Source organism: Salvelinus alpinus, chromosome 2 (genome assembly GCF_045679555.1).
Source record: "Salvelinus alpinus chromosome 2, SLU_Salpinus.1, whole genome shotgun sequence".
Classification (NCBI taxonomy): Eukaryota; Metazoa; Chordata; class Actinopteri; order Salmoniformes; family Salmonidae; genus Salvelinus; species Salvelinus alpinus.
Window position 1 is genome coordinate 50,862,991 of NC_092087.1, and position 72,089 is coordinate 50,935,079.

The window sequence follows — 72,089 nt, forward strand, 5'->3', positions numbered from 1 at the left end:
CTCACTTGACTTTCACTTTCTGTTGTGCCTTTATAAATAGGTGCTGGTGCAATCCTTATTTCAGAACTATATCAGAATCTCAACCTCAGGAGGAACTAGTACCAACAAGGTAAGTCTATTCACATTTTTTTTATTCATTTTTTATATTATCTTTTATAAACAACTTATTCTTCTGATAGAAAAAATTGGTAGACCTGATCGATATACAGTACAATATTTGCATTGCAAAAGGAAAAATCAAATTGCTATACTGCAATGTTTATAGAAGCTGTCTATAATTTGTGCACAAAGGAAATCTGTAACCTTGTCTTCTATTGTTCCTATACAGCTTCTACATTATGGGGCAGTTTCCTGGACATATATTAAACCTATACAATAAATGTTTACTGTAACACAAATGGAATTGTAACTTGCTAAAAATGCATCCCACCTGTCTTTGCTTTCACAAACACCTGGTTTGGGGTGCATTTTTTGTTACTAAATATACTGAAACAGGTTATCAAGTAATTTCATATGCCATGGAATATGTTAGTATTGCGAACGCAATGTGTACATTTTGTGTGAAATAGCCAGTAGGGAATCCTGGATTAAGAAGCATTTTCAATGGAGATTCACTGCTGAACTTGCTTTTAGCCCCGGACCGAGCTAAATCTGTGTCTGTCAAACTGACACTAAATGTAGTGTTTTTTTGTGAAATAAATAAAGTCAAATTGCTGACTTACATCAAGTGCTTTGCATATCTTGACCAGTAGCTTCTCGATGTCTGACGCTCCCTTCTCCACCATCTCATAAGGAGAATTCTTTACCAGGCTGAACTGCCTTCTTTTCTCATTGTAGATCTGCAAAAGAAGTTTTAAAAATGTGAGTGCAGTTAAATGATAGTTCCACTTATGTTGTACATGTACTGATTGTATTACTGCATTTAACATAATTTGCAACAGTTTCCGATCCTTGAGTACGTGGACACCTACAGTGAGGGAAAAAAGTATTTGATCCCCTGCTGATTTTGTACGTTTGCCCACTGACAAAGAAATGATCAGTCTATAATTTTAATGGTAGGTTTATTTGAACAGTGAGAGACAGAATAACAACAAAAAAATCCAGAAAAACGCATGTCAAAAACGTTATAAATTGATTTGCATTTTAATGAGGGAAATAAGTATTTGACCCCCTCTCAATCAGAAAGATTTCTGGCTCCCAGGTGTCTTTCATACAGGTAACGAGCTGAGATTAGGAGCACACTCTTAAAGGGAGTGCTCCTAATCTCAGTTTCTTACCTGTATAAAAGACACCTGTCCACAGAAGCAATCAATCAATCAGATTCCAAACTCTCCACCATGGCCAAGACCAAAGAGCTCTCCAAGGATGTCAGGGACAAGATTGTAGATCTACACAAGGCTGGAATGGGCTACAAGACCATTGCCAAGCAGCTTGGTGAGAAGGTGACAACAGTTGTTGCGATTATTCGCAAATGGAAGAAACACAAAAGAACTGTCAAACTCCCTTGGCCTAGGGCTCCATGCAAGATCTCACCTCGTGGAGTTGCAATGATCATGAGAATGGTGAGGAATCAGCCCAGAACTACACAGGAGGATCTTGTCAATGATCTCAAGGCAGCTGGGACCATAGTCACCAAGAAAACAATTGGTAACACACTACGCCGTGAAGGACTGAAATCCTGCAGCGCCCGCAAGGTCCCCCTGCTCAAGAAAGCACATATACATGCCCGTCTGAAGTTTGCCAATGAACATCTGAATGATTCAGAGGACAACTGGGTGAACGTGTTGTGGTCAGATGAGACCAAAATGGAGTTCTTTGGCATCAACTCAACTTGCCTTGTTTGGAGGAGGAGGAATGCTGCCTATGACCCCAAGAAACCATCCCCACCGTCAAACATGGCGGTGGAAACATTATGCTTTGGGGGTGTTTTTCTGCTAAGGGGACAGGACAACTTCACCGCATCAAAGGGACGATGGACGGGGCCATGTACCGTCAAATCTTGGGTGAAAACCTCCTTCCCTCAGCCAGGGTATTGAAAATGGGTCGTGGATGGGTATTCCAGCATGACAATGACCCAAAACACACGGCCAAGGCAACAAAGGAGTGGCTCAAGAAAAAGCACATTAAGGTCCTGGAGTGGCCTAGCCAGTCTCCAGACCTTAATCCCATAGAAAATCTGTGGAGGGAGCTGAAGGTTCGAGTTGCCAAACGTCAGTCTCGAAACCTTAATGACTTGAAGAAGATCTGCAAAGAGGAGTGGGACAAAATCTCTCCTGAGATGTGTGCAAACCTGGTGGCCAACTACAAGAAACATCTGACCTCTGTGATTGCCAACAAGGGTTTTGCCACCAAGTACTAAGTCATGTTTTGCAGAGGGGTCAAATACTTATTTCCCTCATTAAAATGCAAATCAATTTATAAAATTTTTGACATGCGTTTTTCTGGATTTTTTTGTTGATATTCTGTCTCTCACTGTTCAAATAAACCTACCATTAAAATTACAGACTGATAATTTCTTTGTCAGTGGGCAAACGTACAAAATCAGCAGGGGATCAAATACTTTTTTCCCTCACTGTACTTGTCAAACATTTCATTCCAAATCATGGGCAATAATATGGCGTACCCATTTGCTGCTTTAACAGCCTCCATTCTTCTGGGAAGGTTTTTCACTAGATGTTGAAACATTGCTGCAGGGACTTGCTTCAATTCAGCCACAAGAGCATTAGTGAGGTTGGGCACTGATGTTGGGCGATTAGGACTGGCTTGCCGTTGGCGTTCCAATTCATCCCAAAGGTGTTCGATGGGGTTGAGGTCAGTGCTCTGTGCAGGCAAGTCAAGTTCTTATACACCAATCTCAATAACCCATTTCTGTATGGGCCTCGCTTTGTGCATGGGGGCATTGTCATGCTGAAAGAGGAAAATGCCTTCCTCAAACTGTTGCCACAAAGCTGGAAGCACAGAATCATCTAAAAGGTAATTTTATGCTGTAGCGTTAAGATTTCCCTTCACTGGAACTAAAGGGCCTAGCCCGAACCATGAAAAACAGCCCCAGACCATTATTCCTCCCTCACCAAACTTTACAGTTGGCACTATGCATTGGGGCAAGTAGCGTTCTCCTGGCATCCGCCAAACCCAGATTAGTCCGTCGGACTGCTAGATGGTGAAGGGTGATTTATCACTCCAGAGAATGTGTTTCCACTGCTCCAGCCAACGCTTGGCATTGCGCATGGTGATCTTAGGCTTGTGCGCGGCTGCTCGGCCATGGAAAACCATTTAATGAAGGTCCCGACAAACAGTTTTTGTGCTGATGTTGCTTCCAGAGGCAGTTTGGGACTCGGTAGTGAGCGTTGCAACTGAGGACAGAGAATTTTTACACGCTTCAGCACTCTTGTTCCTGTTCTGTGAGAGTGTGTGGGCTCCTAGACATTTCCACTTCCCAATAACAGCACTCGCAGTTGCCCAGGGCATCTCTACAGTGCAAAAATGTTACGAACTGACTTGTTGGAAAGGGGGAATCCTATGATGGTGCCACGTTGAAAGTCACTGATCTCTTCAGTATGGGCCATTCTACTGCCAATGTTTGTCTATGGAGATTGCATGGCTGTGTGCTCAATTTTATACACCTGTCAGCAATGGGTATGGCTGAAATAGCTGAATCCACTAATTTGAAGGGGTGTCCACATACATCTGGCCATGTAGTGTAGCTACTAGGGCCGTGACGATACCAATATCACAATATTCCTTAGTATCGTGGCAAGGAAACAAAACATGAAGTGGATTAAACTTCTTTAGGAAAACAACCCTAATGTTGGAAACAAACATCATTATGTTGCCATTCAGAGTCACATGTATTTACTTTTCAAGCTATAGCACACTATCTTACAAACAGCAGGTATTTAAAGGACCAAAGGTCTGCTTCGTATTTTCATTTTTGCCATGGAAAAAATATTGTAATACTGGTATCCACCCAGCCCTAATAGCTTCAGTGCAGACATGACATACTATTCAACCCAAATAGTATTTTTTTGTTCCAGGGTTGAGTTAAAAGGTCCAATGCAGACGGTTTTATTTCACTATCAAATAATTTTTGGCTAACAATTAAGTACCTTTCTGTGATTGTTTTCAATTAAAATGGTTAAAAACTAACACAAATAGCTTCTTAGCAGAGAGCAATTTCTCAAGCAAAAATGTTGATAGGACTGTCTGGCAGTGGTCTTAGTGGGGAGGTGAAAACTATCTGTTATTGGCAGAGAGGTTTGGAACGCTCTTTCTTATTGGTCTACTAACTAATTTACCACCTGGGGATGTCACCAGGGAGGCCAACACTCCATCCCACCAAAACAGGCTGAAGTTTCAAGCGGCCTTTTAAAACAGCTCTTACACTAAAAGGACATTATCATCAATTTCACAGTATTCCAACAATAAAGTGTGGGGAAATCACATTTTTAACTGCACTGGGCCTCTAATTCCACAAATTCAATTAGAAATAATTTAATTATATCTGTAATTTCGATTTAATTCAATTATAATTCCATGTCAGTCTTTGAATTTAGATAACTAAATTATTCTCCATTCCAATGTTAGGTAAATTCCAAGAAATCAATTCCCAAATCAATATTAGGTCACAACAATTCCACAAATTCAAATTCAATTCCCTCAGGCTTTCAGATTGATCATGTGACTGTTCAGACAGCCTAACTATACTGGAACTATAGAAATACAAATCCTGCAGTCAATGTTTGATACATTGCATTAACTGGGAAATGTAATAATACTGAATTCCAATTTAATTCAATTCCAGATTAAATGTTTTACAATTCCGATTAAATTCCAATAAAGAAAGTGCATGCAGTCTAATTCAAATTCAATAACTTGAAAGATATTTGAAATTTAATTCAATATAAATTCTCCCCTTCCATCAGTGAATTCAATAATTATATTGGAATTTCTATTGAAATTGGAATTGACCCCAACCCTGTTACATTCCCTCTCAGAAAAGCAAACATGGGCGGAACAGCATCAACACCAGCACCACCCCCCTCCCCAAAGAAGGGTAAGAGAGAGATGACATATCTGTAAAATACAGTCAACCACTGATAGTGAATATCAGGTGTGAGTGCAAATTCGGTTCAAGCACAGTGCATCGGTCCCAATTCTTTTTACTTGTTTTTACCACAGCCCCAAGGCTTTACATATATAGTACATACCCTGTATCATTGACTGTAGCCTACTCTCATTAATGATGTCATTGTACTCAATCTTCAAATTCTTTTGAAAATAAGAGATGTTGGAATGTGGAAAACAATAATGAACTAATTTAATCAAAATGTGTTCCATGTGTTCACACAGAATTTGACCAACAATGGAGGAAAACATGTTGGAGGTAAGTACTGTACTGACTGACCAATATGGAGGATGAAAGAGAAAGTAAAACAAACATTTAGGTTATAATTACAATCACTATCAAGGGTTGTGTGAATGGTGTGCTATACTAAATTGCTGATATCAGTTTTCCCACCATCTTAAATTAGTCCTGGTGTTATCTTGATACAATATCCCTGTACATAATTATAAGCAGTCTATGGCCACTGTTTCAAAATCCTAAATGTTTAGCATTTGTGGCACAAATCCATTGCAAGTTAATGGTACCGAAATTAGCATTTTCCACGCTTCATGTCAATCACCTATAAGTAACTTAATTGAGCTACACAATCAATTTGAAATACTTTAGGATGATTAGGACATGAATCATGCAAAAACAATCGGTACCATTGATTTACATTGAATCTGTGCCACAAATGCTAAAAGGTTAGCATTTGGAAACAGTGGCCAGGTAAACAAAACAAGAAGTAACAGGTACTCTTCATTGTCTCTCACAGTAAAGGAGAGAGAGACCACATGGTGGATGAACTGAGGAACTTTAAACTGAGTGATCCTGACGTGGGTCAGCTCAGATGCCTGCTATTTGGACCAGTCGGTGCAGGAAAGTCCAGCTTCATCAACTCAGTCAACAATGTCTTCCAAAATCGGATAACAAGTAGTGCCCTGGTAGCTTCTACCACTGGCACAAGCTTCACCATGACAGTAAGCTGCAGTGCCTAATACATTTAACACAGACACAATGCAGGCATGGGATATGGCTACCTAATATATCCTGGTACACTAAGACACAGTATTTCATGAGCTACAAACAGGCAGAGACTTGAAGAGGGACTTACAGGAACAAAGAGAGGTTGTCTGTGCTAATTTAACTGCAAAACGTAGTCAATTACAGGGGTGTAGGTTTGCAAAAGTAGGACCATGGAAATAATAAATATACTCAGACTGTTGGAAACTTCTAATAAAAAACAAAAATGGAGACTCAGATGCACAAATGTAATATAATTTACATATTTTTATGTGAAAAGGTGCATAAAGAAAAGGGACAAGACAAATGAAAGCACACAAATCTGTCTATAAAGAAAATATAAATGAGTTGATTACATCACATAATCAAGACTAGATAAACGCAAAGCATGTAACTACACAGTAGAATACAAAGTAGAAATGTACACAGTAGAAATGTTATATTTAAGCAATAAGGCCCGAGGAGGTGTGGTATATGACCAATATACCACGGCTAAGTGCTGTTCTTAGGCACGACGCATCACGGAGTGCCTGGACGCAGCCCTTAGCCGTGGTATATTGGCCTATTATCACAAACCCCTGAGGTGCCTTATTACTATTATAAACTGGTTACCAACATAATTAGAACAGTAAAAATAAATATTTTGTCATACCCATGGTATACGGTCTGATATACCACGGCTGTCAGCCAATCAGCATTCAGAGCTCGAACCACCCAGTTTATAATATGTATTCTACTGCTTAGTTATATACTTTGAGTTAAAAACTGAAACGTTGGTCTTGCATTTTTACTTTATGCACATTTCGGGGTATTGTGCCCTAAATCTATTTCATATAAAGGGTCTGAGTAAAGGGTCTGAACTTATAGTACCAGTCAAAAGTTTGGATACACCTACTCATTCAAGGGTTTTTCTTTATTTTTATTATTTTCTACATTTTAGAATAATGGTGAAGACATCAAAAATATGAAATAACACATGGAATCATGTAGTAACCAAAAAGTGTTCAACAAATCAAAATATATTTTATATTTGAGATTCTTCAAAGTAGTCACCCTATCTTTGATGACAGCATACTCTCAACCAGCTTCATGAGGTAGTCACCTGGAATGCATTTCAATTAACAGGTGTGCCTTGTTAAAAGTTAATGTGTAGAATTTATTTCCTTCTTAATGCGTTTGAGCTAATCAATTGGGTTGTGACAAGGTAGGGTTGATATTCAAATGATAGCCTTATTTGGTAAAAGACCAAGTTCATATTATGGCAAGAACAGCTCAAATAAGCAAACAGAAACGACAGTGCATCATTACTTTAAGACATGAAGGTCAGTCAATCCAGAACATTTCAAGAACTTTGAAAGTTTCTTCAAGTGCAGTCGCAAAAACCATCAAGTGCTATGATGAAACTGTCTCTCATGAGGACCGCCACAGAAAAGGAAGATCCAGAATTACTTCTGCTTCATTTGAGTTAACTGCACCTCAGATTGCAGCCCAAATAAATGCTTCACAAAATCCAAGTAACAGACACATCTCAACATCAACTGTTCAGAGGAGACTGCGTGAATCAGGCCTTCATGGTCGAATTGTGGCAAAGAAACCACTACTAAAGGACACCAAGAAGGGACTTGTTTGGACCAAGAAACAGGAGCAATGGACATTAGACCGGTGGAAATCTGTATTTTGGTCAATTTTAGATCTTTTGTTCCAACCGCCGTGTCTTTGTGAGACGCAGAGTAGGTGAACGGATGATTACCACATGTGTGGTTCTCACCGTGAAGCATGGAGGAGGAGGTGTGGAGGTGTGGGGGTGCTTTGCTGATTCATTTAGAATTCAAGGCACACTTAACCAGCATGGCTACCACAACATTCTGCAGCACTACGCCATCCCATCTGGTTTGCGCTTAGTGGGACTATCATTTGTTTTTCCAACAGGACAATGACCCAAAACACACCTCCAAGCTGTGTAAGGACTACTACTACACACCTCCAAGCTGTGTAAGGACCAAGGAGAGTGATTGACTGCTGAATCAGATGACCTGGCCTCCACAATCAACCAGCCTCAACCCAATTGAGATGGTTTGGAATGAGTTAGACCACAGAGTTAAGGAAAAGCTGCCAACAAGTGCTCAGCATATGTGGGAACTCCTTCAAGAGTGTTGGAAAAGCATTCCAGTTGAAGCTGGTTGAGAGAATGCCAAGCGTGTGCAAAGCTGTCATCAAGGCAAAGGGTAGCTATTTTGAAGAATCTCAAATATAAAATATTTTGATTTGTTGAACACTTTTTTTGGTTACTACATGATTCCATGTGTTATTTCATAGTTTTGATGTCTTCACTATTATTCTACAATGTAGAATAAATAAAGAAAAACCCTTGAATGAGTAGGTGTGTCCAAACTTTTGACTGGTACTGTATACACACACACACTAGGAACAGCTTTCTACTATTGAGTTGCACCCCCTTTTGCCCTCAAAACAGCCTTCATTCGTCAGGGTATTTTCAACAAGGTGTCGAAAGCGTTGCACAGGGACGCTGGCCCATGTTGACTCCAATGCTTCCCACAGATGTGTTAAGATGGCTGGATGTCCTTTGGATGATGGACCATTCTTGATACACAAGGGAAATTGTTGAGCGTGAAAAACCCAGCAGCGTTGCAGTTTTTGACACAAACCTGTGCGCCTGGTACCTACTACCAGAACCCGTTTAAAGGTACTTAAAATATTTTGTCTTGCCCATTCACCCTTTGAATGGCACACATACACAATCCATGTCTCAATTGTCTCAAGGCTTAAAAATATTCTTTAACCTGTCTCCTCCCCTTCATCTACACTGATTGAAGTGGATTTAACAAGTGACATCAACAAGGGATCATAGCTTTCACCTGGTCAGTCTGTCATGGAAAGATCAAATCACATTTTATTTGTCACATGCGCCGAATACAACAGGTGTTGTTTCACCTTACAGTGAAATGCTTACTTACAAGCCCTTAACCAACAATGCAGTTTAGAAAAAAATAAGTGTTAAGGGAAAAAATAGATAAGGAAAAAATTACAAATAAAAGTAACAAATAATTAAAGAGCAGCAGTAAGATAACAATAGCGAGGCTATTAACAGGGGGTACCAATACAGAGTCAATGTGTGGGGGCACCAGTTAGTCGAGGTATTATGTACATGTACTGTAGGTAGAGTTCAGGTGAAAGATCAGGTGTTCCTAATGTTTTGTACACTCAGTGTATATATTTGTTGATTCTGTGCCTCAGTTTGGTATGTTTCATGTGTGTGAGGGTATTTATCTTTTCCATAGAAAAAAAAGATACATGTTAATAAATAAAAAATGTATTTTCAGTATGACACACACTACATTCAAGGCCGTTCAGGAGAAAAACGTCTTCCCTTTGCATTCAATGATGTCATGGGTCTGGAAACACAAAAAAATGGGTTGCACCCTGATGACATCATCAATGCTCTGAAGGGCCATCTACCAGAGGGCTATGAGGTAATGCAAAAGTCAAACACGCACACACACACACGCACGCACACACACACACACACTAATAAATCTTATATTTTCTTGGCCAGTTCAATCCTTTCCACCCATTATCGGACCAAAAAAAGGAATTCATTCAGAATCCCAGCTTAAGTGACAAAACTCACTGCCTGGTGAGTATTGTGTCAGCGGACAAACTCTCTATCATGTCAAAGGAGGTCATAGACAAGATGAAGAACATCAGGGCAGAAGCCAGCAGACTGAGTAAGTACGCTCTTTAAACTCTGTTTCTCAATGGTAACTACAACTATGGCTGGCGATCAGTTGTCACCTTTCAGCTGCAGCTCTTGACTTTTACCTATTACATTATACAGTGTTACTTATGCTAGTCCTTCAATTCATTAAATATTCATTTCTACGGCAGAAATCCCTCAAGTTGTTGTCATGACCATGCCAGACAAGGCTTGTGAGCTGGTGAACAAGGATGTGAAGAGAATCTTCTACAGCAAGGCAATCAAAGAGAAGGTAAATCACATGACCTCAGACCTGATCAAATTTCACATTGCCTGGACAAGTGTTTTAACATGTCAGCTAACCACATAATATGATGAGGCAATCTGATGCCCAACTGCACAGTTGATGTGTCACGACTTCCGCCGGAGTCAGTCCCTCTCCTTGTCCGAGCGGCGATAGGCGGTCGACGTTACCGGCCTTCTAGCCATCACCGATCCACTTTTCATTTTCCATTTGTTTTGTCTTTGGTGTTTACACACCTGGTTTCAATTCCCCATTACATGTTTATTATTTAACCCTCTGGTTTCCCCCATGTTTGTGTGCGTGTTTGTTCTATGTTGATGGCTGTATCTGACGGCTGGTATTTTGTTGCCGGGTTTTGTATTCACGCCCGTTTATTCGTGGTAGCGGTATATTTCACGCACCGTTGTATTGTTTCTATACTGGTGTTTTTTCGTGTATTTAATACCTTGTCCACGCATCTCAACTCTCCTGCGCCTGACTCCTTTTCACCAGTTACCCAAAGCCTTGACATGATGATGTGGCACGCAACCATTGGTTGACGCAATGCAATGTCTGCGATGTAGTCAGCCATTATATCTTGGGTGTGCTGACATGATTCAATGATCATCACTCAAGAAAAATTTATCCTGCCCTTTTTGTCTCCAACGTTTTTCAGATGCAGCTCTGCAGTAATGAGCTAGGCCTTCCCATGAACTTCATCCTGCCGGTGAAGAACTACCACGAGGAGGGGATGCTGGATAATGACATGGACATCCTGATACTGAACGCCATGACTCAGATTATGAACTTCGCCAACGACTACCTCTGGAACCTCCAACAACATGCAAATCAAAAATAGAATGAGTATTAAGAGATTAGTTAGTGAGCCCTGCAGTTTAAGATTGGAATGAAGTTCCTTATTTCTATATTTTTTACATTGTGGTCGTATCATTTTACTTCCATGTAGAGGCCTAAATGGGTTATCTGCGGCTCTGGGAGAAATGTATTTTGAGTGAGTATGCATTTCGTGTGACAAGAAATACTTTAAAATAAACTGAACATTGCTGTGCATATATGCTACTTTTTAACATTAACACCCAACAGTGTACAATTGTGTTAGATAAACTAGCATCTTTCACCGAATTCTTCAGATGACTGAAACTGATCTTAAACCATACTTTGTTTTCCTGATATTGCTGTAACATTAATATGTGTTATTGTTGTATCTTTTTTTGTAGCTTTTCTGCTTAAGTTGACTTCATTTCCAGGTAAATTTTAAGTTAGCCATTATTTTTTTAATTATTTATTTATTTATGACATCGCCATCTTTCTCTCTATAACCATCCAACCATTTCATGGGGATGATTGTATAATATTATAATATATATATATAATAAAATATTGCTGTAACATTAATTTGATGCATCATTATTGTTGTATCTTTTTTGTTTTGCTTTTCCGCTTAAGTTGACTTAATTTCCAGGTAAATTTTAAGTTAAAAAATCGCCATCTTTCTCTCTATATATATAACCAGGTTTCCATCCAACTTCATGGGGATGAATTACCTGACGGATAAAAGAAACTCACGAAAGGCCTGATGGAAACGGCAAATTTGTCTAAAATTTCCCAATGTCGACAAAACAAAATAACCTCCACAAGGATGGATCATTTTTGGGGTCTGTGAAATAGATTATGCGACAATTGTAGTGGAAACGCATTTAAGCGCAAATATTGATATAATAACCATCATATCGAAGTACACTTGGAGTCACGCGATGGATGGTATGTATGTTGTACAACCACCACGACGTGGAAAAGCATGCAGAGTTTATAGGTAGATTAAATACCGTCAATTATGATGAACTTATGCTAGTTAACCTGTTGAATGTTAATGTGTAGTGGATGGCTGTATAAAACATATCTTCATGAGAGGGCCATGAACAGGGCCATGAACAGTACCTATACACTGTAATACTTTGGTATAAAACTAGTGGTCTGAAAATCGGACAATCGGTGCACTGCTCTCATTCATTGACGTCTCTATCCCACTGTGAAGAACACAAAGTGGTTTTGTATCACATCTTCAAATTGTGTTCGAGTTTAAAAAATAAAAAAAATCGATATAGAATGATGAGACTTCCTATGGCTGCAGTAGACTCTCAGCTTTGCAGCGCTATGCAGTTTGTGTGCCTGTGATGTACCGTCCACCACAAATTGACGGACAGTCCGGTCAGCGATGACCCTTTTCCTAACCTCAACCTAATTCCCCTAACCTACTATGTTAATTCTCCTAACCTGCTGTGTAAGTCGTATCTTTATCGAAATGGCGCGTTTTTAGGGAATCTCGATTCAAAAAGCCCCATCGGTGACGTCACTGGTAATTCCTTTGTCTCCGTCTTTCTGGCAAGCTTCCTGTCCCATCAGAACATGCAAGAGTATTGTGGCAAATACATATTTAAATGCAATTTAAAATAACGTTTGAATTTGATTTGACATTGCACTTTGAATTGGTCCAATATTTTTTAGAGAGAAATAGGCTGTCACCAGTAGGGTTTCCAACTTTCTCACTGCCAAATAAGGGACAAAAGGTGGCGTGCCAGTGCACGGTGTCACGGCGGTGTGGGTATGGTGTTGTGGGAATGAATACAGTGTATATTCTTATTAAATTGGAAAGGCAAAACATTTTTATATTCCAATTAGTCTATAACTTTACTAAAACTGAATCATCATGTAAACTTATGTGAATAAACCTCAAAATAAATGATCAAAGAAATCACAATTTGGACCTTTACAGCAACAACAAACAAAAAAACATTCCAAATGCAAAAGAGGAAAAGAGGGGCAAGAGACTCACCAAGTCTACTTTTTACATGGATATTTTTTGCTGCTCTTGACTATTTCAAGCAAACCTTTGTCCTTTTGCATTGCCAGAGAGAAGTCCTTACATGACAAGTCACAGTTCACAGATATTTGAAGTTCACTTTTGATCAGCTCTGTGCTGCATCCGTTTCTTGAGTCTGACCATTTAATGGTCATCAGAGAAAATCCTCTCTACAAAGGCATTGAGCCTGGCACACTGAGGACAAATGAGACAATCCTGAACATGTTGATCAAGTTGGCTTTCCCTAGGTTTTGGAAAACTGCCACCCACTTCTCACTGGTGGATTTTGTGGTATCCTGTCTGGCTTTCTGTATTTCCTCCCGGCTAGCACAAAACTCGTCATAGAGTTGGTCCATACTGACTGTCTCTGTCATTTTGAGGGCAACCACCACCTGCTCCAGGTCAGTGAAGGAGAGCTCCTCATAGAGGTCGATCGGTTTCAGTTTCAACGTTACATTTTCTGGTGAGAAATCAAACCACTTGTCAATGTATGTCATGACAATGTCATAGAACTTCAAAGTCCTGTTGTTGCTTGGACCTTTGTGCTGACAATTGTTTGTCCATCAGCTGCTTGGTCTGGTATCCAAAAAAGCTGTCCTGTTTCTGCTGAAGCATCTACATTTTGGACTTTTGGACTTCCTCGTAAACATCTGTGATGCAGAGCGTTGTTTCCTCCAGGTTTTTATGAGTTGGTCAAAACACACCCCACGTTGTGGAAAAAGCACAGAGAAATCTCAGCAGCTTCCGTTTTTTCTTCAAACTCAAAAATACTCTTCAGTGTCACAGGACAGATCTCCCCAAGGGACCTGAAGTATGAAGTAAGAGCTGGCCAGCTTTGCAGGAGACGATCGACAGCTGGATGAAGAGAGGGCCATCTACTGCAAACATGTTGCAGAATTTCACGCCACTCAATGTCAACAGAGGCAAAAAATGCACGCAGTTCCTCTCTTCGGGAAGCAGAAACTGAGAAGTGGCTGTAGATCTTTAAAACAATTGTCTCAATATCCACTGACAGCTGATCGCAGGCGTGCTTGCAGGCATTATGAACTACGTGAGCTGGGCAATTAGCTTTCAGAATGCGAATGTTGGCACTGCTCAATAACTGGTAAACGGAGTGGTGTTTTCCAAAGTTGACATTGGCATTATCTGCGGCATAGGCTGTGATGTGTCTAATATCCAGTTCACGATTTTCCAGACAGTTCTGTTATGGGTGTAAGATGGAACAGTGATGCCATCTATTGGTAAATGTTCATTACTGCAACTCATGTATTTATACCGGGGTGCTTGAGATACCCGGAAGTGTCATGATGTACAGAACAAGGCTGGTTACTCGCATGAATGTCTCTGTCTCGTCATTTAACGTTCGAACATGGTGTCAGAAGAGGGATTACTAACCATGCTTTCCGCAAATTAGAGTAACCTGTTGTGGTTTACCAAACAATTGTTTGAGTAAAATTTCGCCGGAATTGGCTTTAGCTAGAGTGAGTTTGCTAGTTAGCTTCAGTGTTGTTAGCACCGGTTAGACATGGCAGCGAACATTCCCCCTCCCGCCGTTATGAAGCTCAGCGGGGATTGGAGCACGAAATGGGATACGTTGAGAGGTGAATGGGAGGACTATGCGCTAGCAACGGGACTTCTGGAAAAGGACGAAGAGGTAGTGGCTGCCACTTTGAGGACTATAATGGGAACTGAATGCGGACACGTATACAAACACAACCTGAACAGAGGTTGATGTATGCTATTTTCAGTTTCATCAGTCTTCATAAATGTCAAGTGACTTGCACTGCACTCCATCAGACACTGAGAAATATCTCACGCACACTGGAAACACGTTTCTGTTTCCCTTGTTTGAGGCATAAAGTACAGAAAGCTTTCGTCTAGTCACCACTGACGGGCTTAACACACGTCTTATTTGCTTCCCATTGTTTGTTGTAGCTGCACTGTCTTTTCTTTTTTGCAGGTTTATCCATATTCCTTGATATGCCAAACCGACCGAACAACAACAGAAATGACCTTGCAGGAATTGGCGCGTTTATGCTATACTGTGATTGGATGAATATACGGGACAAGGGAGATCCCGTATGGGACAAACCAATTTAGCCCAATATAAGGGACATCCCGGCTAATACGGGACAGTTGGCCAAAACTCCATCCCACCAAAACAAGCCTTCTTTTCAAACAGCTCTTACACTAAAAGGGCATTATCATAATTTTCACAATTTCACAGTATTATTTCAACCTCATAGTGTGGAAATGTATAGAAAACACAGGATACCCACATTTTTGACAGCACTGGTCCTATCAATTTTTAACTAAAACGGTTAATAATAAGTCAAATGTGTACTATTTAATTGAACAAAATCCGTTTTATAAATCTCACAGTAATGTCAATTGCAGTTGGTAGAGTGTATTTTTCCATGTTCAAGATCACCAAAGCGAAATAGAATTCAAGACATGACAAGATCGTACGAATAGTATATTATTCTAATTGAGATTTGCCACTGACAGACAGAACATTTGCCACTGAGACAGGTGGGCCTACCATGCATTCATCCAGATGCAGAGTTAACACCAGGCATACACAGTTGTTCTCTTATGATGTGCTTGTTGTTCCAGCACATAAACACAGATTCTCATGTTATGTAAATTCACTCCAGAAACATTCGGCTCTAAGAGCCGGCTCTTGTAGGTGAACATTGGGAGCCGGCTCGCATATCAGAAGAGCCTAATCTATTTTTAAAAACATTACAAAATTAAGATATGAATAATCAAAAGATTTAAATTAATAGAATTAACTAATCAAAGAACGAAAAAATAAATATAATAATACAGGCCTAAATGCTCAATCGCACACACATTCGTTCTGACTGTCAGCTTAGACTAACAGCCTCACCTGTTGTTACTGTCAATCAGACACGCAGTGTCAACCAATGAAGCAAAGATGCGTGAGGGAGGGCCGAGCCAACTCATTCACAGTTACACACTTAGCAGCCGAGGAGAGAGAGGAAGGACAGCTGTGAAAACATCAGCTGGAAAATGAGTCAGAAGCACAGTTATCATTTGGATGCATTTTAGTAATGTAGACAATGTTAGAGCACAGTGTAGAATTTGCCAAAATAAAATGTCATATAAAGCCGGTTCTACGCACAACCTACACCGGCATATGCGAACTGTGGACCCAACTGTGAAGCTAGCTGTAGCGGAACGTCGAGAAACTAGTGGGCCTGCTAGTGGTAGTGGTGGAGCCAGCACCTCCTCACGTGGAGATGTATCCACTCAGTCAAGTAGGCCTACTCCGCTACCCACTGCAACACAGTCTTCTATGGACCAGTTTATGCCAAAGTCTATGTCTTTAGCAAAACAAGGCCAAATTTACATTGCATTGGCTAAAATGATTGCCACCAATTTCCAGCCATTTTCGATCGTGTAGAACAGAGGTTTTAGAAATTATAGCAATAGTCTAAATCCAATGTACACAATTCCAAGCAGAAAAACCCTTTCAAAATCACTTATTCCACAACTGTATGAGAGCACACAGGCTTCAGTGCGGGAAAGAGTCCAAAAAGCTACTGCAGTTTGCCTTACCACTGACTGCTGGACATCAAGGGTAACCACTTCTTACATGTCGGTTACATGTCCCTTCATTGAAGATTTTTCGATGTCTAGCTGTCTTTTGGACTGCTTTGAGTTCAGCGACAGACACACCTCAGAGAACTTGGCAGAGGAACTGTTGAGAGTGGCCAGAGAATGGCAAGTAGATGGAAAAATGGTCTGTTGTGTTAGCGACAATGCAGCTAACATAACCAAAGCCATGAACATTTTTAAATGGACCCATAATCCATATCTTGCCCACACAATCAACCTGATTGTAAGAGATGCTCTGAAGGTGATGAATCCCACAGTGGACAAAGTGAAAGCAGCTGTGGAATACTTCCACAGGAGCACAGTAGGTGCTAAAAAACTAAAGTCTACACAACGCCAGATGGGGATGCCTGAGCTGAGGCCTAAACAAGACTGCACTACAAGGTGGAATTCAACATTTTATATGTTTAAGCATTTTTTTGAGTCAAAGGATGCCATCATCTCTACCCTGGCCATTGTTAATGCACCTGTTGATGCTCTGACCCAAGAGGAATGGGAGGTGGTGGAGGAGGTGTGCAGAGTCCTGGAACCCTTTGAGCAGGTCACTGTGGAGATCAGTGGAGAGAGGTACAGTAAGCAGTTATTACTACATCATTATTTAATCCAGTATTATATATGTATATGAGCGGTAGATGAGAATGTGGTATCAGTAGACAAAACATGAACCAAAATTACACAAATACAAACACAATAAAACGAGCCCACAATAACGGACCGTATTACAAACAAACAATCACGGAACAGAGGGTTAAATAATGAACAAGTAATTGGGGGATTGAAACCAGGTGTGTAAGACAAGCACAAAACAAATGGTAAATGAAAAGTGGATCGGCGATGGCTAGAAGGCCAGTGATGTCGACCGCCAAACGCCGCCCGAACAAGGAGAGGGACCGACTTCAGCGGAAGTCGTGACAGCGTCTCACAAAGACACTAAAAATCCCAAATTGGACTCATCAGACCAATGGACAGATTGCCACCGGTCTAATGCCCATTGCTCGTATTTCTTGGCCCAAGCAAGTGTCCTCTTCTTATTGGTGTCCTTTAGAAGTGTTTTTTTGCTCTCTGTGGCTATGTACTGACCTAACATAATTGTTTGGTGTGCTTTCGCCGTAAATCCTTTTTGAAATCAGACATGTTGGCTGGATTCACAACAAGTGTAGCTTTAATTTGGTGTCTTTCATGTGTGATTTCATGAAAGTTAGATTTTTATAGTAATTTATTTGAATTTGTCGCTCTGCATTTTTACTGGCTTTTGGCCAAGTGGGACGTTAGCGTCCCACATATCCCAGAGAAGTTAAGAAGGAAAAAAATTCCATTAATTAACTTTTAACAAGGCACACCTGTTAATTGAAATGCATTCCAGATGACTACCTCATGAGCTGGTTGAGAGAATGCCAAGAGGGTGCAAAGCTGTCATCAAGGAGAAGTGTCACACCCTGATCTGTTTCACCTGTCTTTGTGCTTGTCTCCACCCCCCTCAAGGTGTCGCAAATCTTCCCCATTATTCCCAGTGTATTTATTTCTGTGTTGTCTGTTGCCAGTTTGTTTTGTTTCGTGAAACCTACCACCATTTTCAACTTGCTCCTGTCTGTTCTAGTTTCTGTTTTCTAGTTTTGACCATTCTGCCTACCCTGATCTTCCCTGCCGTTCTGTACCTTGCCACGCCACACTGGATTTTTGACCCCTGCCTGCTCTGACCCTGAGACTGCCTGTCGTTCTGGACCTTTTGCACCCTATCTGGATTACTGACCTCTGCCTGCCCTTGACCTGTTGTTTTGACTGCCCCTGTACTAGTAATACACTTTTGTTACTTCGACACTGTCTGCATCTGGGTCTTCCCTGAAACATGATATAGAATCTTAAATATATTTTGATTTGTTTAACACTTTTTTGGTTACTACATGATTCCATATGTGTTATTTCATTGTTTTGATGTCTTCACTATTATTCTACAACGTAGAAAATAGTAAAATAAAGAAAAACCCTTGAATGAGTAGGTGTGTCAACTTCTGACTGGTACTGTGTATATATATATATTTTATTACTGCAGCCGCCAACCACAGCAGCCTGTGGTCTGGTCTGTAGCCTACTGCCACTTTGATAATCATTAGATGGGGGGAGTAGGAGAGGAGGTAGGGTGCACATTTGGGTAACTGGGGGGACCTACCTTGGTAGGGTAATTGATTCAAGGCCAGTCCTATCCTTTTGCCCCCCACCTTGCGGGTAAAACACTTTAGTGGCCCCCCTCTTGATGTTGGGGATAAAAAGGTACATTTTAAAGTACATTTTTGCAATTCTACACACTTTGCCATGGGGCTGAGAGAAAACCCTGCAGTTTTAAAGCAAGTGTTCTGTAATTCGACACATTTTGCCAAAGGGCGGATATTTTTTTTCTCTTCAGTTTTAAAGCTAATTTTCTGCAATTCTACACATTTTGCTATGATGCCATGTTAATGATATGAGTGACTAACAAAATCAATGGGGGCCCCCTGGATATCCGAGGCTGTGGTGGAAATTCTACCTTTAATTAATAATGAGGAGAGGCAAGGTCAACAATCAATCATGGTATTACTTTTATTAATAAACTAATTGCAATAAGGGAGCTGGTCACACCACACACAAGTGAATGGAGTGAGAGCCCACGCACAAAGAGTACGGAAGCCTTACATAGTCAAGCTGTCTTATACAAGCATCAGCAAAACACGTGACCTTATGTATGTGTATGTGGGGAGAAACGCAACTGGGTTACGGGGTACAGGCTATAATGAAAAGGTTGTCTCATTCTGTCGCAACTGAGGGAGGACAATAGGTGCCAAAGTGACAGGAAGTCAGACATACTTCCTCTAACAGTAGCTCAACGGTTCCCCCAAGTTGGGCAAGCAAGCACCTTTGACTGTCGGCCCAGATGATGTATGGTCCTACCCCTACACACATACACACAAGCATGAACCTTTCGCCCAGAAACAGGCTCCACACAGAACAACAATATCCTGGTGTGCAGGATATAACACTTTGCTCTGTCTCCAGTTAAGCTAAGAGGAACTAGTTAGTTTCTATCAGCTCTTGGCTGAGCGCCCAGACATCATGGGGTCATACCACATACACACACACACACACACACACACAACAGTTAGAACAGGCCTATACTACCACACACACACTTATTTAGTTTCTTTAACAATCTTAAGCCCAATGCCTAGGCTTAAAGAAGGATATTTTAGTACACAAGCATTAGTAAGGTTTAACAGAAAATGCCCTCACAGGCCCCTGGGCACATGCCCTGCATTCCCAGTCGGTATTCAGCCATGATTACTACACGTTTAGAAAGCTGGCTAGATTAACTTTACAATCTAATTTTTTTTAGCTGACATGGCTAATTGAGTGACTGTCAGTGACTGACATAACAAGAGAAAAAACTGCTGAGGCTCAACAACATTTCTAAATTGTAGTAAATTCAGACCTTGTCTTCCCCCGACTGGGGTTGTTAATCCGGTGCTGAGTCTAGTTGTATAATTCAAGTTTTCAAGACTACCATTGTCCCTGTTCCCAAGAGCTCCAATGTAACCTGCTTTTAAATGACTCTCGTCCCATAGTACTCGCATCTGTAATCATGAAGTGCTTTTAAAGGCTGGTCATGTCACAAATCAATACTGATGGGTTCTCACTTCTAAACTTGAAAATAGGAAATATCCTTATTCATGTTACTGAGGGTGTCACGTTCCTGACCTTATTTCCTTTGTTTAGCCTTGTTTAGTTGGTCAGGACGTGAGCTGGGTGGGCATTCTATGTTATGTGTTTCTATGTTGGGTTCATTGTATTAGCCTGATATGGTTCTCAATCAGGGGCAGGTGTTTTACGTTTCCTCTGATTGAGAACCATATTAAGGTAGGCTGTTCTCACTGTTTGTTTGTGGGTGATTGTTGCTGTGTCTGTGTTTGTTCGCCACACGGTACTGTTTCGTTCGTTCGTTTGTTCCTGTTCGTGCGTTCATGTTTTATATGTTCTCAAGTTCAGGTCTGTTCACGTCGTTTATTGTTTTGTAGTTTGTTCAAGTGTTTTTTCGTCTTCGTTTAATAAACGATAGTATGTATTCAAACCACGCTGCGCTTTGGTCCGATCCTTGCTCCTCCTCAGACGAGGAGGAAGACGAACGTTACAGAGGGAGAGTGGGGAATGTAGAATGTTTACATCCTGTCAGAAAATTGTATTGTTAGATATCAGGGAGCCTATGGAAAGGAGAAGGGCCACAGTCTGGTACAAGTCAACAGGACAGTCGTGAGTTGGGGAGGAGTGAGAAATTTGGGCCGAGGTCAGGTCAGATGTAGTGAGGAAGAACAGATATCACTAAAGTTCTGTCTAGCAACAGAGGTGTATTGGCTGTTCAGACGTGTAAGGAGGAGACTCAGCATAGGAGGAAAGGTTAAATACCAGTGCTTGTGTGAACATGTCTTTGTCTGTTCAGCTGTCTGACCCTTTCGGTGAATAAACTTGTTTTGAGCTTTTCATAGTTGTCTGTCAGTTTTTACCCTGTTACTTAGAACCTAACAATACCATCATCCCAGACACCCTAGACCCACTCCAATTCACATACCACCCCAACAGATCCACAGATGACACAATCTCAATTGCACTTCACACTGCTCTCTCCCACCTGAGAGGAATAGCTATGTGAGAATGCTGTTCAATGACTACAGCTCAGCGTTGAACACCATAGTCCACTCCAAGCTCATCACCAAGTTTGGGACCCTTGGACTGAACACTTCCCTCTGCAACAGGATCCTGGACTTCCTGACGGGCCACCCCCAGGTGGTGAGAGTAGGCAACAACACCTTCCGCACGCTAACCCTCAACACAGTGGTCCCTCAGGAGTGTGTGCTTAGTCCCCTCCTGTACTCTCTGTTCACCCACGACTGCGTGGCCACGCATGACATCAACACCATCATCAAGTTTGCTGATGACAACGGTGGTAGGCCTGATCACCGACGGCTATGAGACAGCCTACAGGGAGGAGGTCAGAGACCTGGCAAGTGGTACCGGAGCATCGAGTCTCGACCCAACAGGATTCGTGACAGCATCTATCCACAAGACGGCTAAATAGTTCATCAAAACGGCTACCCAGACTATCTGCATTGACCCTATTTTTGCACTGACCCTATGCACACTCATAAGACTCCACCCACACACTCACCACACTGACACTCTCACACACACACACACATTCTTTCACACTCATCAAAAATGCTGCTACTACTCTGTTCCTTTTTTACTCTTGTTATTATCTATACCATGCCTTCACGTACATATCTACCTCATTGATCTGGTACTGGTACTCCCTGTACATAGCTTAATTGTTGTGTATTTTCATTCCTCTTTTAAATATATATTTTTTTACTCTGCATCGTTGGGATAGGGTTCCTAAGTTAACATACAGTATTACGGTAAAATCTACAGCTGTTGTATTCAGCACATTTGATTTGGAACATTTCTCTGTGACAAGCCACATTGTTTTTCTACCCCTCCCCCTTAAGCATACACCCCTCCCAGACATATGTCCATTGTAGGGTATGTGTGTGACTGTGTGTGTGTGTGTCTGTGCGTGGAGGAAAGAGGGTGTGTGAGATTAGGAAGGTGGGAGAGGAGAGGAGGCCATAAAATACGAGCCAAAAGGAAGCGAGAGAAAGGAAGTGGGAAGAGAAAGAGAAAGAGATACAAACAAGGCTGTGTGTCGATTGCGATTTTGAAAGTCGTAGCCCAAATTCTTCCGGATAACTTGACAACCTACAAAGGACTGTAAACTTGAGTGTGACTCTGTGGAAATAAGAGAAAAACAAGCAGCGGGTTTACAAGACAGACAGAAGAAGAAAAGACTCAATGCATGCGATGGAGCAGGGGAGCGTTCAAGAGCATGGAAGAAGTAGAAAACTGTCCAAGATCTGGGTGATAAATGAACATGTTCGAGTGGGACTCGCAGAAACCCTCAGCACCTATGTCATGATGGTAAGAGAAAGATAGAGAGAGAAAGAGAGAGAGAGAGAGAAAGGGTTCGAGGACACCATCAACCTCTCACTTCTTAAGGGCAAGGCCAGACTGGCCCTTAAGATTTGATCCGTATCCGTGATTTCCAATGCTTTCTCAGCGTAGATGACCGTCAACGTATTTTCACGGACAAAAAGTTCAGATGAGTTGAACTTTTGATGGGCCGACGGATACGTAACCATCCGCTTAGCCAATTAGAAAAGAGGAGGTGTTTTACGTCACACACTTCACACACGCATGGAGAAAAATGTATCCGTTCTAATTTGGTGTCCGTATCCACGCGTCAGTCTGGCCTCGCCCTTACTCCCTTGCTAATTTGCATTTTACATTTGCATGTAATATGTTTTGGTTGTTGCATATTTCCAGAAAGACAAGGATTATAAATGAATAAATAAAATGTTGTATTTAAAGATATTTAGTATTACTAGTTTATTACTACTAGTATTACTACTAGTGTGTAAATTCATTGATAGATTTCCACTCAACTGTGATTCTGCTTAGAAATATTCATACACATTGCATGATGCAATACGCTCCCCATGTAGATGCTTATCATATGGCATTGGTTGTCACTGTCATGCGCTTGACCCTGTGATAACACGGCTGGCCAGTTGGCCGCATGCACTCTCTCTCTCACACACACGCGCGCACGCACACACATAGTCCCAGACATGTGGTATTGGGTCCCAAGTGAAAGCAGTCAATAGTCTCGTAGCCGGGGTCTGCTGCCTGTTTGTCACATGCCTGACAACGAATCCTATTCTTAGAGCTTAGGACACAGACAGAAGACACACACGTGGTAGTAGTGTGATATTGTCTTTACTACTATACAGTAATTATATAAGGAGCTTTCCCTTTCCTCTGTGACTTACCTACACTAAAAAATGGGACGATGCTGTTGTTAATCTTAAGTGCTTTTACTGAATGGAATGATTGAAAATGACACTTACTGTTAAATTTGTCAGAAATCAAATAACAAATTTGACAGATCAATGTGATTTTTTAATTGATTAAAAGGTTCTAAAACGCTTTCAACACCTCATGCGCTTGCACATTGAATAGCATTGGGGGAAATGTAGCGGAAGCAGCCATTCAGAAGAGTTGGAGGCGTGGCTTATTGGGGTTGTGGCTTTCAGCTGGTTCTTTTTGCACACCCGTGAGAGTGAATGTCATTCCATGTAAATCTGGTCTTTGTAGTCGTTTTTTCACTAATAGCATCAGTAACCATACTGGCATAATTATATTTGATACAAAAGAGCCTGATATGGTTTCTATGTTACTGTACACAATGCTTGGTTATGATGTTGTGGCTACTAAATGTGGAAACATTATTTTGAACCACCTTAATATCTTGATTTACAGGGAATTATTTAATTGCTTGTAACCCAATTGTTGAAATTGTTATAGGTAATTCCAAATTAAAAAGTGAACTTGGAACAAGATGAAAAAATGTGTTGTATTTACATGAAATATTCATTTCTATTAGTTATATATTAGGTTTATGAGTGTTCAAATAAATAGTTTGCAACTTGAAATATAGGTTTGGTAATAATCAAATTAAACAGTTGACATTGAATCATATATTTGGTTTCAAAAACGAATTTACTAGTAACCAGTTAAAATATTTTTGGGGGGTTGATCCAAAAGAGTAACCTTGGGGCATACGTGTGGGTTGGAAGTAAGTCATCACCTTAGTAACCTACATAGATACAATATTCATACAATAATCACATCCCCCTAAGGCCTAAACTGATTATATTCTTATAACTAATTAGGTACATCACTCAAAATGAGTTGACAGGTTTCAAGGATAAGACGTTATAATTACCTTAAACGTCTTAAAGAGCAACTGAGGGCAATGAACAACTTCTCTAGTAGAAAATGGCCTATAGAGCAGTGCTATTATTCCGATGTTTTTTGTTCTAGTGTCAAAATTGACTACTAAGTGTAAATAGGATTATTTTGGTCATAAAGTCAGTCTCATCCAAAATGGAGATTTGTAAGATAATTAGGAGGGGAAAGTATGTCACGGAATCAAGGGTACCATAACAGTTTTCCTTGGGTTGGGTTTATTTCAATCCTGCCCACACTCCCACAGCTAATCATAAATTTGGAGCGCAGCTGCACACGACCCCATCGTAATGCCCATGGTCATTTTGGTTTGACATTCGATATCCCTATGAGGGCTAGTTAGGGACAATCAGTAAATTACACAATGTACATGGGACAGTCGTTTTAAATGTAAATAGCTCCAAATTTCAGTGACTTAAAAACCTCAAACAACTATTATTTGTAGAAATTCAGATACAAATACAGCTCAAAGATGAGCAACATTAAAATATTGTCACATTTACATTGTATAATTTTGCGTTTTTCAAACACCTGAAAAAAAGGTGTTTCCAGGAATCTACAGCCATAATCATTCTGCCTAATTCTATGTAAAAATCAAATGTATATTTTTCTCCATAGGTTATCCAAGGATACCTCTTTCCAGCAGCATAGCACCCTGCATCCCACTGCTGGCTTGTTCTGGAGCTAAGCACAGTTGGTCCTGGTCAGTCCCTGAATGGGAGACCAGATGCTGCTGGAAGTGGTGTTGAAGGGACAGTAGGAGGCACCCTTTCCTCTGCTCTAGAAATAATATCCCAATGCCCCAGAGCAGTGGTTGGGGACATTGCCCTTTGTAGGGTGCTGTTTTTTGGATGGGACATTAAACGGGTGTCCTGACTCTCTGTGGTCATTAAAGATCCCATGGCATTTATAGTAAGAGTTAACCCTGGTGTCCTGGCTAAATTCTCAATCTGGCCCTCATACGGTCACCTAATCATCCCCAGTTTACAATTGGCTCATTCACCTCCTCTCCCCTGTAAAAAATAAATGTACCTGTTCAATTGTCATTTTAATGATGGTGTCATTCTGACTGTTGTAAATCGCACATCTAAATATACTGCAATAACATGCCTAAAATGTCACATCCAAATTACAACACAGTATATGGGACCAAACCACACATCAATACAGGCACAAATCATGGCATAATAATTAACACACAGATGTCATGATAATATCATAAGGTGCCAGATTAAATTTAAACCACATATTTTTCTGCATACCTCTTGAGCTGTCTGTATCCCCCTAAAATCTGGATAAAAGGTGAAAGGAATGTGAGTCTTATTGAGTACATTAAGTAATTGTACACTTTCCTAAATTCTAGCAACTTTGCCAGCAGCCTGCCAGCTAAGATACCGTAATTAGACAAGCTACTCTAAGTTGATTGGTAGCCTGAAATGACTTAGTAGCTAGTTATGAGGTTGGGAGATTGGGAATCTATCTAGCTGGCTAACTAAAACCAACTCCATAAAATGGCTAGGTGTCTTGTATAACATAAAAATAATATTTTTTTAGTTTTATTTATTCATCAAGAAGGAATCAATAGGAATCAACATACCTCCTGTGACTCCTGCCCATCATCGGCAGCTAAAATCAAATCAAATGCTGTGTCTTTGCTCCATGGTGGCCTTGGAAGGAAACACTTACTAGGGAGAATGGGGATACTCTTTGCCTGGTCCAGTCAGTGTGCCCCTCCACAAAATACCGCTGACAGATATTTTTTATAAATAATTATGTTTAAGTTTAATAATGAATTTAACATCAGAAAAATTTAAAACTGGACAAATCTGAGGGAGAATGTGCTCTTGTGCCCCATATGAGCATGACGCCTCTGCAAGAGACTCACATCAAAGACGCATCCAAGACCCAAATCTAGTTCAGTTCACATTTCCTAATGAGGGAATTGAAACTTGTGACAAAGCTTGTTGGAAGATTTATGAAGTGACATGTTTTTACTTTAACAGTAATCCTTTGTTTAATTGAGTTAGTGAATCCAAATGCACCAGAAGGAATACGTTATGTAGACCCACAAACCAGCTTGGATGTATTCAGCTGTAATAAATGATCGTAATCAATTCTCCCACTGCCTCTCTGGATGTCTGTTTTTGACGGGTTGTGTTTATGTTGTCTTTATATTCAAGGTGTTTGGCTTGGGCTCTGTGGCACAGGTCGTGACTGGACGGGGTGTATTCGGAGAGTACCTTAGTGTCAACCTGGGTTTCGGCCTGGGCGTGGCTATGGGAGTGCATATTGGCGGGAGGGTCTCAGGTACATAACACAACACCACTCCTTTTGTCATGGGTAATGGTTTAAATTGTTTTCATGTATGGTGCCTCTTATACAGCACATTTAAGTGCAAAAGGAAAATACTTCTCTCTCTCTCTCTCTCTCTTCCTCTACCTCCTAGGGGCCCATATGAACGCAGCAGTATCATTCTCCATGTGTCTTTTTGGTCGTTTGGGTTGGAGGATGCTTCCAGTCTATATCCTCAGTCAGCTGATAGGCTCCTTCTTGGCTGCTGGGACCATATATTCCCTTTACTATGGTAAAAACATAATGACAACATTTGGGAAACTTTGGGAAATCATACAGCCAGTACAAGGAAGCGCTTGTGTGCATTAAACATCACTATAAGGGCCGGAAATGTTTGTTTCAATATTATTTTTTGAGATACATGTACATTTCCCAACCTTAACACTTGAAATCCTACAGATAGTAGTAGTGTGTTGGTTGAATATGGTTATGAGGCGCTGTGCAATGCTGTGAAACTTGCTTTGTCACTGTATTTCCAGATGCCATATACCACTACTGTGGAGGGAATCTGACTGTGTCTGGCCCTAAGGCTACAGCTGGGATCTTTGCTACCTACCCAGCAACCTACCTCTCACTTCATGCTGGATTCTTAGACCAGGTAAGCATCAAACGGGTAATTCAACCCCATTTTACTCCATAAAGACCCCTGTTGAATTGGTTTGTCAAGCCAGTTTACCCTGATCTATATTTTACTCTGGACGTTCATCTCCCACTGACGGAGGACAACTCAAGCTATCTCTGCCTTTTCTCACCAAGTGTGTGTGTGTATGTGTGTTAATTGTGTGTAGTCTAGGTATTAAGCACATAGGGGGGAATTCAGACCCGAGTTTTGTGCACGTAAATGGAACTTCAGTTCCTTTTTATGCACTTTTCTCTCAATGCGTAGTCTGACCTTGAACTTAAGCTTGGGGAAATGCATGTGCCAGCCAGCTATACGTTTGGGGTGGAGATCACAGAAATTGAGGTGTGGTAGAGGTGTATTCTGACCTTGACTTAATTCGCTCAGAATTCCACCACTTTTGCGCTTGAGGAAACCATGAATAAGGTCGAGCGAACCTGTTCGTTCCAAGTGGAAACTCATACTTAATTTTTTCCCCAGATAGAAATAACACCTTTCTTCATGCACTGTAATTTATAAATTGATAAGAGCAATTGATACGAGCTAGGTAAATGAGCCATCTGTTTGGAGAAGAGGGTTAAAAAAAAGAGAAGACCTCCTTCAGATCGCTGGAGAATGTGAAACCAGTCATAGAAGCAAACTAAAAGCATGTCAAGAATTTCTGCCCTTTTCCCACGGTGAAGTACAACATGCTGTGACCTTATGCATCATTTTAATTGTATGGCCTTTTAACTTCCAGTTATGAAACTTGGAGATGCAAGCCAAATGGGTAGGCTACTGCAGCCTGGAGCATGTGATGACGATGCACAATGACAGTCACACCAAATTTAACCTTTGGGCACTCTCGAATGTTTGAATTATATGTCTCAACTTTCTCTGGTTCCTTCTATTTCTATCATGTTCTCAAATGTCAGTAATAACCACACATATTGAACTGCCAATTTAATGTTAGTTTCCTTCATTTCATTACATCACTCAATTGAATTGCATTGTTTTGTTTGCCTTCATATGCTTCCTCTGTAAACGCTGTCACGTCCGTGTGGTTGTTGCTGAGGATCTCTAGTAATAGTTGATCATGTTTAATGTCATATTTTTTTAAACATGTAGGCTAATTAAATCCTTATGGAGTGGCAGACCAAGTCTTAATAGTTTGATCCTGACGCATGGCGCAATACTTGGTCGTGTTATCACACAGTTCTATTACAATTACGTGTTTGGTCTCTCACTTTGGGTAACGTCTCGTTAGGGGCAGAGTACAGGAAGGGGCGGAGTCTATGAAGATCCATTCACACAAGGTCTGTCATAGACTTCCTATATAAGCGGCCATATTCTGCTCCCATCTTTAATTCTTTCATCTTCCTCACGGATTCTATGAAGATCCTCTACTCTCCTCAGTAATATCCTCTACTCTCCTCGACTTGGACCTCTGCTTTCCTGCTAACCTGTCCACAGGTGGACCGTCAAAGAATCCATCGCCGAGCGTTGGACAGCAGCTTATCGTCGAGAGGATTGACCTCACAGTGAAAACTACTGTCAGTCTCTGGTTCAGCTAGCGCCACACGGCTAGCTCTACCTAAACTACCTGCTTCGCTTTGCTTATTCCTACCTAGGGGGAAAGAGAAAATATCATTTTTGATAGCTAACGAAGATCACACCTTCTCTTCAGCTAACAGCGTGCTGGCTTTGGCTAGGTTACTAACCCACGAGGTGAACTCTAGCTAGACAAAGACAGGACTACTAGCTACACAGCTACAGCGTCGACCAGCAAACACATAGCCTGGGTGTCCATACCGGAACTATGGCTAATTCTACCCCTACACAGGACGAGACCAGCAAACCCGCTGACCTACACCCATGCCAATGTGGGGCTCTCATGTGGGGCAGGGATACCCACACCCTATATTTCGACTCTCTAGGGCTGGAGCATGCCCAGACAAAGCTCGCTAACCTGAGTCCTGCGTGTATTGCAAGGAGTTGCCGAAGGCTATCCTCAAGCATCGAGTGCGACAGGCTGCCGCCCCATGCTCATCTTCCTCACAGCTTTTGGGTGAAGAGGCAACTCAACAACCCCTGCCCCGTCCTGTCTGTACCGAGGTTGACAGGGATGAGGTTATGGACAGTCTCCCCCCGGATATACGGTTTGACGACCTAGCATTAGGGGAAGATGACTTGATCATAGATGAGGATGAAGACGACATCCTTCTTCTCCTCCGTGATGGAGAAGAAGAGGGGGAGGAGGACTCCCTGGCTCCCAGACCCACACAAGGAAGAGATGTCCCCTCTCCTACCCTGCGTACGGGCTCGTGGATGTGTGGAAACGGGCTGCAGCCAAGCTCAAGATTAGGACATTGAACGTCACCACTCTACTGATGGCATATCAAGGTGAGCTATTGGAAGAGATGGGCAACCTCCTGAACAAGAACGAGCCCAACCCATTGCTCTGGGAAGAGATCTGTGTCGTCTCAGACCTCAACCTCCGTGCCTCCAGGGGTGCTATCCAAGGCTGTGGGCGTGTCATTAGCCTTGCAGTGGTGGGGGATAGAGCCCTGTGGCTGAACCTGTCCAGCCTCACGGAGAAGGAGACGGCAGACTTCCTGGATGCTCCTATTGAGCCAAAGGAACTGTTTGGCCCTAAAGACTGGAACTGTACAGAGCAGAAGGAGAAGCTTCCAACTTCAGCCTACCCCGCCAACCCGGGTCCCACCCCGGTCCAACCTCCACAGCCATGAGCCAGCGTGCCTACTCAGCAAGAAGAGGCCAGTACTCCTCCGCCAGGGGCACCAGGCCCAGCAGACTGCTAGCCCACAAGTAAGTGTTCAGACTAGAGGCAGACGAAACTGGGGGTAGACGTTCCTACGCAGCAGCCGCTTTGAGGTCACACCCCAACGATTCCCCTGAGGGGGAGACCGTCCTAGGGGTCCTTCCACAGTGGCAAAGGGGAGCAGAGCACAGCTCATATGGTGTCCGGCCCTTCACCCTCTCGGGCTAAAGACTTTTCACCCGACGCAAATTGCAAGAGGGGCATATCTATTTTGTCAGAACACTTTCCCCCCCTTGCTGCAACACATTGTTTTGTGTCTAGACACAGGGAAGATGGAGACAGCCCACTTTCCCCCCAAGTGCCCTTCATACTGTAGCTCTCCACTCGACACCCTTGTTTGATCTGTCAGAGGCCAGAAAACAAGGTTTCAGTTGCCATGAACACTGCCCCGTTCCGGGTTCATTCACTGCCTTTCAATAAAGGTACTACTGTTGCACTTAAGAGTTTCGCAAATCAAATCAAATCAAATTGTATTGGTCACATACACATGGTTAGCAGATGTTAATGCGAGTGTAGCGAAATGCTTGTGCTTCTAGTTCCGACCATGCAGTAATATCTAACAAGTAATCTAACAATTTCACAACAACTACCTTTTACACACAAGTGTAAAGGAATGAATAAGAATATGTACAATACATATAAATATATGGATGGGCGATGGCCGAACGGCATAGGCAAGATGCAGTAGATGGTACAGTATATACATATGAGATGAGTAATGTAGGGTATGTAAACATTATATAAAGTGGCATTGTTTAATGTGACTAGTGATACATTTCTTACATCCAATGTTTTATTTTTAAAGTGGCTATAGATTTGAGTCAGTATGTTGGCAGCAGCCACTCAATGTTAGTGATGGCTGTTTTACAGTCTGATGGCCTTGAGATAGAAGCTGTTTTTCAGTCTCTCGGTCCCAGCTTTGATGCACTTGTACTGACCTCGCCTTCTGGATGATAACGGGGTGAACAGGCAGTGGCTCGGGTGGATATTGTCCTTGATGATCTTTTTGGCCTTCCTGTGACATCGGGTGGTGTAGGGATCCTGGAGGGCAGGTAGTTTGCCCCTGGTGATGCGTTGTGCAGACCTCGCTACCCTCTGGAGAGCCTTACGGTTGTGGGCGGAGCAGTTGCCGTACCAGACGGTGATACAGCCCGACAGGATGTTCTCGATTGTGCATCTGTAAAAGTTTGTGAGTGTTTTTGGTGACAAGCCAAATTTCTTCAGCCTCCTGAGGTTGAAGAGGCGCTGTTGCCCCTTCTTCACCACGCTGTCTGTGTGGGTGGACCATTTCAGTTTGTCCGTGATGTGTACGCCGAGGAACTTAAAACTTTCCACCTTCTCCACTACTGTCCCGTCGATCATCTCTTTTGTTTTGTTGACGTGGAGTGTGACGTTGAGTACTGAAACATGGACGGATGATGACGCTATGCATGTAGTACTCAGTGGATTCTCCATGCAGCGGCAGGATCGTACCGCGCCTTCGGAGAAGTCGAAAGGAGGTGGAGTGTGTTTTTTCAGATATAACAACTGGTGTGCTGCTTCAAGTGTGAAGGAAATCTCGAGCTTTTGTTCACCTGATATAGAATACCTAATGGTAAGCTGCAAACCCTGTCATCTGGCAGGAGAGTTCTCATCCCTAATTATCACGGCTGTCTACATCCCGCCCTAAGCCAACACCACTCTGGCATTCAACAAACTGTATGGGGCCATAAACAAACAAGAGATCGCTTACACAGAGGCAGCGTTTCTGGTGGGGGGAGATTTTAACTGATGGAGACTTAAAACCGTCCTACCTCACTTCTGCCAACAAAACTCTAGACCACTTTTATTCTACCCACAGAAATGCATACAACGCCCTCCCTTGTACCACCTTTGGCAAATCTGACCATGACTCAATTCTCCTGCTTCCTGTTTACAAGCAAAAGCTCAAACAGGAAGTACCAGTGATGCGCTCACTACGGAAGTGGTCAGATGAAGCAGACGCGAGGTTACAAGACTGTTTTGCGAGTACAGACTGGGAAAACCATGGATTACAGGCAATATCCACACTGGGCTAAAGGCTAGATCTATCGCTTACAAGGAACAGGACACGGACATGGAAGCAATCAAGAAATCCCGCTACGAACTCCGACAAGACATCAAAAATGCAAAAGGACAATATAGGAGGAAGGTGGAAACCTATTATACCGGCGCCGTCTCTCGTCGTATGTGGCAGCGCTTGCAAACGATAACTGATTACAAAAGTAAACCCAGCCATGAGTTGTCCAGCGATACAGAACTCCCAGACGAGCTAAATGCCTTTTATGCTTGCTTCGAGGAATATAACATTGGGCTTTGATGGAAAGCTCCTGTTTTTCCAGATGGCTATGTGATCCCTCTCTCTGTGGCCGATGTGAACAAAATGTGGATTGATCGTGGCCTGTAGGAGAAAGAGGGGAGAGCACATCTACATCGACGGGGCTGTTGTGGAGCGGGTGGAGAGCTTCAAGTTCCTTGACGTCCACATTACTAAGGACCTAACATGATCCACACACCCGCAAAGTCGTGAAGAGGGCACGGCAGCGTCTCTTTCCCCTCAGGAGGCTTAAAAGATTCTACAGCTTCTACAGATTCTTTTGAATCCTCAAAAGCTTCTACAGCTGCACCATTGAGTGTATCTTGACTGGCTGCATCACCGCTTGTTATGGCAAATGCACCGCCCGTGACTACATTTACATTTACATTTAAGTCATTTAGCTGACGCTCTTATCCAGAGCGACTTACAAATTGGAAAGTTCATACATATTCATCCTGGTACCCCCAAAATGCATGTGACAAGCATTTTGATTTGATAACACAACTTCAGTAAGATAACAATAGCATACAAGGAGTGTTACTATGACTTCGGCAGTGCATGGCTGGATGAACCAAGTCCGGGAGGAACATTTTAAAGGCCTGCCTCTTTTCGAGGAAATGTTGCCGTTTGCAAGCACATTTTCTGCAATTCCACACATGTTGCCATGAGGCAGAAAGAAAACTTTGCAGTTATAAAGTTTAAATTACAATGCATTTTATGTTAAAAAAAAGTATATTATAATAATAATAATAATGTTTGGCCTATGTTTCCCAGAGTTAAGAACATAAATTGTATTTTGAATAATATTACATTGTATTGTATTACACCATCTAAACTAGTTCCACTGATCTTTGGACAAAATTAGTTTAGTAATATTCATTTGAAAGATTAAATATGTATAAAAACAGTTATCACTTTTATTTTAAGATCTGGTCACGGACCCCCTGCAGTAGCCTAACTCGTCCACGGATACCACTTTGAGAACCCCTGCATTAGGTAACCTTAAGTTCCATGGTCAGTGCGGGCAATGGGCCAGGGTATACTACTGTACACTATTCTCCCTATTATAATTATATGTTCACTATTAATCAAAACAGTTGCTTTTTTGTGTGTAAAGGCTCTCCGAATTTTTCCATGAAGTAGCCTACCTACGGTTCATGAAAACTTCCCTAAACATACTGTAAAATATCAGTGTTTTGAAAATCTAGACATGGGTTCTGAACAGAGACAAATATGCATGTTTTGATGGCTATCTTTCATTCTGAAAGCATTTTTCATAGGCTGCATTGTAATGTTGTGCCTATCAAATTCAAGTTAAAAGGTACACACTATTTAGAGGGATTGCTTAAGATGAACAGAAAAACATATTGAAGAAAAACTCTGATCAAATTGGTCGACCCAGTAGGTGTGTTTTTGTTGGATTGAATTAAATGTATTCAGTGCGTGCAAGAGAGCCACACCTGCAAACCATGTTATGCTCATGCATATGATAAGTCTGAATACCAAATACTGAGAAGTGCTTAAATCAGAATGAAAAAAGGCATACATTTCCTAAGTCTGATTTGATCCCATAGTGTCAATCATGGTTGTTTAACTCTCTCACAGACAGTAGACATATCAACCTAATGCCCGCTTTCTCGCTGTGTGTGTTCCAGGTGATCGGTACGGCCATGTTGTTGCTGTGCCTCATGGCTCTGTCTGACCAAAGGAACCAGCCTGCTCCATCGGGGGGTGAGCCCATCGCTGTGGGCCTGTTGGTACTGCTCATAGGAGTCTCTCTGGGGAGCAACAGCGGATACGCAATCAACCCTAGCCGTGACCTGGGACCTCGAATCTTCACCGCTATAGCAGGCTGGGGGCCAGAGGTGTTCCGGTAAGACTGGAGGGGAGTAAGACTTGGTGGTGGTCAATTCAGGTTTCAGTTTTGGTTCAGTTAATTAGTTAATTGATATTCAATTTGTGGATTCAAAAGTGAATTGGCCATTTTCAGAACTGAGTGGATTGAAAAGTGAATTGACCCCAACCTTGCCTGCTAGTCTTAGAAGGGCTTTTTATCTTAGTGTTTTCTGAAAGTATTCACACCTAAATAAGTTCAGGATTAAAGATGTGCTTAACAAGTCACAAACATTAATACATTGCATGGACTCACTGTGTGCAATAATAGTGTTTAACATGATTTTTGAATGACTACCTCATGTCTTTAACCCACACATACAATTATCTGTAAGGTCCCTCAGTTGAGCAGTGAATTTCAAACACATATTCAACCACAAAGACCAAGGAGGTTTTCCAATGCTTCGCAAAGGGCACCTATTGGTAGATGCGTTAAAAAAAAGGCTGTGATAAGAGAAAACTGAGGAGGAAACAACAACATTGTAGTTATACCACAATACTAACCTAATTGACAGCATGAAAAGGGAGCCTGTACAGAATAAAATATTCCAAAACTAGCATCCTGTTGCATAAAGGCACTAAAGTAATACTGCAAAAAAAAATGACAAAAAAATATAATTCTATAATAATATGAATTAATTAATTGGCAAAGCAATTCACTTTTTGGCCTGAATACAAAGTGTTATGTTTGGTACAAATCCAATACAACACATTACTTAAGTACCATAGTTTCAAGCATAGTGGTGGTTGCGTCATGTTATGGGTATGCTTGTAATCGTTAAAAACTGGGAAGTTTCTCAGGATACAAAATAAACGGAATGGAGCTACTGTAAGCACAGGCAAAATCCTAGCGGAAAACCTGGTTCAGTCTGCTTTCCACCTGACAGTAGGAGATTAATTCACATATAACCTAAAACACAAGGCCAAATCTACACTGGCGTTGCTTACCAAGAAGACAATGAATGTTCCTGAGGGGCAGAGTTACAGTTTTGACTTAAATCTACTTGAAAATCTATACCAAGACCTGAAAATGATTCTCTAGCAATGAACAACAACCAATTTGACAAAGCTTGAAGAAGTTTGAAAATAATTATAGGCAAATATTTTACAATCCAGGTGTACAAAGCTCTTAAAGACTTACCCAGAAAGACTCACAGCCAAAGATGATTGTAACATTTATATTTGATTTGATAGGTTGAATGCTATCTAATCAAGATATGTGTTTGGTTTATCATACATTTTTTTAACCAATGTTAGAAAAAAAGCAGGGGTATGAGAATACTTTCTTAAGGTACTGTATATCAACAAACTGTCAGGACTAAGATTGCCTTGGTGTTTTAGATTAGCAACATTCACACGTTTTGCCTTCAGACTCAGCCAGGTGTTGATGGCGGTGTTGGTAGAATGTTCAGTGGTTCAGGGGTCAATTACAGGGCAGTAGAGGTACTTTGGAGTGGACAGTCTGGTTTCCCATGCCAATCTGCATTATTTCCTCTGTCCGAGCCAGTCACTTCTTTTTGATGTTTCTTTGTACTGTTCTGTCCTCTTGTTCCTACCATAACAGGAAAAGAGCTGTGCCCGTTTGTTGTGGCATCTGATTTGATCTCACCCTATTATGGCATCTAATTGGATCTCACTGGCCAGTTATGTTCCAATTTTGGTAGCAACAAAAAAGAAGTCCCTCTCATGATATGGTTCAAATGATTTTGGAATTATTCGACATTGCAACTGACGTGACGCATTTTGGGTAAATTGTGACTGACTGATCTACAAATAAAAATGTGTTATTTATGGTAATTTGTACATCAGTCAGTCTACGGTCACCTTCAATGTCAGCTGAAATGTCAAACAAGCCCACTGTGATAATCAGGAAAACTTGTCAATCAGGAATTCTGATAGGCCTGTTACGGGAGCGCCTGCTTGAAATGACAAAATATTGAATTCAGATCAAGGGCTGCCAAATAATACAACATATATTTAAATAGGACAAAACTCCCCAAAGCTATTTTTGTTCGTATTTGACTGACTTTGACCACTGTAACCAATCTCCACACTGTTGTCTCTCTTTCTCTCTGTTGTGCAGGGCAGGTAACGGCTGGTGGTGGGTACCTGTACTTGCCCCCATGGTGGGAGGAGTCACAGGGGCTTCCATCTACAAGGTCTTTGTGGAACTGCACCACCCCTCTCCCTGTGAACACAGGAGGGAAATAGAGGACGAGGCAGAGGAGGAAGCTGCCCCTCTGGATATGCAGAAAACCCTCAGCCCAGAGGTGTGTGTGTGAGGCACCCCAGCTATGTGTGCGCACACTTGCTACACCCAAAGTAACTGGAGGAGGATCCAATGGAACAGAAACATTGGCGAACAATTGGGGATGTAGTTCTGAGAGGACACTGATTGGACTGGTTATTTTCTCGACGGTCCAAGTCCAAGTGACAGGCAGTCCAGAATGAATTGTGAAAGTGAAACTGTGAAAGAGCATGAATTCAGTTTGGCTTCCAGGCTAAGGATGAATGAGACCACCTCTAACAGAAGTCAAAGCTGCATATAGAAGTTGCCTGTAGGTACTAGTCTAGGATCAGCTTACTGTAGCTTACCCCTCAACCAATAGAACTATGGAGCCTTGAAACTGATGGCAAAATGCGAGAGACTATGTCAAGAATGTAATTGGCGCTCATTACTCGTATCGGTTTCAAAGCACAATGCAGGAAATCTGGACTCATTAAAATGGCCATCGACAATAACACAGGTTTAGCCGAAACGATTCTCATCTGCCTTTAATAGGAAATACATACAGCCATAGACACAAAAGGGAAATAAATAGGATCAACAGGATGGCCCAAGGCTTCACAGGGAATAGCAGCATTGCTAGAAAAAACATGTCAGGCACACACACACACACACACACTCTCAGGAGAAGAAGCATTTATAGTGGTATAATACATAGCTACCGTTTCCCTGCCATTACTTACTCGAGAAGCCAAGCGCTGTAGCCCCATTAGCTAACACATAGAACGTTAGCTTCAATATTCTGAATGGTAGCAGCCAGATATGTTGCTTCCGGGCCCTGTTCACCCCACTCAAGAGACAAATGCAGGGGAAACACTGCCATAGCCCATTGAATATGTATTTATTTTGGTGGGGGAGGGTGAAGTTTCCTTATCGCCTGCCCCCACTATGCCTCCCCGAGCTCCCTTGCCCCTTGGTAGTGCCCCCCACCCCTCCCTGGGCCGACTGTTTCTTCTTCGGGGCGGGCAGCTTTGCTTTGCCCCGGAAGGCTTTGCTGGGGTCCAACTTGTTGACAGGCGGCTCTCCGGCGAGGTCGGCCATACTGGGCTCACAGTGGAAACTCAGGGGCTGGTAGAGAGACGCCCACTGCTGTTGGGGAGAGAGATGACAAGCACAATGGGTAAAGTAACTAACCAAACAAAAACTCATGGCATTATTTCCTACTGTTAAGCTGTACTTATTTAGGTTTGCGTGCTGAGAGAAATCTCTTTCATGAGACGGACTTGTTTTAAACATATATAACAAACCTTATTGTTAAGTTGTCTAATCAAAAAGTATAGCTACACATTTCTTAGTTGCTTACTACAGTATAACTCATTTTAGGATAAACTTAAATGAGTAAAATACTAATATTTTTTTGTGAGACCTAGTCAAGGTATGTAAGGCCGACTGGGCAATGAAACAAATGCACTTAATGACCCTCCATAGGGTCAGAGCTTGGGGGTCAACGTACAACATACCTCAGTCACACTTTCGTTCTAGGCCCTGTTTTAGCTGATGTGGCCGGAAAGTGATGATACATAGCCTAACTGGGGTATGTTATGTTTGACATGACTATATATTGTACATTGAAAGAAACAATAAAATCTGTTTACCTTGTATGTAATGGATCACCTTTTTGGCTGTGCTGATTTAGTTTTTTTACTTACATACATGGTAGTAGGCCTATAATACATGTAATTGTAACACATCTACTATGATATCTACATGCAATACATAAGAACAATGGTCACTATTTTCAAGTGCTCTTAGACACCCAAAGTATTCTCTAAAATTTTGTCCCAATTCCAACAAAATCCCATAACCCCAGCCTCGCTCCTTCTAGGGCAGTCCTTCTCAAATAGTGGGGGGCTCGGAGCGATGCCAGGGCGCGTGTGACCCCGGGGAACATGCTTTTTTTTGTACCGAACAAGAGCACAGCACAGAGCAGGAGATATGAAGTGCAGATAACAAACCCTTAAGAGACACCATGGAAAAATATTTAACAGGGATGAAAAGAAAGGCGGAGAGAGACGGAGATAATGAGACAAACGTAAGTCTCCCGAAAGCTAAGACGAGGAAATATGTAGAGTATGTAGCGCTTGGCTTCACTGTGACTACGGTGGGAGACGAGGAAAGACCGGTATGTTTACTGTGTCTAAAAATGTTGGCAGCGGACAGCATGAAGCCAAATAAATTAAGGCGTCACTTAAAGACATTACACCCCAATCACGCTGATAAGCCGCTTGAGTTTTTCCAGCGAAAACGTGCCGAATATTGCCAACAATCGTCCCCCTTTGTGAATGCTACTTCAGTAAACCAGCGAGCACTGTTAGCATCATAGAAGGTGGCGTACCAAATTGCTCAGTGCAAAAAAAAAAAAACACTCCGTAGCAGAGGAGCTGATACTGCCTGCAGCATTAGACATGGTCTCTGTCATGCTGGATGACGCAAGTGCTGCAAAAACAAAAACTATCCCTCTGTCCAATGACACTGTCGCCAGACGTATAAATGACATTGCTAACGATCTTAAAGAACAGCTGGTAGATAAACTCAAAGACAAACGTTTTGCCTTACAGTTCGATGAAGCAACTGACAGCAACAAAGACTGTTTGTTTATCGCTTATGTACGTTTTGACATGACAAACTCCCTGTGTGAGGATCTACTTTTTTGTAAATATGTCAGAGACAGAGCCACAGCTGAAGAGCTATTCAAAATGCTGGACTGCTTCCTGACTGAGAATGGGCTAAAGTGGGAGAACTGCATTGGTGTTTGCAGTGATGGTGCACAGACCATGGCAGGGATGAGAAAAGGACTTTGGGCACTCATCAAGAAGGCCTCACCTAATGCTGAGTGGACACACTGTGTTATACACAGAGAAGCACTGGCATCAAGGCACCTTTCCTCTGAATTAAGTGAGGTTATGACTGACATTGTAGGTGTAGTCAATTTTATAAAGACCAGACCACTAAAAACAAGAGTCTTCTCTGCTATCTGTGAGGAGATGGGAGCTGAACATCAAGCTGTGCTGTTTCACAGTGAAGCAAGGTGGCTGTCACGAGGAAAAGTCTTGTCCCGAGTTTTTGAGCTCAGAGAGCAGATAAGAATGTTTTCGGAGCAGGAGCACAAGTATGACCTCGCAGAAACATTTAGTGATGAGAACTTCCTGGCAAAACTGGCCTACCCGAGTGACATATTTGGAAAGCTAAATGAACTAAATCTACAGCTTCAAGGGAAAGATAAACACCTCCCTCAGGTCACAGACAAGATCAGCTCTTTCACTCGAAAGCTTGCAATGTGGGGCAGGCGACTTGATGAAGGAAATACTGATTCATTCGAGAACCTGCATGAATTTGTTGACACTACTGACTATGATGCCTCCTCAGTGATTCCATATATTAAGGAGCATATTTCATCACTGATGGGATTCTTTAAAAAGTACTTCCCTGAAAACAGTTCCCAATATGACTTGGTGAGATCCTTTCAATGCACCAGCTCCAACTGGTTTCAGCTCTGCAGAGGAGGACCAGTTCATTGATAAGACGTCTGACTCCACATTGAGACTGAGGTTCACATCACAGACACTGAGTGAATTCTGGCTGAGTGTAGAGAGGCAGTATCCACTCTTAGGGCAGAGGGCCATGGGCATTCTTCTTCCTTTTGCAACATCTTATCTTTGTGAGACTGGCTTCTCTGCTGTTGCTGCACTGAAGACCAAGTACAGGTCCCAGCTAAACATTGAGCAGGAGCGGAGAGTTGCAGTATCATGCTTCAAACCCCGCATCGAAAAGCTGTGCTCTGCAAAACGTGCTCATTGTAGCCATTAATCCTGACTTCCTCATTTAGATTTTTTTTAAATCAGCACAAATTGTTTTATTCATTTTTGTTTTATAGGTTAAAGTGTTTCATATATTGTGCTCCTGAGTTAATGTTGCTGATCAATTTGAATGTATTATTATTTACTGATTATATTTTATTTATTTTTTCAGTATCAAATGGTCAAAAAATGTTTACAGTTTAAATAAGGGTTACATAAATTTCAGGCAAATTGATGCACTTTAAGTATTTTCTGTTACAGACTAAAAAACAATGTTAATTCAGTTATTCTTTGTTGTAAGTTGATCTATATTTCTTTCGTTTTTCTTTTTTTGTTTTCTTTAATGTTAATAAGGATACGATGTTATGCAGAGGTGTACTTATAACACTTTTATAGACAAATGATACTATTTACAGTCGCGGCGGAGAGTTGGGGGGGGGGGCGAAATGTTTACTTCTTCCTAGGGGGTGCGTAACAGAAAATAATTGAGAAGCACTGTTCTAGGGGGTGACGGAGTATTACCTTGGCCTGGGGACTGGGGCCGTAGGGGGTGAAGGCGTTCTGCCACTCTGGCAGGCCTAAGTTGGTGATCATCAGGCGGTAGTAGGCAGTGAAGCTGGGCGTTAGGTAGTGCCAGTACAGAGAGCGATCCAGGAACCACACCTCACACTTCTGGGCCACCACACCTGGAACCAAACAGCCATGGGACAGAGAGCAATGGGGATGAAATAATTATGGGCACATTCCCATGAATATTAACCAGTCAAAATCCATTTAGCTTTTTAACTTTCATAAAGTGTGGTGTAAAATATGGCAAATGGAAATTGTCTTCCTTTCTTTTTCTTTCATGATATTTTACACACACAGTGCATGTGGCATATCACATGGGTAAATGGGAAAGTACCTTTTGTGCAGTCTTTGTAGACCAGGCAGACTTTGCCATTCCCACTGCAGGGGTCCAGCTCAAAGATACGGCTCCTGGAATCAAAATGGGGCTCCGCCGGCCCACACTCTGACTCTGAGGGAAACAGAATGTGTGAATTGTCTGTGTGGCCTACTATGTTAACTAGATAGTCCTATCTATACATGACGTAGCAATTTATGGAACATTTGCTTCCATGCCCTGTATTCTACAATATGTCCAACATTTCGACAAGGAACCCATAGCTAGAAGTTCAGTATACAATAACATTGGAAGCTGAAACTAAAGAATCCACTAAGTAGCTGAATGAGGTGGTGTCACCTTCAACTTGTTCTTCGTCCCAGTCCAGGTCAGCCAGTGAGGGTGCGTTGGGGAGGGAGAACACTGACGATGACTGGCAAAGAGGACGCAGGTTGGCCACACCGTTGAGCACCATGCATCCTAAAGGCACAGATTCATCTGGTACAATATAGAAAAGAGTGTCACAGAGAGAAGAACAGGTAGTGTTCAGTTGTCTGTTCTTCTATGGATGTTTGGAGCTGAATGTGTCACTGTCAGGGTTACCTACTCTCGAGTTTGGCACTCCAGGTAAGGGTGAAACCATCCGTTGTGAGATAAAAGTCTCGGAGGTCCTCGGGCAGAACACAGGTATTTTTCTGTAAACCGCACAAACAATGACAACACAGAAGGGTAAATTCAATCACTTTTTCACAGCACCCCTATTGATTTGAACAAAACTTTCCATACATATTTGCCCATTGTAGAAGTGTATGTGCTCAAATTTGACCCATTTGACCCAACATCCGGGATTAGCATTTAGCCAGTATAGCATGGTGGTGGAAAATGGTGTTCCATAAGGAAAGTATGCATATTTTCCTATTATTTTCCACATTCTCACCATTACATAGAATTAAAGGGATTTTGGCAATGAGGCAATTTATTTACTTCCCCAGAGTCTAGTTTGGCAAATGCTAACTACCATTAGCCATAGACTTCCATGCATTGCGCTATCTCATTGGTATAATTCCAAAGTATCCATCTAAGGAGGAAATCAAAGCCTATGCAGCCTGAATGGATAATGTTTTAGGTACATACCGGTCCACGATTGATACTAATGTTTTGCAGGCTGCATAAAATGCATTTGAATGTAAAATGACAACTCAATATCGTCATCTGCCGGGCTGGGTCCATTAAGTCACTTTCTGACCACTTCTTCCATGGGCAAATATGTATGGAAAGTTCTGTTGCTGTCAAAAAGTGATACTATCAAAAAAATGATTGAATTCAAAAGGATTTACACAGACTTCCCTCCCAAACCGGGATAAGAACCTCTCTCCCTCCTTTCCTTCACCTGTCCTACACTGACATGATGGAGAGAAGGAGCCATTTTAGTATTAAAATGCAGCCAGACTGTGTTTTTACCTGTTCCCATGACAGCAGGCATCGCTTCTCTGCAGGCTCCCTCTCTACAAAACGCACGTCCATCACCCCGGGCATACTCTCTGTGACACCAAAATATTATACAGCAGAATGACAATTAATGTTAGCCACAACTGTAATGCAATGAAGGGAAAAAAATCCTAACAGGACGTCCCAAACAGGCTTCTAGCGAGCAAGCTAGCCTAGCAGCAACAACAACAGGCTTGCTAAATCAAACGCTAGCAAGCCAGCGAAAATGAATGCTTACCAAGTACTCTGGTAATGCCGAGTGTCAGCCTTTCAGCGACCCCTTTACATGTTAAACCTTCCTTTGTCTCCTCCATTTCAATAATTATAAATCACAGCAGAGAAATATTAATATAATCCATCTAACAGTTCATTTTCTAGAGGAGTCGCAGATTATCTTCTTCTCTGAGATTTTATGGTGCACCACAACTATTGTTGTATTGCCGCCCCCAACTGGACGGGGTGAAGAAAAAAAGTACATTCATTATGGAGAAGGAAAAAACATGAATCCACACATACAGTATTACAACAACAAAAAGCATAAAAACATCTAATTCATTCCGTTATTCAAAAACTCCATAGCTCCCTACACATGCTCTTGGGCCTGCGAGGGTTGGACTGCACGAGACAGAACTTGATTGTAGCTCCCCTCAGTGATCATAGATGCGGTAAAAGAGTAAATAGAAGGCATTGACCAGATTGCCGCACATTCAACAAATCTGATCTAACAAAGTCGTCAAATCCGTCATGATTTATGTATTGTAACAGGCCCACAACGTGGTTACTTACGCCAGATATGGATCTATTTGGCTGTTTTCGCTACATAACATGTAGAAGTTGTCCTTTTTAAGGTTTTGAAGAAGGGACTGCTAAATGCTAACTCCCATTCGTAAACTGGTTAGCATAGCTAGCATACAGAAATCGGTGGTGGTAGTCAAAGTAGTTTTTAACTGTAATGCAGTTGATTGGTAATGATGACATGAACATGTGTTGGGGTTGACTTCCATACAAGCATTATACTAACATTTTTACCTCAACATTGTGTGAAATGCATATAAAATAGCCAAAATAAATGTAGGGATATTTTTCTGGGGGGCAATGAGGATACTCGCATCTTTCCCCCACACGTTTCCATGGCAATTCCATTCCAGTTTGATTGACCTCTTTACCACAAATTTGAAATGTAATGTAGTTTTAAAAGCATGAACTAATCTTAAAATTGGCATAGATGGGTAAAGAGGTCAATGGAACTTGACCCCAAAAATGAAAATGCCAAGGAAATGTGTGGGGGAAAGATCCCAAATCTCCTCATTGCACCCTAGCAAAATTTTTCCTACATTTAGGCTAATATTTCTATGTGTATTTCACACTATGTTGAGGTAACAAATTCTGAGTATAATGCTTGTATGGATGTCAATCCCAATACATGTTCACACTGTGGGCCTGTTACAACACATCAATCATGACGGATTTGACAAATATCCACCATTTTTTAGATCAGATTTGTTCAGTGTGTGCCAATCTGGCTTCCTTCTTCAGTCCCCCACTAGTTGATGGGTCGTTCTCGAACAATCTTGGTTCACTCCAGACCTGACTGCCCTTGACCAGCACCAAAACATCCTGTGGCGTACTGCATTAGCATCGAATAGCCCCCGCGATATGCAACTTATCAGGGAAGTTACGAACCAATATACACAGGCAGTTAGGAAAGCAGAAGCTAGCTTTTTAAAACAGAAATTTGCATCCTGTAGCACAAACTCCCAAAAGTTCTGGGATACTGTAAAGTCCATGGAGAATAAGACCACCTCCTCCCTGCTGCCCACTGCACTGAGGCTAGGAAACACTGTCACCACCGATAAATCTACGATAATTGAGAATTCAATAAACACTTTTCTACAGCTGGCGATGCTTTCCCCCAGGCTACCCCTACCCCGGTCAACAGCTCTGCATCCCCCACAGCAACTTTCCCAAGCCTCCCCCATTTCTCCTTCACCCAAATCCAAATAGCTGATGTTCTGAAAGAGCTGCAAAATCTGGACCCCTACAAATCAGCTGGGCTAGACAATCTGGACCCTCTCTTTCAAAAATTATCCGCCGCAATTGTTGCAACCCCTATTACTAGCCTGTTCAACCTCTCTTTCATATCGTCTGAGATCCCCAAAGATTGGAAAGCTGCAGCGGGCATCCCCCTCTTCAAAGGGGGAGACACTCTAGACCCAAACTGTTACAGACCTATATCTATTCTACCCTGCCTTTCTAAGGTCTTCGAAAGCCAAGTTAACAAACAGATCACCAACCATTTCAAATCCCACCGTACCTTCTCCACTATGCAATCTGGTTTCCGAGCTGGTCATGGGTGCACCTCAGCCACGCTCAAGGTCCTAAACAATATCATAACCGCCATCGATAAAAGACAATACTGTGCAGCCGTATTCATCGACCTGGCCAAAGCTTTCGACTCTGTCAATCACCTCATTCTTATCGGCAGACTCAACAGGCTTGGTTTCTCAAATGACTGCCTCGCCTGGTTCACCAACTACTTCTCAGACAGAGTTCAGGGTGTCAAATCGGAGGGCCTCTTGTCCGGACCCCTGGCAGTCTCTATGGGGGTGCCACAGGGTTCAATTCTCGGGCCGACTCTTTTCTCTGTATACATCAAGGATGTCGTTCTTACTGCTGGTGATTCTCTGATCCACCTCTACGCAGACGACACCATTCTATATACTTCTGGCCCTTCTTTGGATACTCTGTTAACTAACCTCCAGACAAGCTTCAATGCCATATAACTATCCTTCTGTGACCTCCAACTGCTCTTAAATGCAAGTAAAACTAAATGCATGCTCTTCAACCAATCGCTGCCCGCACCTGCCCGCCCGTCTAGCATCACTACTCTGGACGGTTCTGACTTAGAATATGTGGACAACTACCTAGGTGTCTGGTTAGACTGTAAACTCTCATTTCAGACTCACATTAAGCATCTCCAATCCAAATTAAATCTAGAATCAGCTTCCTATTTCGCAACAAAGCATCCTACACTCTTCCTGTTAAGGCAATGGCTGATTTCAAGGTTTTACTGTTAACCTATAAAGCGTTACATGGGCTTGCTCCTACCTATCTTTCCGAGTTGGTCCTGCCGTACATACCTACACGTACGCTACGGTCACAAGACGCAGGCCTCCTAATTATCCCTCGAATTTCTAAGCAAACACCTGGAGGCAGGGCTTTCTCCTATAGATCTCCATTTTTATGGAATGGTCTGCCTACCCATGTGAGAGACGCAGACTCGGTCTCAACCTTTAAGTCTTTACTGAAGACTTATCTCTTCAGTAGGTCATATGATTGAGTGTAGTCTGGCCCAGGAGTGTGAAGGTGAACGGAAAGGCTCTGGAGCAACGAACCGCCCTTGCTGTCTCTGCCTGGCCGGTTCCCCTCTCTCCACTGGGATTCTCTGCCTCTAACCCTATCACAGGGGCTGAGTCACTGGCTTACTGGTGCTCTTTCATGCCATCCCTAGGAGGGGTGCATCACTTGAGTGGGTTGAGTTACTGACGTGATCTTCTTGTCTGGGTTGGCGCCCCCCCTTGGTTTGTGCTGTGGTGGAGATCTTTGTGGGCTATACTCGGCCTTGTCTCAGGATTGTAAGTTGGTGGTTGAAGATATCCCTCTAGTGGTGCGGGGGCTGTGCTTTGGCAAAGTGGGTGGGGTTATATCCTTCCTGTTTGGCCCTGTCCGGGGGTATCATCGGATGGGGCCACAGTGTCTCCTGACCCCTCCTGTCTCAGCCTCCAGTATTTATGCTGCAGTAGTTTATGTGTCGGGGGGCTAGGGTCAGTTGGTTATATCTGGAGTACTTCTCCTGTCTTATCCGGTGTCCTGTGTGAATTTAAGTATGCTCTCTCTAATTCTCTCCTTCTCTCTTTCATTCTCTCTCTCGGAGGACCTGAGCCCTAGGACCATGCGTCAGGTCTACCGGGCATGATGACTCCTTGCTGTCCCCAGTCCACCTGGCCTTGCTGCTGTTCCAGTTTCAACTGTTCTGCATGCGGCTATGGAACCCTGACCTGTCCACCGGACATGCTACCTGTCCCAGACCTGCTGTTTTCAACTCTCTAGAGACCGCAGCAGCGGTAGAGATACTCTTAATGATCGGCTATGAAAAGCCAACTGACATTTACTCCTGATTATTATTTGACCATGCTGGTCATTTATGAACATTTGAACATCTTGGCCATGTTCTGTTATAATCTCCACCCGGCACAGCCAGAAGAGGACTGGCCACCCCTCATAGCCTGGTTCCTCTCTAGGTTTCTTCCTAGGTTTTGGCCTTTCTAGGGAGTTTTTCCTAGCCACTGTGCTTCTACACCTGCATTGCTTGCTGTTTGGGGTTTTAGGCTGGGTTTCTGTACAGCACTTCGAGATATTAGCTGATGTACGAAGGGCTATATAAAATAAACTTGATTTGATTTGAGCTCTCTGTGTACATCCAAAGGCCAGCCGTGCTGCCCTGTTCTGAGCCAATTGCAATTTTCCTAAGTCCATTTTTGTGGCACCTGACCACACGACTGAACAGTAGTCAAGCTGCGACAAAACTAGGGCCTATAGGGCCTGCCTTGTTGATAGTGTTGTTAAGAAGGCAGAGCATCGCTTTATTATAGACAGACTTCTCCCCATCTTAGCTACCACTGCATCAATATGTTTTGACCATGACAGTTTACAATCTAGGGTTACTCCAAGCAGTTTAGTCACCTCAACTTGCTCATTTTCCACATGATTTATTTAAAAAATTTCGTTGAGGTTTAGGGTTTAATGAGTGTTTTGTTCCAAATATAATGCTTTAAGTTTTAGAAATATTTAGGGCTTATTCCTTGCCACCCACTCTGAAACTAACTGCAGCTCTTTGTTGAGTTATTGACTAGACTGGTGGGGGTTGGGCGTGCAGGCGGCTCTGGCTGGCTGGTCAGTCTGGCTGAAATTTGATATAGAGGATGTGTTAATAAAGACAATCAAAAGTCTTCCTAATTTTTTAAGGGTTGTTCATTTGTTAGGCTATTGTTTATGTTCATTATTGAATTACCTTTGATCTAGTTCAGTCTTATAAATCACTTAAACATATTTAGTAATGATCTCTTACCTAGAATGACGGCTGTGAGCATTTCTGCTTAATTTATATTCTAAATAGAGACGGCATATCGGATTGTGTAAAAATGCACGAAATGTGCTTTAGATGCCAGGTTATCTCCCGTACGGACTCGGGAGAGGCGAAGGTCGAGAGCCATGTGTCCACCGAAACACGACGCCGCCAAGCCGCACTAATTATTGACACACTGTTCACTTCAGCCAGAAGCCAGCCGCACCAATGTGTCGGAGGAAACACCGTACAGCTGGCAACCGAAGTGAGCATGCATGCGCCCGGCCCGCCACAAGGAGTCGCTAGAGCGCGATGGGACAAGGACATCCCAGCCGGCCAAACCCTCCCCTAACCCAGACGACGCTGAGACAATTGTGTGCCACCTGCACGCCCAACCCCCGCCAGTCTATTTCATTTAAATGACTTGGAAACAACGTTTATTCAACCAGTTTATGCCCAGTGGGATCTTGCAAATTGTCTTATACTTCCCTATAATATTTGCCGATCTTACTGCAGAGTTACAGGGCCAAACCTCAGAGGAATGTCTTGACAGTACAGCAGGCCCAATCTGGAGAGATTTGTGTTGAAACAAAAACAAACAAACAACAACAGCAATACACTCCTTCAGAAATTTCAGCATTCCATATTACATTCAAACTTCACCCAATGCCTCTGGCCCTTCTAGTGAGGGTGATCCGGCCTCACCAGAATGTCAGAACAGAGGTCATTCAATAGGATTAAGTGAGTCTGTTCTTTCTGTTTTCGTTCCTTATACTTCTGACTCATTATTTAAAAACATTTCAAACATTCTCTGTACCAGGTTTACATTGTTTTTCAGTACATTTCTCATCAGGAGAACTTACATCTGTGAATCCAAAATTCGGACAATAGATACTTTAGAAAATGTTATTTGCATGTCCTTTAAGGTGCATCCTTTCTCTCCCGTGAAGATCCTGCTAAAACCAAATAAGAAGACGACACAATAAAACAGACACGGTATTAACAGCACTGACACATATTCATAAGTATAGACGGGTGGGTTGTGTGTGTAAGTAGAGTTGTAGTCGGAAGTTTACATACACCTTAGCAAAATACATTCAAACTCAGTTTTTCACAATTCCTGACATTTAATCCTAGAAAATAATTCCCTGTCTTAGGTCAGTTAGGATCACTACTTTATTTTAAGAATGTGAAATGTCAGAATAATAATAGAGATAATTATTTATTTCAGCTTTTATTTCTTTCATCACATTCCCAGTGGGTCAGAAGTTTACATACACTCAATTGGTATTTGGTAGCATTGCCTTTAAATTGTTTAACTTGGGTCAAACGTTTTGGGTAGCCTTCCACAAGCTTCCCACAATACGTTCGGTGAATTTTGGCCCATTCCTCCTGACAGAGCTGGTGTAACTGAGTCGGGTTTGTAGGCCTCCTTGCTCGCACACGCTTTTTCAGTTCTGCCCACAAATGTTCTATAGGATTGAGGTCAGGGCTTTGTGATGGCCACTCCAATACCTTGACTTTGTTGTCCTTAAGCCATGTTGACACAACTTTGGAAGTATGCTTGGGGTCATTGTCCATTTGGAAGACCCATTTGCGACCAAGCTTTAACTTCCTGACTGGTGTCTTGAGTTGCTGCTTCAATATATCCACATAATTTTCCTCATGATGCCATCTATTTTGTGAAGTACACCAGTCCCTCCTGCAGCATAGCACCCCCACAATATGATGCTGCCACCCCCATGCTACCCTTAATGATCGGCTATGAAAAGCCAACTGACATTTACTCCTGAGGTGCTGACTTGCTGCACCCTCGACAACTACTGTGATTATTATTATTTGACCATGCTGGTCATTTATGAACATTTGAACATCTTGGCCATGTTCTGTTATAATCTCCACCCGGCACAGCCAGAAGAGGACTGGCCACCCCTCATAGCATGGATCCTCTCTAGGTTTCTTCCTAGGTTTTGGCCTTTCATGGGAGTTTTTCCTAGCCACCGTGCTTCTACACCTGCATTGCTTGCTGTTTGGGGTTTTAGGCTGGGTTTCTGTACAGCACTTTGAGATATCAGCTGATGTAAGAAGGGCTATATAAATAGATTTGATTTGATGCTTCACGGTTGGAATGGTGTTCTTCGGCTTGCAAGCCACCCCCTTTTTCCTCCAAACATAACGATGGTCATTATGGCCAAACAATTATATTTTGTTTCATCAGACCAGAGGATATTTCTCCAAAAATATACAATCCTTGTCCCCACGTGCAGTTGCAAACCGTATTCTGGCTTTTTCTATGGCGGTTTTGGAGCAGTGGCTTCTTCCTTGCTGAGCGGCCTTTCAGGTTATGTCGATATAGGACTTGTTTTACTGTGGATATAGATACTTTTGTACCTGTTTCCTCCAGCATCTTCACAAGTTCCTTTGCTGTTGTTCTGGGATTGATTTGCACTTTTCGCACTAAAGTACGTTCATCTCTGGTAGACAGAATGTGTCTCCTTCCTGAGCGGTATGATGGCTGCGTGGTCCCATGGTGTTTATACTTGCGTACTATTGTTTGTACAGATGAACGTGGTACCTTCAGGTGTTTGAACCAGACTTGTGGAGGTCTACAATTTTTTTTCTGAGGTCTTGGCTGATTTCTTTTGATTTTCCCATGATGTCAAGCAGAGGCACTGAGTTTGAAGGTAGGCCTTGAAATACATCCACCGTTACACCTCCAATTGACTCAAATTATGTCAATTAGCCTATCAGAAGCTTCTAAAGCCATGACATAATTTTCTCGAATTTTCCAAGCTGTTTAAAGGCACAGTTAACTTAGTGTATCTAAACTTCTGACCCACTGGAATTGTGATACAGTGAATTATAAGTGAAATAATCTGTCTGTAAATAATTGTTGGGAAAATTACTTGTGTCATGCACAAAGTAGATGTCCTAACCGACTTGCCAAAACCATAGTTTGTTAACAAGACATTTGTGGAGTGGTTGAAAAACAAGTTTTAATGACTCCAACCTAAGTGTATGTAAACTTCCGACTTCAACTGTAGGTGTGTGGGGGTAAAAAGTAGGGGCAGAAACAAACATGGCCAGGCCATTCTTAATTTGGGAGCTCGCTTAATGGCCAGATTCGGGTACCTTTACACGTGCAGAATTTCACTAACTGCTCTCCCAAGACAGCAGGCCTAAGGAAGCATTTCAAAGGGAGAGATATAGAATCATTGTTAAACTCATTAGAATACTTGGTAGTGGACATTCCATCAGTCCTGGAAGAGAAAATAAACATTTTGTTAGTTTTCACTATGCTACATGTTCATCAGTCCTAAAAATACAACATTCTCAATCTTAATCAGTCCTAAAAATGCAATATTCTGTACTACTAGGCCTAAGTACCTCCTTCCTTTTTTCCAATCTAGCTTACTGCATTTTTGCAATAAGCCTCGATAAAACTATGCGTACATGCAGTATAATCATACTAGAGACACATCAAGTGATACAGGGTCCCATTAACCCAGTTAGGGCTAGTATGCCAGCCTGCTAGCTAGTCAGTAGCCAGCTAGTGCAACCCAACTTTGTTCAGTTGTTGTTGAGTTTGTTATATTGGCATGCTAACTTCATAATAAATGATGCATCTTAGCTAACATGAGTATTTTTATCTTCCTGTCACACTCACACTGTCTAATTCTTCTTCATCATCATATTCTTCTTCTATGATATAATGGTGGTCCGTAAACAAACGTTAAAGGTGCATGCTGCCACCTACTATGCTGGAGTGTGTGGTCAATCACGCTTTACAACATTAGCTCCACATTTCTAAATCATCCTACCTAACTCAGTACTTCTGAGAAATAGTCTAATCCTTTCTTTGTGCTGCCAACCTAGGCTGTAAACACAGCCCCTAAGCCTCATGAATATTCTATGAGGCGGTGTGTGCTGCCGGGTATGAACAAAATTAGATTTGTTTTCCACTATGGTGCGGTCTGCACAACGCATCACTGGGGGCAAACGACCTGTCCTCCATGACACCTACAGCACCCGATGTCACAAGGCCAAAAAGATCAAGGACAACAACCACCCGAGCCACTACCTGTTCACACCGCTACCATCCAGAAGGCAAGGTCAGTACAGGTGCATCAAAGCTGGGACCGAGAGACTGAAAAACAGCTTCTATCTCAAGGCCATCACACTGCTAAACAGCAATCACTAACTCAGAGAGGCTGCTGCCTTCATTGAGACCCAATCACTGGCCACTTTAATAAATGGATCACTAGTCACTTTAAACAATGCCACTTTAATGTTTACATATCTTACATTACTCATATGTATATACTGTATTTTATACCATCTACTCCATCTTGCCTATGCCGCTCAGCCATCGCACATCCATATATTTATATGTACATATTCTCATTCACCCCTTTAGATGTGTGTGTATTAGGTAGTCGTTGGGGAATTGTTAGATTACTTGTTAGATATTGCTGCACTGTCGGAACTAGAAGCATAAGCATTCCAAAATTGGATTTACTTCCTTCAGACTGAAATACTGTCAAATCTACTGTCAGACTGATTTGTAATAGACTAATAGACCACAAATAAAACAAGTAAACATTGGCAGTTGATTAAATAACTTGACATAGTGGGGTCACAAATGTTTTTTTATATCAAAATGGGGTTACAGGACAAAAAGGTTTAGGAACCCCTGCTTTATCTTTTCCTCACTACTAGCTAACTATTGACAACAAAATGATCAGCAGCAATTAAAAATATCTAGTACAGTGCTCTCCAACCTTGTTCCTGGATAGCTACCTTTTTGCTCGAACCCAAGTTGTAACTATCTGATTCAGCTTATCAACCAGGTAATTATTAGAATCAGGTGCACTAGATTAGGGTTGGAACAAAAACCTACAGGACTGTATAGACAGCAGCACATCTTTCGCATGGCCCAGCGCTGCTCTTACTTAAACTATATGTATCATGACACAAGGCGAGACCCAGATGTAGACACAGGAGGCAGATGGTTGGAGTCTTACAATATTTATTAATCCAATAGGGTAAGGCAAGAGAATGGTCGTGGAAAGGCAAAAGGGTCAAAACCAGTTCAGAGTCCAAAAGGTACGAAGGGCAGGCAGTGTCAAGGCAGGCAGGCAGCAAAGTAGTCCAGAGTCAGGCAGCGGTCAAAACCGGGAAGACTATCAAAAAGAGAATCGCAAAAGGAGAACGGTAAAAACATGCTGGTTGACTTGACTAACATACAAGACGAACTGGCATATAGAGCCAGGAAACACAGGGATAAATACACTGGAGAAAATAAGCAACACCTGGAGGGGGTGGAGACAATCACAGGAACACGTGAAACAGATCAGGGTGTGATAATATGAGTCACATACTCACTCAATGGCTCAACATATGCCACTATCTATCACAGTAGACTGCAGCATTCAGCTATCGCAACACGCACTGTTGCCTTCACCTTAAATCATATGCACTCAGTCAATCACACATTCGATCATACATTTAATCACACATTGCCGGCACATGCATACCCATTTGAATTCTACTTATATTAGATCATCAGAACAGTGCATCATCATTATGGCGTTTCACCAAAAGGTCCTTCACTCCTGCTAAAAAGAGCCATATCTGTCATTTGGAGTTTCTTCCTGCTGAGACTTCAATTTAATCCTTCACCTCAGCCATATCTGTCAGATGAGCCTCAATTTAATCCTTCACCTCAGCCATATCTGTCAGATGGAGCCTCAATTTAATCCTTCACCTCAGCCATATCTGTCAGATGGAGCCTCAATTTAATCCTTCACCTCAGCCATATCTGTCAGATGGAGCCTCAATTTAATCCTTCACCTCAGCCATATCTGCAGATGGAGCTAAAGCTTCAATTTAATTCTGCACTCTAACTACCGTTACAGTATTGCAATACATTTGACTTATGTGGTCGATGTTTCACCCTTCATTGCCTTGTGGCAAAGCATTAAATCAAGGCTGAGACCTTGGGATTGAATAGACAATACAACTGGAACATCTTAATCGCTTAAGGACACCCATGGATGATTTTATGGCTCAAGGGCTCAGATACCAGTTACTTAGACCTGCTTTATGGTGACCTCTGGCATTAGAAAAGGTATCTCATTTGGGAATAATCATCAGAAAATATAATTCCTAAAAGTAGTTATAGGTTAATCCAAAGAAATGTAAAAGGTCTATTACATATTAGTATATTTGTTGATATGTGTTTACATTTCCTTTCTGAAATGTTCTCAATGTGACAGGTGACTACTTCATTTATTTATTTTTCAGCATCAGACTATCTGAGGAACGCTCAGGTCCGTTGTGTTATATCGAGGCGGAGTTGAATTTTTATAACTGGTTGCGAAATTTGCTAGCAAAAACACCATCAGTCGATTCTTGTAAAAATGTCAATTCTGAAAAGGCTTACCTGTACCTACAGTGCCCTCAAAAAGTATTCATACCCCTTGACTTATTCCACATTTTGTTGTGTTACAGCCTGAATTCAAAATGGATGAAATATATGTTATTTCTAACCCATCTACACACAATACCCCATAATGACAAAGTGAAAACATGTTTTTAGAAAATAATTATTAATTTAAGTTTGACTTTGAGTGCCTGGTGGTAATTTCCACGACAGATTTACCTAAAAAGATTCACTGCCAAAGATGATTCTGACATGTGTTAACTCAGGAGGTTGAATACTTATCTAATCAAGATTTAAATTAGTATTTTATTTGTATTTCTGACACATTTTTGAAAACATCTTCCACTTTCACATTACAGAGTATTTAGTGTAGATCGTTGACCAAAGAAATGACAATTAAATATATTTTAATCCCCCCCAAAAAGTCAAGTGATGTGAATACTTTCTGAAGGCACAAAACATTAGGAACACCTTCCTAATATTGAGTTGCACCCCCTTTTCCCTCATAGCAGCCTCAATTAGTCGGTGCATGGACTCTACAAGGTGTCAAAAGTATTCCACAGGGATGCTGACCAATGCTGACTCCAAAGCTTCCCACAGTTGTGTCAAATTGGCTGGATGTCCTTTGTGTTGTGGACCATTCTTGACACACACGGGAAATTGTTGAGCATGAAAAACCCAGCAGCTTTGCAGTTCAAGACACACTCAAACTGGTGCACCTGGCACCTACTACCATTCCCCGTTCAAAGACTCTTAAATCTTTTGTCTTGCCCCTTCACCCTTTGAATGGCACACATACACAATCCATGTCTCAATTGTCTCAAGGCTTAGAAATCCTTCTTTAACCTGTCTCATCCCCTTCTTCTACACTGATTAAAGGGGATTTAACAAGTGACATCAATAAGAGATCATAGCTTTCACCTGGATTTACCTGGTCAGTCTATGTATATTTGCAAGATGGGGCCGACAGAGAGGGTCGCCTCGCTTCTAGTCCTTTAGAAACTTTGCAGTATTTTGTTTTTTTATGTAATATTTCCGACATTGTTAGCCCAGAAAATCTTAAGTGTTATTACATACAGCCGGGAAGAACTATTGGTTCAGAGCAACGTCAACTTACCAGCACTACAGAGCAACGTCAGAGCAACGTCAACTTACCAGCACTACAACCAGGAATACGAATTTCCCGAAGTGGATCCTTTGTCCGAACCATCCAAGGCATTTAACTGATTCCAGAGGCTGACCCAAAACAATGTCACCGCTGAAGAGGAAGACGGAGCGGCCTTCTGGTCAGACTTCAGAGGCGCACTCACCACCCACCGCTTCCAAGTATATTACTCGCTAACGTCCAGTCTCTAGATAACAAGGCAGACGAAATTAGGGCAGGGGTTGCTTTCCAGAGAGACATCAGGGATTGTAACATACTCTGTTTCATGGAAACATGGCTCTCTCGGGATATGCTGTCAGAGTCGGTACATCCACTGGGATTCTTTGTGCGTCGTGCTGACAGAAATAAACATCTCCTCCCGGTAAGAAGGAGGGCGGGAATGTATGTTTCATGATTAACTCATGGTGTAATTGTAACAACTACAGGAACTCAAGTCCTTTTGTTCACCTGACCTTGAATTCCTCACAATCAAATGCCGACCGTATTACCTCCCAAGAGAATTCTCGTCGGTTATTGTCACAGTCGTGTATATCCCCCTACCCCCCCCATCAAGCCGATACCACGACGGCCCTCAAGGAACTTCACTGGACTCTATGCAAACTGGAAACCATACATCCTGAGGCTGCATTTATTGTAGCTGGGGATTTTAACAAAGCAAATTTGAGAACAAGGCTACCTAAATTCTATCAGCATATTGATTGTAGTACCCGCACTGGCAAAACATTGGATCACTGCTACTCTAACTTCCGGGATGCATACCAGGCCCTCCCCCGCCCTCCTTTCGGCAAATCTGACCACGACTCAATTTTGCTCCTCCCTTCCTATAGGCAGAAACTCAAACAGGATGTACCCGTGACAAGGACTATTCAACGCTGGTCTGATTGTTTTGATCACGTGGACTGGGACATGTTCCGGGTAGCCTCAAAGAATAATATCGATTTATACGCTGATTCGGTGAGTGAGTTTTAAGGAAGAGCATAGGAGATGTTGTACCCACTGTGACTATTAAAACCTACCCCAACCAGAAACTGTGGATAGATGGCGGCATTCACGCAAAACTGAAAGAACGAACCACCGCATTTAACCATGGAAAGGTGACCTGGAATACAAATAGTGTAGTTATTCCCTCCGCAAGGCAATCAAACAAGCGAAATGTCAGTATAGGGACAAAGTGGAGTCGCAATTCAACGGCTCAAACACGAGACGTATGTGGCAGGGGACTACAGACAATCACAGACTACAAAAAGAAAACCAGCCACGTCACAGACACCGACGTCTTGCTTCCAGACAAACAGTGCCACCGACGTGGCCCACTACCAAGGACTGTGGGCTCTCCTTCTCCGTGGCCAACATGAGTAAGACATTTAAACGTGTTAACCCTCGCAAGGCTGCCGGCCCAGACGGCATCCCTAGCCGTGTCCTCAGGGCATGCGCAGACCAGCTGGCTGGTGTGTTTACGGACATATTCAATCTCTCCCTATCCCAGTCTGCTGTCCCCACATACTTCAAGATGGCCACCATTGTTCCTGTACCCAAGAAGGCAAAGGTAACTGAACTAAATGTCTATCGCCCCGTAGCACTCACTTCTGTCATCATGAAGTGCTTTGAGAGACTAGTCAAGGATCATATCACCTTACCTGTCACCATAGACCCACTTCAATTTACATACTGCCCCAATAGGTCCACAGACGATGCAATTGCCATCAACTGCACACTGACCTATCCCATCTGGACAAGAGGAATACCTATGTTAGAATGTTGTTCATTGACTCCAGCTCAGCATTCATCACCAAAGTACCCTCCAAGCTCATCATTAAGCTTGAGGCCCTGGGTCTCAACCCCGCCCTGTGCAATTGGGTCCTGGACTTCCTGACAGGGCGCCCACCGGTAGTGAAGGTAGGAAACAACATCTCCACTTCGCTGATCCTCAATACTGGGGCCCCACAAGGGTGCGTGCTCAGTCCCCTCCTGTATTCCCTGTTCACCCATGACTGCGTGGCCATGCACACCTCCAACTCAATCATCAAGTTTGCAGACGACACAACATTTGTAGGCTTGCTCACCAACAACGACGAGCTAGCCTATAGGGAGGAGGTGAGGGCACTCGGAGTGTGGTGTCAGGAAAACAACCACTCACTCAACGTCAACAAAGCAAAGGAGATGATCGTGGACTATCCACATCGATGGGACAGCAGTGGAGAAGGTGGAAAGTTTTAACTTCCTCGGCGTACACATCACGGACAAACTGAAATGGTCCACCCACACAGAAAGTGTGGTGAAGAAGGCGCAACAGCGCCTCTTCAACCTCAGGAGGCTTAAGAAATTTGGCTTGTCACCTAAAACCCTCACAAACTTTTACAGATGCATAATTGAGAGCATCCTGTTGGGCTGAATAACCTGCCCTCCAGAACACCTACAGCACCCGATGTCACAAGAAGGCCAAAAAGATCATCAAGGACAACAACCACCAGAGCCACTGCATGTTCATCCCACTACCATCCAGAAGGCAAGGTCAGTACAGGTGCATCAAAGCTAGGACCGAGAGACTGAAAGAAGAAAAAAGCTTCTATCTCAAGGCCATCAGACTGTTAACTTCTTGCGGATTTGTGGGACGCTAGCACTAAATAAATGATAAAATTTAAGACGGAGAATCGTTATTGTCTTTACCGGAGAAAAATACCAACGAACGGGCTCTCATTAACGCGTTTGGAAACACTACAGCCAAAATGGGAGCCACCTAGAAAAACTACAATTTCTGGCTCATTTTTCCAAAAACCAGCCTGAAACTCTTTCTAAAGACTGTTGACATCTAATGGAAGCCCTAGGAACTGAAATCGGGCACGATTTCGCCCTATTATAAAAGTGCCAGCCATTGAAATCAGTGGTAGGATTAATTTTTTTGGGGGGGGATGGATTGTCCTCGGGGTTTCGCCTGCCATTTCAGTTCTGTTATACTTACAGACATTATTTTAACAGTTTTAGAAACTTTAGAGTGTTTTCTATCCAGATCTACCAATTACATGCATATCCTAGCTTCTGGGCCTGAGTAGCAGGCAGTTTACTTTGGGCACGCTTTTCATCCGGACGTCAAAATACCGCCCCCTATCCCAAAGAAGTTAAACAGCAATCACTAATACAGAGAGGCTGCTGCCTACATACAGACTTGAAATCATTGGCCACTTTAATAAATGGATCGCTAGTCACTTGAATAATGTCACTTTAATAATGTTTACATATCTTGCATTACTCATCCTATATGTATATACTGTATTTTATACCATCTATTGCATCTTGTCTATGCCGCTCAGTCATTGCTCATCCATGTATTTATATGTATATATTCTTATTCCATCCCTTACCTAGATTTGTGTGTATTAGGTAGTTGTGGAATTGTTAGATTACTATTGCTGCATTGTTGGAACTAGAAGCTGTCACGTTCGTCGTAATGTGGAAGAGAGGAGGACCAAGGCGCAGCGTGAAGTGAATGCATTCTTCTCTATTTATTTAACGAAAACGAAGAACACTCAAACAGACTTACAAAACAACAAACGAACGTGATGCTATAATATAAACAAGTGCAGACACAGGCAACTTACACATAGACAATAACCCACGAACTACCCAATGAATATGGCTGCCTAAATATGGTTCCCAATCAGAGACAACGATAGACAGCTGCCTCTAATTGAGAACCAATCTAGGCAACCATAGACATACATCACACCTAGACTAGTAAACACCCATAGACTTACAAAAACCCCTAGACAATAACAAAACACCTGCCTCCCCCATGTCACACCCTGACCTAACTAAAATAATAAAGAAATCAAAGATAACTAAGGCCAGGGCGTGACAGAAGCACAAGCATTTTGCTACACTGGCAGTAACATCTGCTCACCATGTGTATGTGACCAATAACATTTTATTTGATTTTATTTGATTTAAAGAGCAGGTTTTCCCAATGTTGTGTACACTCAGTGGCAACATCGACTTTGGGGAAAACTTCGGGTGTTGACTTGAATCGTTTTATGTAGATACTGGCAAATAGCCCTCAGAAAGGAGGTGGGTCGTAAATCTGCTTCAACCTGACTGACAATAACAAGAAATCTGCTTCAACCTGACTGACAATTGCGAAGTTGTATCCAGATACATTTTCGTTCTGCATTTGGGCCTCGGTGGATTTTTAAATGTATTTTGTTTGGACTGATGTTTTCTCTCACCCGTTGTGGGCTGTATCGACGGTGATTTTGGGACTTGTCTTGAGATCACAGCGGCGAGGGTCGTGGGATCCGCGCGCCTGTCTGGTGCAACTGAAGGGCAAGACAGCCATAGTGACTGGAGCTAACACAGGTAACTGTTTTGTATGGTGCCACTTGGCATGGACTATTGACTTGTTTTGCTTGGACAGGCTTATCCAGTCAATTTGATTCAATAATTATATTTATCCACCAAGAGCACAGACAAAAATTCTTAACTCTTAACCAAATGGTAATACAACAAAATCTAAAGACTATTTAAATCATAATTGGTAACTCACTGGGCACAGACGTGAATTCAGCATCTATATTCACTTTGGTTCAATTTCATCGAAAGGATGTGGAAACAACTATGATTCAACCAGTGTTTGTACAGCGGGGAAATAACTCTTGACATGACGCATTTCCCTCACTTTAACTTTTCAACCTCCAGCCCGCACTCAAAGTGTCTCAAATAGACTTCGGAGTTTAGTTAATGGCATGCTTTTGGAATCCCGCATTGAAGATGTGAAGAAAGTGAGAGTTCTCCTGTATGTCCACACGTTTTTGTCCGTGAGAGAGGGTTTCCATTCATTTTCAACTCTACTGACAGTTTTGCATTATATAGCTAATGTGCCCACTCTGGTATTGACACGCGCGCTCTGGCCAGCACAGCGCAGATATGCGCACTGTTGGCTTGAGCGCACATACAGCCTACATTATGAGATTATTATGGATAAAAGAGGGAGATTATTTTTTATTTGTCAAATGGCAGCCAAGCATCGATTAACATGTCACCAGAAAAATACCCTTGATATTTATTGGAAAAAAGCATCAAGCTCCTTGCTATAATGGCACTTTTTTGTGAGAAAACCATCAATAGAACCGATTTAACTTGTCTTTCTTATTCGGTTCATGGGAATTAGTATTTTTATGTTCCTTACGTCATCACGCACAGGCTTTCGTCTGCAACGAATTAATTTGATGGAAACAAGTCTCTAGTGGGAAAATGTGCATATTGTTTTTATGCGGATTTTAGAATATTCAACATGGAAATCTGTCACCAATTGGATGGAAACTTAGCTATAGCCACAAAAAGATCCCACCTTGTCGAGCATATTTTCTTTTGTCGACATTTGGAACGATTACCAAGTTTACCGACACATTTGCTGTTTCCATCAGGCCTGTCATTACATTTTTTATCCAACATGTACTTTACTTTGGTTATTAACCAGGTTTCCATCCAACCTTTATGCAAGTAAAGTACACTGATAAAAAAAGTCACAATAGGTCTGATAGAAACATAAAATTTGAAGGTAAACTTTTCCAAATGTTGACAAAACAAAATATTTCTAGACAAGGTGGGTTCTTTTTGTGTTTTGTGATGATGCGAACACATCCTCATTTGAACATTGCCCCTTATTTAAATTGTATTTGTAAGTGTTTATTTCTATGTATATTTTATTCCAGGAACCTGCTTAACTTACATTATTCATATCAGAGTTGAAAATCAAATGAAAGCTAGTTAACTTGTATTTTTTGAAGTGCCAAATTTCATGTGAAGGAAACTGCCACGAGGTGAAAACGTGACAGGTTATTTGTAACTGGGATGAGCAGGCATAGTGAAGTAAAGAACAAACAGAAGGACTAGTTTCAGCATTTAATAAATAATAGGGCATGGTTTACAAGTTCACCTTTTCAGCAGTGGCCTTTCTCACTGGGCCAGGAATATTTACAAACCATGCAATTTCAAATGACAAACAATCAAAGTAACAAAAAGGCACAGGAGGTGGTGCAGCCCAGGAGGTAGGTCCATCTTGGAAACTCCCAATACTCCACTTCCCCCATGCTCGTGGAAACAACCATACCTCTGGACTGCATGCCCTCCTGTAGACAGTCGCATCTAAAACAGAAAGGAACGGAGAGGAGAGGAATCGGAGAGGAAGAGGCGAAGCGAGAGGTTTTACTCCGTCCAAAATCTGTCCATGAAAAATAAGCCCACGAAGTGAGGCGCTGTTTGGGGGGGGTGGGAGTTAGGATGAGTCTAAGGGACTGAGTGACAGTGGTCCTAAATAAATATTAGAACACTAGGTAAACATTTTTCAATATTAAATTATTAACCTATCATCATTAATATAATAATTTATTTACAATGTACTAATAAAACTTCTCCCAACAGAAGAAGGAGGTGAGCAGCATTGTGTGGAATGACATGTCAGTTGGCATAATTGCAGGTACTGAAATGCATTAAGGACAGGAATGTGATTCTCCAGTCAGGAAAAATCTCACTTGACACAGAGGCAGCCAATATCAGAGCCTTAAAGGAAGAGATGCAGGGTCTCAGAGATGGAAGGGAGTCTCTCTTGTCTGAGGCAACATTGATTGCTATGCAAATGATTGTTGCACCTCAATTTAGCAAGGAACACAGCCGCCAGAGGAAAAGGAAGAGATTCCATGATGAGACCTCTCAAGAGGAGACAGACAGCTCAGGACAGTGCAGCAAATGTGTTTCAGAACACAGTGTTTTTTTACTGCTATGGACAACATAATAAGTGACTTGGACACTAGGTTCCACACCACTGCAAAAATTGTAGAATAATTGTCTTCTGTTCTGAAAGTTGGGCAGATTAGTGAGGATAAAGTCCCTTCTGTGTGCCAACCACTGATCATGAAGTATTCCAGAGATCTTACACCTGAGTTTCAAAATGAAGTAAGACACCTGAACACTGTATATGCTGCCACTTTCCCCCCTAACTTGTCCCCTCTTGGTCTCCTGAATGCAATTTGTAAGATGCAGCTGCAAAGCATTTTTGGAGAAGTGTGCATTGCTTTACGTATATTTTGCACACTGCCTGTGACTGTTGTGGTGGCCGCAGAGCTTTCAGTAAGCTAAAACCGACAAAAAAAACTATTTGAGGTCCACTATGTCCCAGGACAGGCTTTGCAGTCTTGCCATGCTGTCCATTGAAAGTCAGTTAGCTAGAAAGCTGGACTTCAAATGATCAGTGACTTTGCTAGCAAGAAGGCTCTGCGCTGGGCTCTGGGTGAGTAAGGCTGAGCAAGGGCCAGTGATAACTGTTACATGGCATGGATATGGATATTGGATCACTACACACATGATGCCCACAGGCTGAGAACAAGACTGAGAACAAGATCTATCTCAAAGTAATAGCTGGATTGCCATACAATTTGTTGTGCACAATCAAGACCCCAAGTGGAAGATACCTATTGATTTGGTGACCACTTGACCTTTCTTCTAGCGCCACCATCAGGCCTTTTCATTTCCATTTTGTTTTCCATTTTTCATTTCCAATTTTATTTTCTAGTTGGTATGTATGCTTAGTTCAAAAATCTGCTGCTGATTTTATTATTTTGATTGTTATTTACATTTAACATTTAAGTCATTTAGCAGACGCTTTTATCCAGAGCGACTTACAAATTGGTGCATTCACCTTATGATATCCAGTGGAACAACCACTTTACAATAGTGCATCTAACTCTTTTAAGGGGGGGGGGGGTTAGAAGGATTACTTTATCCTATCCTAGGTATTCCTTAAAGAGGTGGGGTTTCAGGTGTCTCCGGAAGGTGGTGATTGACTCCGCTGACCTGGCGTCGTGAGGGAGTTTGTTCCACCATTGAGGTGCCAGAGCAGCGAACAGTTTTGACTGGGCTGAGCGGGAACTGTACTTCCTCAGAGGTAGGGAGGCGAGCAGGCCAGAGGTGGATGAACGCAGTGCCCTTGTTTGGGTGTAGGGCCTGATCAGAGCCTGAAGGTACGGAGGTGCCGTTCCCCTCACAGCTCCGTAGGCAAGCACCATGGTCTTGTAGCGGATGCGAGCTTCAACTGGAAGCCAGTGGAGAGAGCGGAGGAGCGGGGTGACGCGAGAGAACTTGGGAAAGTTGAACACCAGACGGGCTGCGGCGTTCTGGATGAGTTGTAGGGGTTTAATGGCACAGGCAGGGAGCCCAGCCAACAGCGAGTTGCAGTAATCCAGACGGGTTATATCATTCTATAGATGATAATGTTAATTTATTTTAATTGAAGAGGTTGATGTATATTTAAGTTATTTATTTTAAGTTTTTCATTAATGTTAAGAGAATTTTCCATTCAAGAATGTTACCATTAAAATTACATTTAGACTGTAAAAGATGGCCTTTAGCACATTTCTTATCGAGGTTATCAGGCTTGCATCAAATAGTGAATTCCACTGTATGCAGAATGTTGCATGTATGTCTGCACAGTGTTATATTTTCACAGCTCACTGTCAGTAAATATCGTACAGTAAATATTGGACTACAAGAGAGTATCAAGCCTGCGAAAGTAGAGTTATTTAAAGCTTTGAATGGGTCGATTGGGTTCTGGAAGTGTGTGGTTACAGCAATTGCTCAGGGTTGGTGTGGCCTGTGGTGGAGGTGCCCAATGTGATATCTTTTCATGGGGCCCAAAATCCCTGTGTCGAATTTGGTCCAAAAAAAATGTAATTGCTCATTTGTTACGTGAGGCTTATTTGATCAAATAGACATTTCGTAATGGTTAGGTTGTTAAGAATCCACTGATATAAGTGGACGCACTCGGAATTACGGCAACTTATATATCGGACAATAAAGGAGTTGTGCCTGTTGCCATAAAGATAAATGTATGACTCATCATGGATATAGCCCATTTTAACATGGATATTGCCATTGAGGGCTTCCACTATTTTAAAAGTAGTCAACTGGGTGGGGAGCCTACGAGTTGGGAGCAATCAGACAATAAAGAAGAGGAAAATGTACTACTTTAAAATGGCGCTGCCAATGCCATCACAGACACTATAATGACAGACATACAAAGATGAGACCTCTATCTATCTCTATGGCCTGTTCACACACGTATCTGCCCTGTCATTGGCTAGAATGGTCCCACCTGATCTCGCCTCCTCCCGCCTGCCTTCTATCTTTGAGGACTTGTATTCCCATTAAATTGACTATCTTGTCAATATAATAGATCATCTTTGCTTAAATACAATTCAGCAAACATACAATTAACCGATGAGATCGCTTGGAGAGTTAACAAGTCAATCAGTCACACCTGTTACAAAACTCCTGTCTTTTACAGCTTTTGCACACATACAGAAATGTCAGTCAGACAAGCAGGCAGGCACGCGTACACCACAGGAGGTTGGTGGCACCTAATTGGGGGAAACGGGCTCGTGTTAATGACTGAAGCGGAATCAGTGGAATGGTATCAAATAATCAAACACATGGTTTCCAGGTGTTTGATGCCATACCATTAGCTCCGTTTCGGACATTATTATAAGCTGTTCTTCCCTCAACAGCCTCCTGTGGCATACACACAAGCAGTTCCCTGTTTGATTGCAGTCTGAGCAAATGCTTTTGAACTTTGTTTTGTCCTGCTTAGTGTCTTTATCACTAACGTAAACTCACTCACTTTTGTACATCGCCTTGGTCCGTAAAATTGACCTTATTTTAGCGCCCAAAAAACGTAATACTTCCAGATCAACTGGATGTCAATACCATTGTAAAGCACAATTTCTCCCCTTTCCAACAGAATTCATGCCGAGACCTCCACGCTGCCCGTTTCTGCATGATTCAAGTAGGCAGTGAGCTCCGTCGGGTCTTTTTAAAAATGGCGGGTGGGGAAGCGGTACTAATGCGTGGCAGTGAGAAGGAGAGATGTTGTGTGGTAAAACGGCTTTTTTTCACTCGATCTGTCCAACTTATCACCTTATCACCTCTAAAATGTAAATAAAACACTATAAAGCGTTTATATAATGTGTCATTACATACCTATTTGAAGGTTTGTGTCGAATTTGAAATCGGGTTTTTAGGGCGGTGCTAAAGTGATCTTCAGAAGTAAACAGCGGCTTTCAGAGTCATGATCGCTTGCAGTGATGACGCAAAAGATTACTAGGTATCCCCCCCTTACCCCCGTCACGGTCCATTTCTTGTTTTTAAACGATGAGAGAAGTGCTACACCAGGTGGAGAGAGATTGTAAGACAGAAATAGTTGATTTATGCGTGCGGTACGTTACGGCATGACACATCACAATGTAACGGAGGGTCAGTTTTTTCAACTTTTCTCCAATACTATAGAGCCATTACCATGTCGATCAATGCTTGAATAGAAACGTAGTTCACACCCCAGATTTTGAAGTCAACACAGTCGCTACAGTCCCATTAGTTTTCTTTGCAGCCTCGTTTGAATGTCATGGTTGCGCACATTTGTACGGAATGGGGTGAGTTTACGTTAACCCTGTTAACAGGATAGGGGAGTAGAGAGGGAGGGAGGTTTTCTCATTCCCTTTCACCCATCTTTCTGTTTCTCGTTCTCTTTTTCTACCACTTCCACTCTTTCCCTCTCTCATTCTACGTCTTCTTTCTCTATCTCATTTTCTCCCTAACTCCTTTCCTCTTACACCCCACTCCCACCACCTCACCTATCACACTCTCAGGGATAGGGAAGTTCATTGCCCTTGACTTTGCCCGGCGCGGGGCTCGTGTTATCATGGCGTGCCGGAGCGAGGCTCGCGGTAGCGTTGCCCTGCATGAGATCCGTAAGCGGAGTGGGAATGCCGACGTGCACCTGCGTCTGGTGGACACCTCGTCCCTGGCGTCGGTGAGGGCGTTCGCAGAGGGCGTCCTGCGAGAGGAGAAGGAGCTCCACATACTGGTCAACAACGCCGGGGCTTCAGGTGGGCATCAGATCCAGATTAGCCTGGAATACACACTTAGGCTGGAATCCACACTGAATATCGTTCACAATTTATTACTGTTCCACTTGAAGCAAAAGACAATAGTGAAGGAGCTCTCTCCACATCCTGGTCGACAATGCCAGGGCTTCAGGTGGGCATTGGGTCCAGAGTCAGTTATTGCCTGAAACCACACTGAATATCACTAAATGTTCAATATTCACCTGAAGCAGAACAGTAATGAAAAGGAGCGATATTCACTCTGGATTCCAGGCTAAGATGCAGGGAACCGGGGGTGGACATCAACAGCCGTCACACTAGTGTGATCAACTGGGTTTGAATCAAGGGTGTCTACACGCCATAAGACTGAAGACTGGGCATGAGGAGAGTTAATGCAAGTATTTAGGTCTTGGGTAAGATTACCAAAGCACGGTTGTCATTTCGAGTCAGTACCCAATAAGAATGTCCATGAGACAAACAGCTTTGCTTGATTGATAATAACGATGGTAACATGCCATTACACCCAATTACAATTTGGCTTACAAATTCCCATTCATTATCTATGTCTGTTTGCGACATGCACATCCTTTTGTGCCCAAAGTAAAATGCATTCACAGCTTTTCTTATCACATATTTTAGTAATGCTTTCTGTATTTAAAATACATATTTTCAAATATGTATGGGTGTGCCTTGGTTTGGTTATATTGTGTCTGCACACAGGCTTGCCTAGAGATATCACCTCAGATGGGTTAGAGGTGTCCTTTGCTACCAACCATGTGGGTCCTTTCCTCCTCACCAACCTGCTTCTGGGTAAGATACAACATATCCCACTAATACCTCACCCTGCTGTAATGCTGGAGCTCTGTGTGCAACTACTGCAGCGTTACACAGGCCACGGCTATAGGCTTATTATACAAAATATGTTCCTATACACTCTTAGACAAAAGTGTTTCTATAAGGGTTCTTCCACTGTCCCCATCGGAGAACCCTTTTGGGTTCCATGTACAGTGCCTATCAGGTTTCAGGTAAGACCCAAGTGCAGACTGCTGAAGTAACAATGTTTATTGCAACAACAGGGGCAGGCAAACGACGGGTCGAGGCAGGCAGGGGTCAATAATCCAGAGTAGTGGGGCCAAGGTACAGGACGCCAGGCAGGCCCAGGGTCAGGACAGGCAAGGGACAAAACCAGGAGGATGAGGAAAAAGCGAGACAGAGGAAAAGCAGGCGCTGAGACAAACCGCTGGTTGACTTGAACAAACAAGACGAGCTGGCACAGACAGACAGAAAACACAGGTATAAATACCCAGGGGATAAGTGGGGTAGATGAGCGACACCTGGAGGGGGGTGGAGACAAGCACAAGGACAGGTGAAACAGATCAGGGCGTGACAGTGCCTTGAAAAAGTATTTGTACCTTTCTGATTTTATCAATTTTTGATACTGAATGTTATCAGATCTTCAACCAAAATCTAACATTAGATAAAGGGAACCTGAGTGAACAAATAACAATTGCATACTTATTTCATAAACAAAGTTATGCAACACCCAATGCCCCTGTGTGAAAAAGTAATTGCCCCATTAGACTCAATAACTGGTTGTACCACCTTTAGCTGCAATGACTCCAACCAAACGCTTCTTATAGTTGTTGATCAGTCTCTCACGTCGCTGTGGAGGAATTTTCTGCCCACTCTTACATGCAGAATTGCTTTATTTCAAGTCCTGCCACATCTCAATTGGGATTAGGTCTGAACTTTGCTTACTGTCACGCATGGTGGTGGTAGTGTGACGGTTTGGGGATTTTTATATATATATTTTTTTATTTAACTAGGCAAGTCAGTTAAGGACAAATTCTTATTTACAATGACGGCCTACCCCAGACGACGCTGGGCCAATTGTGCACCGCCCTATGTGACTCCCAATGATACAGCCTGGATTTGAACCAGGGACTGTAGTGACACCTCTTGCACTGAGCTGCAGCGCCTTAGACCGCTGCGCCACTTGGGTTTCTTTGCTGCCTTGGGACCCGGACGACTTGCCTTAATAGAAGGAACCATGAATTCTGCTCTGTATCAGAGAATTCTACAGGAGAATGTCAGGTCATCCGTCTGTGAGCTGAAGCTGAAGCGCAGCTGGATCACACAGCAAGAAAGTGATCCAAAACACACAATCAAGTCTACATGAACATGGTTAAAAAACAACAAATGTGAAGTTGACATAGTCAAAGTCCAGACCTTATTGAGATGTTGTGGTAGGACTAGAAACGAGCAGTTCATGCTTGAAAGCCCACAAACGTTCAGTTAAAGCAGTTCTGCATGCAAGAGTGGGCCAAAAGTCCTCCACAGCGATCTGAGAGACTGATTAACAACTACAGGAAGCATTTGGTTGCAGTCATTGCAGCTAAAGGTGGCACAACAAGTTATTGAGTGTAAGGGGGCAATTACTTTTTCACACAGGGGAATTGGGTGTGGCAGAACATTGTTAATTAAATCAATTATATTTTTTGTTATTTGTTAACTCAGGTTCCCTTTATCTTATTAGGTTTTGGTTGAAGATCTGTATCAGTATCAAAAATATGCAAAAATTTAGAAAATCAGAAAGAGGAAAAGTTATTTTTCACAGCACTGTAGAACCCTCTGTGGAAAGGGTTCTTCATGGTACCCCAAATGCTTCTACTTGGAACCAAAAGGGTTTTACCTGGAACCAAAAAAGGTTATTCAAAGGGTTCTACTATGGGGACAGCCGAATAACCGTGCTTCTACACCTGCATTGCTTGCTGTTTGGGGTTTTAGGCTGGGTTTCTGTACAGCACTTTGAGATATCAGCTGATGTAAGAAGGGCTATATAAATACATTTGATTTGAGGTTCTACAGTAGACAGCACCTTTTTTCTAAGAGTTTATTCTAGTGCTGTATTTTGTGAGTGTTGTGCATTTTGTTACTTTACCTGTTTTATATCTACTCAACCTTACAGTAGGTTACTGTATGTAACATTGTCCCAGTTCTCACGTTACATTCCACACTTTACATTGTTACTGTATTCACTTCCCTTCCCACTACTCTTCTCTCGCCTCTCCTCCCTCCATCCCCCCGTTCCCCTTTCTCCCTCCTCCTCTCCCCTCCGTCCAGACCTGCTGAAGCAATCAGCACCGGCACGCATTGTCAACGTGTCATCCATGAGCCACTGGACAGGTATGGTCGACTTCTCGCACTTCAAGGGCAAGAACCTGGACTACACTATGGGCAGTGTGTACAACCACACCAAGCTGCACAACGTCATCTGCACTAACGAGCTGGCGCGAAAGCTACAAGGAACAGGTAGGTATGAAGGCCTGGGCCAGTATTAGTAAAGCAGCTCAGAGTAGGAGTGTTGATGGCATCTGGTTTGGCGATTCGATTATCAAATTCTGGTTTAGAGCAATACCCTATTAACTGCTGCTAAAACAACTGTATTAGTGGATCATTAACATTTTACAACGAGCATCATTTCTGAGTGGTAAAGGAGGGATATGGATTTCTGAGCTTTTGTGTGGTTTATAAACTCTTCTGTGCGTGCGTGTTGTAACGGTTTTGACTTGAGTTTATTTATAGGGGTGCCAGGTAGGTTGTGCCTACCAGAGAAAACATTGGTTTCTCTTTTTTTGTTTGGGAGGGAATGAGTCCCATCTGGTCCGTCAAGTCACACCAATACAAAGGACTTATGTAAAAGTCAGGATGGAAATATACTTTTCATAAACCCCTTAAGACATTGGAAAGAACTTCAAACAAGTGTATTCTTTTGCGTGGTTGTATTAACAACATAAATCACACACACACACACACACACAACAATATAACAAATAATGCGCTTATGTTCATTTAGAAATGTCCTGTACCTCGGGCATAAAAAGAGTCCAGCCCGGTAAATAAGTTCAGGGACTCCAGTGACCTTAGTCACGCAACGTTGGTCCGTAGCGTAAACCCAGTATATTCATAAACTCAAAATAACACTTATTTAACAATACAACTATAAAGCGTATCAAAGACTAATACGTCCTCACAACTACATAAATCACAGTATACATCACCCCAAAACAAATGAAATACCGTGTACAAAAAGATGTAGTCAGTCGGTCAGTCAAACAATCCAATCCGCCAACATATCTCCAGCGGAGAAAAGGCCACGAAAAACAACGGAGAGGTGTAGTCCACAGACGCACAGAGTGGATCCAATCCTGGGTAAACTCGCTATACGGCTACAAAACACACTTTAAGGCAACAAAACAAACGGAATAGCGAAGCTTCATGAACTGAGGGTAGTACACATCCTCATTCATGTCTCAATCACAACTTCACCTTTGCGCAGCTGATGCTGGTGTAACAGTATAACTTTAAACCGTCCCCTCGCCCCGACACGGGCGCGAACCAGGGACCTTCTGCACACATCAACGGTCGCCCACGAAGCATCGTTACCCATCACTCCACAAAGGCCGCACCCATCACTCCACAAAGGCCGCGGCCCTTGCAGAGCAAGGGGAAACCCTACTTAAGTCTCAGAGCAAGTGACGTAACTGATAGAAATGCTAGTAGCGCGTACCCGCTAACTAGCTAGCCATTTCACATCCGTTACACTCACCCCCCTTTCAACCTCCTCCTTTTCCGCAGCAACCAGTGATCCGGGTCAACAGCATCAATGTAACAGTATAACTTTAAACCGTCCCCTCGCCCCGACACGGGCGCGAACCAGGGACCCTCTGCACACATCAAAAACGGTCGCCCACGAAGCATCGTTACCCATCGCTCCACAAAGGCCACGGCCCTTGCAGAGCAAGGGGAAACCCTACTTAAGTCTCAGAGCAAGTGACGTAACTGATTGAAATGCTAGTAGCGCGTACCCGCTAACTAGCTAGCCATTTCACATCCGTTACACTGGCTATTTAATGGGGAATTAAAGGGGAATCGCCCTATTAGAAGGAGAAGCACTGAGACGGTTCAGAAATATTCAGGGCCGTCACAGTGTGTCTGTGTGTGCGTGTGTGTGTGTCTCACAGGGGTGACAGCTAACTCCGTCCACCCCGGTTTGGTGATGACAGAAGTGATGAGACACTATAACTTCATGGTTCGGTTCCTCTTCAACTTGATCGGAATCTTCTTCTTCAAGGTGAACATTTTGAATCATAACACCCTGGTGAAAATCATTCATACAGTACATTGTTTAACACTTTATTTTACCATCCTGTTTCAGCTGGTATTAAGTAAGAAACGATTTCTGGTACTTATATGTTATTATGTAATAATTGTGATTTTATACAGTAGTTTCCAAATAACAAGTAAATAGTGTACTGTAAAATTAAGTTGTAATCAATATGTTATTTTTGTCTGAACTGAAAGAGCGAAAGGCTGGGATTCATTGAAAGGTGCATTTCAGCAGTGCACACTTGTCACG

At 42.4% G+C, this 72,089-nt stretch overlaps 4 protein-coding genes across 5 annotated transcripts in view; 3 read left to right on the forward strand and 1 right to left on the reverse strand.

The window, feature by feature from the left end:
* Positions 1 to 846: 846 nt before the first annotated feature.
* Positions 847 to 21,151, forward strand: LOC139543079 (interferon-induced protein 44-like). Its single transcript, XM_071349230.1, has 9 exons — positions 847 to 861; positions 4,995 to 5,053; positions 5,350 to 5,383; positions 5,880 to 6,084; positions 9,469 to 9,618; positions 9,702 to 9,873; positions 10,034 to 10,134; positions 10,802 to 17,215; positions 18,246 to 21,151. The coding sequence occupies exons 2-8, from the start codon at positions 5,005 to 5,007 to the stop codon at positions 10,982 to 10,984; spliced, it is 894 nt and encodes a 297-aa protein (XP_071205331.1). The 5' UTR covers positions 847 to 861; positions 4,995 to 5,004; the 3' UTR covers positions 10,985 to 17,215; positions 18,246 to 21,151.
* A 1,056-nt stretch (positions 21,152 to 22,207) lies between these two features.
* aqp7 (aquaporin 7) lies at positions 22,208 to 38,452 on the forward strand. Its single transcript, XM_071349202.1, has 6 exons — positions 22,208 to 22,645; positions 26,716 to 26,842; positions 26,982 to 27,119; positions 27,367 to 27,485; positions 34,318 to 34,535; positions 36,639 to 38,452. Exons 1-6 carry the CDS (start codon positions 22,520 to 22,522, stop codon positions 36,835 to 36,837), a joined length of 927 nt encoding a protein of 308 aa, XP_071205303.1. The 5' UTR covers positions 22,208 to 22,519; the 3' UTR covers positions 36,838 to 38,452.
* Positions 37,316 to 43,437, reverse strand: tpgs2 (tubulin polyglutamylase complex subunit 2). Its single transcript, XM_071349240.1, has 7 exons — positions 43,249 to 43,437; positions 42,984 to 43,063; positions 42,130 to 42,217; positions 41,883 to 42,020; positions 41,544 to 41,657; positions 41,162 to 41,325; positions 37,316 to 37,931 (listed from the first exon to the last, which is right to left on the reverse strand). Exons 1-7 carry the CDS (start codon positions 43,322 to 43,324, stop codon positions 37,713 to 37,715), a joined length of 879 nt encoding a protein of 292 aa, XP_071205341.1. The 5' UTR covers positions 43,325 to 43,437; the 3' UTR covers positions 37,316 to 37,712.
* A 16,292-nt stretch (positions 43,438 to 59,729) lies between these two features.
* The window catches only part of LOC139543046 (retinol dehydrogenase 12-like), an 18,129-nt gene continuing 5,769 nt past the window's right edge, over positions 59,730 to 72,089 (forward strand). The window contains exons 1-5 of one of the 2 annotated variants that reach the window (XM_071349161.1): positions 59,730 to 60,095; positions 66,434 to 66,673; positions 67,391 to 67,480; positions 69,794 to 69,982; positions 71,695 to 71,804. In XM_071349161.1, the coding sequence (XP_071205262.1) occupies positions 59,933 to 60,095; positions 66,434 to 66,673; positions 67,391 to 67,480; positions 69,794 to 69,982; positions 71,695 to 71,804 (792 nt within the window). In that variant the 5' untranslated portion in view covers positions 59,730 to 59,932. Of the gene's footprint in view, positions 60,096 to 65,273; positions 66,218 to 66,433; positions 66,674 to 67,390; positions 67,481 to 69,793; positions 69,983 to 71,694; positions 71,805 to 72,089 lie in introns of those variants that run through there. The other variant, XM_071349171.1, reaches the window with a different exon arrangement.

What these genes read in the sequence shown, in the direction of transcription:
- LOC139543079 (XM_071349230.1), top strand. Translation starts at nt 5,005, where the DNA reads ATGGGCGGAACAGCATCAACACCAGCACCACCCCCCTCCCCAAAGAAG. An exon ending in ATCTACCAGAGGGCTATGAG is followed by an intron (nt 9,619 to 9,701) that starts GTAATGCAAAAG and finishes TTTCTTGGCCAG; the next exon opens with TTCAATCCTTTCCACCCATT. An exon ending in GCAAGGCAATCAAAGAGAAG is followed by an intron (nt 10,135 to 10,801) that starts GTAAATCACATG and finishes AACGTTTTTCAG; the next exon opens with ATGCAGCTCTGCAGTAATGA.
- aqp7 (XM_071349202.1), top strand. Translation starts at nt 22,520, where the DNA reads ATGCATGCGATGGAGCAGGGGAGCGTTCAAGAGCATGGAAGAAGTAGA. An exon ending in ATGCTGGATTCTTAGACCAG is followed by an intron (nt 27,486 to 34,317) that starts GTAAGCATCAAA and finishes TGTGTGTTCCAG; the next exon opens with GTGATCGGTACGGCCATGTT. An exon ending in TGGGGGCCAGAGGTGTTCCG is followed by an intron (nt 34,536 to 36,638) that starts GTAAGACTGGAG and finishes TCTGTTGTGCAG; the next exon opens with GGCAGGTAACGGCTGGTGGT.
- tpgs2 (XM_071349240.1), bottom strand. Translation starts at nt 43,324, where the DNA reads ATGGAGGAGACAAAGGAAGGTTTAACATGTAAAGGGGTCGCTGAAAGG. An exon ending in GGACGAAGAACAAGTTGAAG is followed by an intron (nt 41,658 to 41,882) that starts GTGACACCACCT and finishes TGTTTCCCTCAG; the next exon opens with AGTCAGAGTGTGGGCCGGCG. An exon ending in GCCCCAGTCCCCAGGCCAAG is followed by an intron (nt 37,932 to 41,161) that starts GTAATACTCCGT and finishes TCTCCCCAACAG; the next exon opens with CAGTGGGCGTCTCTCTACCA.